Source organism: Cebus imitator, unplaced genomic scaffold (genome assembly GCF_001604975.1).
Source record: "Cebus imitator isolate Cc_AM_T3 unplaced genomic scaffold, Cebus_imitator-1.0 Scaffold261, whole genome shotgun sequence".
NCBI classification, from domain to species: Eukaryota; Metazoa; Chordata; class Mammalia; order Primates; family Cebidae; genus Cebus; species Cebus imitator.
Genome location: NW_016107576.1, coordinates 4,305,238 through 4,377,326, shown reverse-complemented (window position 1 = coordinate 4,377,326; position 72,089 = coordinate 4,305,238). Strand labels below are relative to the sequence as shown.

At 44.5% G+C, this 72,089-nt stretch overlaps 1 protein-coding gene and 1 long non-coding RNA gene across 2 annotated transcripts; both read left to right on the top strand.

Moving 5' to 3' along the window:
- Positions 1-51,842: 51,842 nt before the first annotated feature.
- On the top strand, positions 51,843-58,989 carry LOC119467138. The gene is made up of 4 exons (XR_005195670.1): positions 51,843-51,904; positions 52,470-52,599; positions 57,068-57,158; positions 58,203-58,989. It is a non-coding gene; the product is annotated as an uncharacterized LOC119467138 (long non-coding RNA).
- LOC108283542 lies at positions 58,411-58,767 on the top strand. Its single transcript, XM_017499908.2, has one exon. It carries the CDS (start codon positions 58,411-58,413, stop codon positions 58,765-58,767), a length of 357 nt encoding a protein of 118 aa, XP_017355397.2.
- Positions 58,990-72,089: the final 13,100 nt, after the last annotated feature.

Sequence of the window (72,089 nt, the reverse complement as noted above, 5' to 3'; positions counted from 1 at the left end):
TATCTTTAAATCTAAACAAACCCACTGACGCCTCGAGATAAGTGGTCAGAATACCCACTGGGAAGAAAGGAGCCTCTCTTTTCCCTTCTTGCCCAATGCAAACAGCGATTTTAAAATTATGCACACTCATACAATTTTAGAACCTAAAACTCATCCTGCCATTTTCGACCCTACCTTCCCCGTGTCTCCTTTCACGTGTGCACAGAATTCTGAAGTTTGTAGAGCTTTTTCAACCTGTCTCAGCTTACATGATGAGCACAGCCGTCTGTGAGCAGAGCAGGGTGGTCTCAATACCCACTATACAGCCTGAGACACAAAACACAAGGCTCAGGGAAGACAAGGACTTTGCCCACCCTTGTGTCTTTTCTAAGAGAGGAGCTGGGGTTAAACCCAGCTCATCTGGAAAAACCCAGACCTCTCCTCCCAGACAGCTCTCCTTAAAGAGGATCCTCATTACCCTTCACAGAAAACATCTGTTTAGACAGATGTTCCAGGAGGTCCTTGGCCCAAGTCCACTTTCTTGTCCCAAGGCTTCCCTAACACCCGTCATCCGTGTTTAAAAGTTATTTCTATTGAAGTATAATTTACATGCAATATAGGGAATCTGTTTTAAGTGCACCAATTATTTGTTAAGTTTTGGAAAATGTGTACCATTGTGGAAATGATGCAGGGCAGGAGACCCCCAAAACTAGGGCTTAGCCTGGGAAGTTTCTTGGTTTTTGCCCAGGAAAGAATTCCAGGGGGAGCCAGCGGTGTTACACAACAGCTTCTATTGAAGTGGCCGTACACAGCAGCAGCAGAGGGACTGCTCCTTGCAGAGCAGGGCCGTCCACGGGCTATGTTCCTGGAGGAGCAGCTCAGAGGCACCTCTGCAGACACATTTATACCCACTTCTAATGATATGCAAACTGAGAGGCAGATTATGCAGAAACTTCTAGGACCAGGGCGGTAACTTCCAGGTCACTGGATCATTGCCAAGGAAAGGGGCAGGGTGTTGCCATGGAGTGTTGCCATGGCACATTGGCAGGCATGTCTCAAGGAAATCTACTTTCCATCCCACCTCTGTTTTAGCTAGTCCTCAATTTGGTCAGGTATTCAAGCCCCACCTCTGGAATCGAGTCCCACCTCCTATCTCGGAACTACGACCATAATCAGGATTTAGAATGCGTCACTCCAGAAAGTGTCTTCATGCCCCGGCCCCTTGCTTTCCATCTCCTACAGCTCCTAGTGAGTTTTTCTTTCTTTTTTTTTTTTTTTTTTTTTTGAGACGGAGTTTCGCTCTTGTTACCCAGGCTGGAGTGCAATGGCGCGATCTCGGCTCACCGCAACCTCCGCCTCCTGGGTTCAGGCAATTCTCCTGCCTCAGCCTCCTGAGTAGCTGGGATTACAGGCACGCACCACCATGCCCAGCTAATTTTTTGTAGTTTTAGTAGAGACGGGGTTTCACCATGTTGACCAGGATGGTCTCGATCTCTTGACCTCGGGATCCACCCGCCTCGGCCTCCCAAAGTGCTGGGATCACAGGCTTGAGCCACGGCGCCCGGCCCTAGTGAGTATTGATCTTTCAGCCACTGTAGTTTTTCTTTTTTTAGAATTTCGTCTAAGTGGAATTATATAATATGTACTGGCTTCTTTCCTAGGTTTGGCTTCCTTTACTTGGCATGATGCTTTGAGAGTTAGACATTTTGTTGTGTGTTTGATTAGTTTGATTTTGATTAGTTTGATTTTGTAGTGTGTTTGATTTGCTGTGTGTTTTTCTTTATATTGCAGAGTAGTATTCCACCGTAAGGATATACCACACAGTGCTTTATCAATGCTCCAGTTTTTTCCATTCTTAGGGGAAGCATTTAATCTTTTATCATTAAATATGAACTTAGCTGTAGGTTTTTCCATAGATGCCCTTAATCTAGTTGAAGAAGTTCCCTATATTCTTAGTTTGCTAATAGTTTTTAATTCATGAATTGCTGCTCAATTTTGTCCAGTGCCTTTTTAGTCTATATGATTGCAATTAGTTTCTGCTGTGCTATTTAAAATCTCGCAAGAAAAACCTCAATGCTTATGGAAAAATTGGGGTGACAGACACCGCGCCGAAAAGCTTTATCAGTGACATGCAAGAAAATATGAGAACCTAATAAAAATGGTACTACTGTTTCCTGCAAATTATTACATAGCTGATTTCAGCTGGGTGCAGTTTTTTGCATTCATCCAGTTTTTCTTGCTGGCAAAATTGTACATAAGCAAACAGAACACTCAGATTTTTCTTAACATGTCAATTGCATTGAAACAAATTCACATTTCAAAACAAGTCTTACAGAAGAACTGATTGTAAATGTGTTTTTTAGTTTACTAATAAGGGGACTTTCGAATGTTAAACTAGTCCGCCGTTCCTTGGGTAAGCCCATTTAATCATAATATATTATTATATTATGATACAAATAAATAATTTGTATTTTTCTCTACTTTATTTGTTAAAATTTGTTAAGCGTTTTTGGATGAATATTCATAAGGCATGTTAATGTGTGGTTCTGTTTTATAGTAATGTATTTGTGTTATTTTAATATCAGGTTAATACTGGCTATATAAAATGATTGAGGATATATTTATTCTGTGTAATTTCTGGAATGTTTGTGTAGAAATGACATTGTTTATTCTGTAAATGGATAGTAGAATTCATCATTCAAGTAAACTAGGCCTGAGTTTTTCTTTTTCAAATGTTTTCAAATGATTAATTTAATTTCTTCAGTAGATAAAAGGCTATTCAGGTTATTTACTCCTTAAGTGTTCTTTGATCATTTGTCTCTCTCAAGAAATTTGACAATTTTCTACAAGTTATTGAATTTGCTAACACAAAGTTATTTCTCATGTCTCCTTATTATCCTTTAAATATCTGTGGGATATGTAGTGATGTCTCTTCTTTAACTCCTAATATTGGTAATTGCTGTGGTCCTTTCTCCCCTTCTTTTTTATTGAATAGTCTTTCTAAAAATGTCTTAATTTATTAATACTTTGAAGAATCAAATTCTGTTTTCATAAATTTACTCCATTCTCTGTTTTCTATTTCACTGATGTCCAATCTTTATTACGTTCTTTCTTTCTGCTCACTTTGGGTTTCAGTTGCTCTTCTTTTTCCAATTTCTTCAAGTGAAATTCAATTGAGTTTTTTCTTTTCTAATAATAACTATAAATATAACAAATTAGCTTAATTATCACTTTAGCTGTAATCCACTCATTTTGATTTTTAAAAATTCAGTTCATATTATTTCCAGGCCATAATGCTGTTTTATTTTTCCTGTTATTTCTTTTTTTACTCATGGAATTTTAGAAGTATGTTATTAATTTTCAAATGTTCGTGGATTTTCCAGATACCTCTCTGTTACTGATTTCTAGGTTATTTCCACTATGGTCAGAGAATATAATTCTCATTTTTTTAAATGTTATAAAGTTTATTTAAACTTGTTTTGTGATCTAGAATATGAGCTACCTTAGTGAATTAGCCATACAGACTTGAAAGCATTTGCTTTCTACTGTTTTAGGATTTTCTCTAAATGTCTATAAATGTCACTGCAGTTTTGGTAACTGAATATCTGGAGAGAAAAAGTCCTGATATGTAGTATTTGATACCTTCTGTGGTATATGCACTCTTATCATGGCTGATTTTAAGCTGCCAATGTGCTGTCTCCAAACGTGGAGCTGAGAAGAGAAGCATACAAATTGCTTTCACTAACCAGTGCAAAGTGGTTCTAGCACACCACTGTGATTGTGGTATTCAAATCTTCTGCCTCTTTGTTGCTTTTTGTCTGTATATTCTCTCAGTTACTGAGAGATGAATGTTGTGATCTCAAACAATGATTGCTGATTTTTCCATTTCTCTTTTCAGTTCTTTCAGTATTTGTTTTAACATAATTTAAAACTTTATTAAGTGTATATGCGTCTAGCATTTAGGTGTGTTATAACTTCTTGATAAATTGATCCATTTGTCATTATGAAAGGTACTTCTTTATCACTGGTAAATTTCCTAAATTTCCTTTTTAAAAGATATATATCTCTGGTACTAATATAGTTACCCCCAGCTTACTTTTGATTAGTGTTTATATGGTATAGATTTTTTCATCTTTTTATTTAAATTTTTTTTGAATAATTTTGAATTTATAATTTACAGAAGACCACAAAAATAGTACTGAGATTTCCTGCATAACTGCCATCCATCTCTCCCTAATGTCAACATTCTAAACAATTATGGCACATTTGTAAGCATTAAGAAATTAACACTGATGCATTATTGTGAATTAAAGCATATTCTTTATTTGGATTTTCCCATTTGTATTTAGTTATCGTGTCTCCTTAGTCTCCTCTGATCCATGATTACAAGCTGGCATTCTTGTTTTTTATCAAAATATTTAGAACATTTACATTTAGTGTAATGTTTAATATGATTAAATTTGTCACCTTGCTGTTTGTTTTCTAATTTTTCCATTTGTTCTTTTTTTCTATCTTCTTTTACATTAGTTTTGTTTTTAAAACTACATTTTATTTCTACCATTTTGTTTTTTAGTTTTCAAAGTTTACAACACACATTTTTTAACTTACCAATTTACTTTCAAATAATATCATGCCACTTAACATACTTTTAAAAATCTTAGAGCAGTATACTAGCATTTCTTCCTTACTTCTTTCTATTGTTCTTATATGTTTAATTACTTACATAATTAACTTTTAATGTGAAGTTCCCAACTAAGAAAATGGCCTGTAATCATAGATAACAGGATCAAATCCTGGCTTTCTTACTTACTCACTATGTAATCTTAGGCAAATCACTTTACATATCTATTCCTAAGTGTCATGGTAAAGTTGTCTGTAAAATGATGTGAGAAATAAGTAAAATAAGGTGTGATATGCATGCCACACCATAGCTGGTACACATGAAGCAAGGGGATACGGTCTTCCTTGTAGGCTAAACACCAGAAAAAGGTTGTCAGGAGTGGAAGGCTAGAAGTGAACAGTTTCCCAGCTCTGAGCACACTCATTGCTTGCTACTCATAGTCTGGCCCTCTGTGACACCAGGAAACAATAGCAGATGCCAAAATGAACCACAACAGCAAACCAAGGATGCCCATCTGTGTCAACACCAACAGACATAACCGATCCTTTTCCAAGAAGGAAATTAAAATAAAAATCAGTCGTACTTTGTGAGCGATCCCAAAATCACAAAGACTAGGTTACTAAGAAAAGTTGCTTCTGCACACTTCAAGTGTTGAGCTTAAGTAGGGAGTGGTTTTGTCTGCAGACACCAGCTAGGATGTCTGCTGGAGAGTAGGGGCTCCAGGGCTACCTTATTTTCCTACTTCCTGTTCCAGCTGGCTGCCTGGTCTCCTGAGCTGCTAGCTTTCTTCTGGAAGGATGGATAGGCTAATGCACTTGTGAGGTAAGTTCTGGGTTTAGACACACCTGGGTGTAAATCATGGCCCCTAATTCACTAATCATAACCCTGTGGAAGCCACCTGGCACCCCCAACCCTCAGTTTCCTAATCTATAAAATGAGAGCAAAAATGAAACTTAGTGAGATAATACATTTTAGCTTAGAAGAGGACTGGGACAATATTCTAACATATTAACTAATCTTCCTTTCTCTTTCTCTCTTTCATTTATGCCTCAGTTCATTTTGTTTCTATCTCTTAGGTACTGGGCAGAATATAGCAGAGAAAGCTGGCAGAGAAAGGAGTCATTTCTGACTGTAGATTCCCAGAAGCCTAGGCCATAAGGCTGGGACGAGTCTCAGAGGACAGATTCGGGAGAGAGAGAGATCACAAAGGGTCAGGAGTGTGCTCTGCCAGCTTGGAAACAAGCCTGAGTTAAAGCCAGAAAAAGTGAAGGAAGGGAAACCAGAAGTGTGAGAGGTCTGTTTCCAGGCCAAGTGCAAAGAGGCAGCACAGCCCCAACTGGTTTTGTGGGATCCACCAATGGCTGCAGAAGGAAAGTGAGAGGAGACAGGGTCCCACTGCCTGGGCCAGACTCTGAGTTACACTGGCTGGGTGATGTGTCCATGCACACAGGCTGCAGGTCAGAGGGAAGCCCAGGATGAGGCAGGGCCCACAGATTGGCCCCTCCACATCCACGAGTTCAGAATGCCAAGGTTGATGGAGCTTGGGGGCAGGACTGAAACCTCCTTGCCGGTCACCTGCATGGACAAACCTCCAAGGACCAGATGAAGGGCGCACAGTTTAGCAAAGAGATGCCATCAGAGAAGGGAGGGTGGGATGAGAAAATTTCTCTCTGCCCTTCCCCCTCTACAACTGCATTTTGCTGAATTTGTGCAGATTCAATGAGCTCATCATTTCACAATGTGACTTGACAGTGATCATAACACAATCAGGACACACAACCAAGGTCTCAATTTTTTGCAGTGATTTAAGCTGTCCAGAGCTTTGCTATGAACATGGAGGCATTTCACATGCCCAGCCATCTGCCAGGCACCAGGGCCTGGCCATCAGGGCAGGAGGTCCTACAAATCAGAGTCCACATAAGACATAGCAGAAAGAAGAAATCCTCTTTAAAAGCAGTGGTATTCATGCTTCAGCATTTACTGAGCCTCTGCTGTATACTGGGACCGGGAAGAGACCCTGCCCTCATGAGGCTGTCAGTCCAGAGCGGTGGATGTACATTAATCAGTTAAAGGCAAAAGTACCCTCACAGTCACTAGCTTCTAATGAGCAAACAGAACGTGTAGAAGGCTGGCTTCCACCCATGGCCTCTTATGACGGTTTACAATGAATCAATCAATGAGTCAATTCATAGCTGTTCACTGAGCGCACCTGGGTGTCCAGGGCTTCCCTAGCCCTCTGTGGGAGGTGCAGACAATATTGTTGACCATAGGCACTATGGTGTATAGCAAATATGGTGAATAGACAACTATTTTCTCCTTACTCCAACCCAGAGCTTCTAAGTTAGGGTTCTCAACCTTGGAATTGAACCTGACCTCTAATCTATGCTGGGATCCCAAAAATGCTCTTTTTTGTTTGTTTGTTTGATTGTTTTTGTTTTTTTGTTTTTGCTTTGAGACAGAGTCTCAGTCTATAACCCAGGCTGGAGTGCAAGTGTCATGATCTAGACTCACTGCAACCTCTGCCTCTTGGGTTCAAGTCATTCTCCTGCCTCAGCCTCCAGAATAGCTGGGATTACATGCACACATCACCACTCCAGGCTAATTTTTGTATTTTTAGTAAAGATGGGGTTTCATCATGTTGGCTAGGCTGGTCTTGAACTCCTGACCTCAAGTGATCTTCCCGCCTCGGCCTCTGAAAGTGCTGGGATTACAAGTGTAAGCCACTACGCCCTGCTCCAAAAATGCTCTTTCTATTGCTGCTGGAGGTAATAATACTGCTTTCCAAAGAGCTCTGCAGTTTGCAAGAAGCCCCCTCCTGGCTGTGGTATGAGAGGTACTTCCTGAGGGAAAGGATGGGTCTTGGCGGACCATGCATTCACATGCGTGTGATAAGCAAAGCACACTACAGCATGTGACTGGCTCACTGGTCCCAGCATTCGGTTTGGGCTAAACTGTGTTCTTTCCATATTCTGGTTTAAAAATACAGTTTTTTTCCCCCATGTTTTAAAAAATCAGGATTTTATACATACCTTGAAAAATTAGGAAGTGGGGCCACACTGGGCCTATAGTTCTCCGATCAGAGCTGAGCCATACTCTCCCCAGCAGATGGGCTTCTAGTCCTGCCTGCTCCAGTCCCCACCTGGCCTGCTTTGCTCTTTAGGGCTCTTTGTCTGTGGCCACGGTTTACAGGAACCACGCTTTCCAACTTTCCCCTCGGAATATCCTAGTGCACAAATCACCCCTCCACGGTCAAGCAGCGCTGGGAATAGACAAGGCTCCTGCACAAGCGCATTCTTTTGAAGGCTTATGTTTCATCTTGAAAAGAAAGTGTCTTCCATTTTATTATGCAACAGGACCATGTATATTTTAAACAAAATTGATATATTTTTCTTCCAATGTATGGACTAAGAGTGTCCCTCCAGAAAGGTGCGCCAGGCTGTTCTGAGGCTTTGAGTGTTCCAAAGGTGTTAGCTCAGGGTGTCTTCTCTCCAGTTTGGAAAATACAGGCTCTCCCAGTATTGTTGTTCATCATATCTTTAGCTCCTTTTTGAAATCTTCCAAGTTCTTAACTTTTGGTCACTTTTTATAATCAGGAATCAAATGCCCTTAATTTGGAGGAGCTGACCTGGGTCTCAGAGCTACAAGACCCCTTAGGCTGGCCCCAGTGCTTCTGTGGGGAAGGGGCCAAGCCCCACGTCCACACGGGGCCTGGCTGGCTCATGTCTGGAGCTCCTGGGTCTCACACGCTCAGCTTGCAGAGTGCTGCCCTCGGAAACTTTTGCGGGTTATGGCTTATGAAGGGTTCTGGAGAGTTCAGACGCAAATCGATAGCATGCATTACAAGAGAGCGTGAGCTAACAAAGGTGCTGGTGGGCCATGCATCTTAAAACAGCTTCTTGGGGACTTTAATTGTCAGGATGTTCAGGAGAAGAGTATGACCTTACGGGGCATTTTCCAGAATAGAATAGTCTATATATTAAAAGGCAGCAAATGATTCATAACTGGTTAGCGGCGGGGCCTATGGGTCCATGTTTCCCATGTGAATTTTTTTTCTGCATTGCAAACTCTTACATTAAATTGTGATAAATGAAGAGTGGGGGCTACTCATACAAATCAATGACTCCAGTGTGTGTGTCATTAGCCTGAGAGATGCAGGCAGCGGTCAGTCCCATAAATCATGTGATGATCTGCTGTCTGCAACACGATGCAAGCAAGCAGGCACATTAGGGAGGTTAAGGAATGAAATTAATCTGTGCATTTTCCTCTCCCCCTACCTCCTTCCCCATCACCTGGTCATACGGAAAGAATTAAAATCACATGATCCGAACTAAACCAGCTCCAGAACAGTAAATTGGTTAGGTTTGACTTCACCTTTCAACTCTGAGTTAATTATGTATTAGGGGATTAATTTATTCACAGGCACTGGGAAGCGAAATGGAGAATGGGAGAAACCTGCCAGGGCCCCTCATCCAGGTGCCAAAGTTATTAATTGCTCTGGCTGTGCCACAGGCTACCTGGGCAGACCCTGGGGTGGGGGGCTATGGGATCATCCATGGATATGGCTGGGGCTGTCCTGTTCTGAGGATCAGCCACCTTGGGTTGCAGAAGAGGCCCTAGCCTGTGCTCCACAGGGATGCTTGTGACGCTTGGTTGCTAGAGTGTCTTGGAAGCCTAGACTAGAAGGAGCCTTTCCCCAGGGTGTGTAGTCAGATCACGCTTCAGATGATAGCTGATACCTCTTCCAGGGCCACTAGCCTTGTCTGGAGCTCCTCCAATGAGAGGCCGCTCTCCATTTGCAAAACTACCCATTTTACACATGCAACTCTGATTTGCACAACTCAAGGGTCCTACTTCACCGCCTCAGGATCATACGGAAAACAAAGACTATGTCTCCTCCACACGCATGATGCCCTCTGTTCACCTGAGAACAGGAAGCATGTTCTCCTCAAACATCCTCCAGAGTGCCTCTCCAGTGGCAGCCTTTGCAGGCCTCCTGTCATTGTGATCTTCTTGGGAGATCAGTCTTGATCTGTCTTCTGTGGTGCTGTCCCAGCCAGGTCAGAACAGCTGCAGGTGCAGCAGTACCCAGTGGGATGCCTGGGGATGAGACCTGGGGCAGAGGGGAACGCCACTCTCAGTGTCACTACCTGGTGGTGATTGGGTGCCAGATCTGGCAGGAAACACAAGGAAACTCTCACCTATTTGAGGGTCTTGTCTGACCACACCCAGAAACAACCTCTCAAAAGAGTCTAAATGCTATCACTGTCTGCATTGAGTCATGCAAGAGAAATTCTTAGGCACATTTGTTCATTTGTCATTAAAACACAAGAATGCTGAATGGATTTGACATAGGCCCTTTGCTTATACAAGCTCACAAAACCTGACATGAATGGTAGCATTAATGCTCTGTGTGTGTACAGCACTTCACAATGTTCTGAATGCATTCCCATGTGTATGAGCTACTGTTTAATCTTTCAGCAGTCCATGAGTTGGGTCCAGTGATTCCCATTTGACTCCCTGAGGAAATGGAGGCTCTGAGAGTTTAAAAGACTTGGCTGAGTTCATGTGCCCGGGAAGTGGCTCAATTACCATAATATTCAGTTGCAGGAAGGATTGGGACTGTCTAGAGGCTTTCTTCCTATCAAACCTACAGATGGAAAGTTCTCCGAGACCAAGCACCCATGCCCATCTCTAGAGGTCCTATGTAGCTCCCGGACCTGTGTGCTGTGCTCCAATAGAGTTACAAAAACAAGTGGAGCCAACATCTAAAAATTAAAAGATTTCATAGAAAGAAAGGATTTCGACTTCTTTTGAAAACTTGGAATCTGGCCATTGGACCGACATTTCACTGTAGTGGTACCGGGTGCATTATGAGTTATGGTGCCACTCAGAGGGGTCTGAGCTCTCACAGGCTCATGAGACACATTTTGGCCAGTACGCACATTGAGACACTGAGTACCCAAATCCTCACTCTCTGCTCAATGACTCAATGCACTGGTTCACCTCTAATCCTCCCATAACCCAGTCTTACTGCTGCCCCATCTGACTGAGGCACCCATGCATTCCTGTCCTACCCATCAGCTTTCTCCCTCTCTGTCCAAGCCTTTCTTGGCTTTCAAGTCAGCTCTGGTCATTTCACCAGCTCCTCTACCAGTCTTCTCCTTCCTAAGCTACAAAGGGATTTTTCAGCTGGTTGAGACAGATGAGCATGCCAGAGCCAGAAGCAGCCTGGAGACATCTGAATCCAACCTTCTTGTCTATAGTAATGAAATTAAGGTGAGACAGGGTGCCTGACCTTCTATGTCACCAAACCTATTCCCAGACCTTCTCCTGGCCCCAAGAAGTCACCCTGATCATGTCACTATCTGAATGTTCACCTTGCTTGCTCTTTTGGGGGAAAAATACCAAAAACACAAAGAACAGGCAAATAACAAAATCCCCAACATTCGGAATTAACCAAAAATCAAAATTTGCCATATTTGTTGCAGATGTTTTAAAAAAAATCATGGAATTCTGAGTCTCATCCAGGAAGCTGGCTTCATTATACTCTTAAAGTCTCTACACGCCTCTTCCTGATCCCTTTCCATTCTCTTCTTCCAGAAGGAAGCATTATTGTGACTTTTCCTCCAAATCCTTCTAATCTGTGTTTACACACACACACACACACACACACGCACACACACACACGCACGCATGTGTTTGTAAATTACATATGTTGTTTGATTACATGCATGTATTTAAATCTATATAAATCACTTCTGCTTTTTTCCATCACTATTGCATTTTTTAGGTTGATATAGTTTGGCTGTGTCCCCACCCAAATCTCATCTTGAATTGTAGTTCCCATAATCCCTACATGTCATGGGAGAGACCCAGTGGGAGGTAATTGAGTCATGGGAGTGTGTTTTTTCCCATGCTATTCTCGTGATAGTGAATAAATCTCATGAGATCTGATGTCTTTATAAAGGGGAGTTCACCTGCCCCCAATCTCTTGTCTGCCACCATGTAAGATGTACCTTTGCTCCTCCTTTGCCTTCTGAGGCCTCCCCAGCCATGTGGAACTGCAAATCCATTAAACCTCTTTCCTTTATAAATTACCCAGTCTTGGGCATGTCTTTATTAGCACCATGAAAACGAACTAATACAGAGGTTGACTCCCACCCCCTCCTGTAAATCCAGCTTGGCCGAATTGCATCCTCTGAGGGATGTGCCATTTTGTTTCCCTGATCCCCTTTTGATGGGTATGTGCATTGTTGTGGATTTTTTACTATCACCAATGAAGCTGCAACAACTCTCTGCATCTTCTCTGGGGTTTGCTAATGAGGTTTGCCTAGAGGTTTGTTGTTTTTTTCTGTCTCTTTCCTCTTCTTTTTTTTTCAGAGATGGAGTCTCACTCTGTTGCCCAGGCTAGAGTGCAGTGGTGTGACCTCTGCTCACTGCAACCTCTGCCTCCCAGATTCTAGCAATTCTCCTCCCTCAGTCTCCTGAGACATTGAGATTACAGACATGCACCACCACGCCCAGCTAATTTTATGTATTTTAGTAAAGATGGGGTTTCACTATGTTGACCAGGCTGGTCTCCAACCCCTGAACTCAGGCAATCCACACGCCTCAGCCTCCGAAAGTGCTAGGATTACAGGCATGAGCCACCATGCCCGGCCTTGCCTAGAGCTTTATTTACTCCCTAAATGTGTCATAGGTCTCTCTCCCCAGTGGGACTGAGACCTTCTGTGGGCCCCTTAGGGACCACATGTGAGGATGCCCAGCACAGCCCCCAGTTGGTCCCTCAGTATTTTCCCTGGCATATGCGTTCCCATCTCTCCCTTAGCTCTCCATTGAGGCTGCACGCGCTGGTCACACGGCCCTCCTCCAGCTGACTATGTCCCCACATGCAAGCCCCAGGGAGCCCCAGCCCACAGCCTGTGCATCTCAGGCCCATTAAACCTCTCACTCTGTATTTCCTAATTCCTTTAAGAAATCCCAAACCTGTCTCCTTGGATAGAAATAAAATAAATGTAATATCTATTGCTATCGCTTAAACACAAATTATGGTATTTTTTATTAAATACTCTGTTGTCAAATGGTTGACATTCCTCATAATAGATAAAAAAGCAACTAAAACTAGTTATTTTCTGTTACCTTAGAGGCTTGCAACGTAGTTTGTATTGTATTTACTTGTTATGTTCTGCTTGTCGCATTTCATTATAAGCACGTGAATTATTTTCCCTATTAAATTAAAAGGCAATCTCCCCACCCCCAGCTACCCCTGAGCTTGTATAAAAGGTGAAGATCTGGAGCTGGGGCTCTGGGAAGCCACCTGGCGATCAGGGTTACAGACCCTCTGCCAGTTCACCAGTCCCCCTCTGGCATAGGCCGGCCCAGCCCCCATGCTTGGTAGTGGAGTCAGGGAAACCACCCCCAATAAACTGTGGGGTGGGGAAAGGCTGCATGTATCATTGCTTTGGTCTTACACTCTTTTCTACCCACTGTTTCTGATCATGATAGCAGCCCTGGAAGGCAGCAGGCTTGGGACTCCTGTACCCATCTTACAGTTGAGGCAATGATCCTGAAAGAAGGGCCTTTTGAGTGTTGGTCTAGCTGTAAGCTAGAGCCCTACAGCCTCCACCACTGCCACCAGCTCTGTTGCCACACACGTGTGCCAACCGGAGGTTACCCTGCACCAGGCGCTTGGGGAATCATTTCATGTGCAATGCCTTCTTTGATCCTAACAGCAGTTCCTTGAGGTAGCAGTACTGTTATCTCTCTTTCATAGTTTTTATGAAACCGCATCTCATGGAGGACAAAGAAGTACCTCTGGTTGTGTACGTTTCCCATGCAAGAGCAGAGGTTGGAGCCAGGTCTCCCTGACTTTAGAGCCCACTCCAGAAGCAGTGAGAAGAAACATCTTCAGCTCTTCGGGGTCACCACCTCTTTTGAGAATTGGATGAAATCTATGTCCCCAACCCTTTCCCTTAGGGAGTGTCTAGTTCCCATATCACTAGCAAATTTGCCTATCATTTTATGAACTGCTGGGACTAGCTGGGGCTCATGTCTGAACCCACACAAGTCTCTGTGGTCCAGGTCAGAAACTCCCAAATGACTGCTTGGAATCAGATGCTTTTGCTGTGTACGCAGCCTGAATCAACTGAAACCTCACCAAATGCTCTGTCTCCTGCCCTGCATTTCCTTCAGAAACTCTTTCTGGCAGCTGAGATTAGCCAGACTCAGAATTTGAAATGGGTTCCAGTGGAGCCGGGGGGGGCAGAGTTTCTTTTAGTGCTGGGATTTGACCTGTTTTTCTCCAAGCCCATGGGGACTTAGAGAGTAATGAGCTTGTGAGCCCCCGTCAGGCCCTCCGGCTCTCTCAGTGCTAGCCTCCCTCCCACCACGGCAGTTCTTTGGAAGAGGAGTTGATACCTGAGTATATTCCATGGTGCAGATACACCACGTTTTCCTTAGCCATTCATCCATTGCGGAGCACTTAGGTTCGGTCCATATCTTTGCCATCGTGAATTGTGCTGCAATCAACATACACTTGGAGGTGTCTTATTTAACTAATGATTGCTTTTCCTTTCGGTAGATGCCCGGTATGGGATGGCTGGATCAAATCTTAACTCTACTTTTAGTTCTTTGAGAAATCTCCATACTACTTTTCCATAGAAGCTGTGAAATTTACATTCCCACCAGCAGTGTCTGAGTGGTTCCTTTTCACCACATCCACCCCGACTTTTTTTTTTTTTACTTTTTAAAACGTGGCCATTCTGACTGGGATAAAGCAGTATTTCATTGTGGTTCTAACTTGCATTTCCCTGATGACTAGCAATGCTGAGTACGTTTTCTTCTTTGCTGCCATTTATATGTCATCCCATTATGCAGCGGGCAAACGATATGAGTAGACATTGTCTTTTGAGCAATGTCTACTCATGTCGTTTGCCCGCTGCATAATGGGATTATTTGTGTTTCTCTTGCGGATTTGTTTGAGCTCCTTGTAGATTCTAGATATTAATCCTTTGTTGGTTTTCAGTTCCTTCAAGTCACCTGTAAGCCTGGCAGTTCCTCCAACCAAGAGGCCAGCCAGGCTTGGTACCTGGCAGAAAGTCACGAAACCTCAGTTTGCTCCTCTGTAAAATGTAGAATCCTTTCCGGGCACTTCCATGTCAATGAGAGGACTCCGACTCCTTTATTTCTAAGGACTGCATATGTTACTATTTCTCCTCTCCCTACGCATTTAGACAGTGGGCCCCTGCTTTGACCTTTTATTGCTGGTTAATCTTACAGAGAACATTCTCAGGATTCCCGCTATCTCGATGTGTCTCTCTGCACCAGCCACTCCATCACCTGAAAGCTTTGTAGTAACACAGCACCTCTCAGCTGCGGCCCGCTTCCCTAACACAAGTGCTTCCCAGCATGCACTGATAACACTCAGCCGTGCAGGGAGAAAGGAGCTGATAAGGCCACATGCGCATCAGAAAATGATGCCTTTTAAATGCAACAGCACCTTACTATGGAGCTAAACCAAAGCACCAGAAAATATCTACAGGTACCTATGGAGGAGGAAGATGTGAGAAAAAATACCTTTTTGGGATGGAAAAAAGAGGAAGCCAAGGAGAATGGGGTTTTCAGGCATGGACTATGTCAAAGTCCCATGATTGTCACAAAGGCCACCATGATGAAAGCTTCTTCTTCTTTGGCCAGTGGACATCAGTGCAAGGACAACTGCGCATGGAAAAGTGGGGGAAGAGGGTAGGAGGGACCTTGTCAGCCTTTGGAGTGAGCACACTCTAAACTTGACTTCTGCCTGGCTCATCCGATCATACTGCTCATGTAGTCTGTTTGGGTTTTGTTTGTTCCCTTTGGGGTCCTCTCTCACTCCCACAAATGTCCTACAACACTTGAGTAGTAATTAAAAGCCATCAGAGATTAAAACAGTCAGAATTGGTTTCGGTAAAAGGGAGCTGAAACAGCGAGAAAGGGAGGAGGAGGGAAGGAAGATGAAGGCAGACAGGGAAACCTGTGGAGAGAGTGAGAGCTGGAGACAGAAGGAGAGAAGAGGCAGGGCCGTGGAAACAGAGGCACCATCTCTCCAAGTCCTCGAAGACACTGGAAGAGTTCTGGAAGTCGAACAGGTGTGAAACACGACAAGCAGTGGAACGGAGGGCTCAACCCATTTTCCGGATTTTTAGAGCCCCAGATCACTAATGCTGGAATTTCTCATGTTGTCCTCTTCATCTTTATTACCTAGGCCAGGCCTAGATTTTCAGCCTGCAAAAGCTTTGCTTTCATCAAAGCCACAATTCCCACTGAGTTTTTGTCAAGCATCTTTGCCTTCCTCCTCTGAGTCTCACCTGCTTTTTCTGTTTCAATTCCATATCTGTCTACCCTGTCTTTTTCTTCTTTTTATTTATTAATTTACTTATTTATTTTTTGAGTCTCACCCTATCACATAGGCTAGGGTGCAGAGGCATGATCTTGGGTTCACTGCAACCTCCACCTCCTGGGTTCAAACAATCCTCATGCCTCAGCCTCCCAAGTAGTTGGGATTACAGGCATGTGCCACCATGCCCAGCTAATTTTATATTTTTAGTAGAGACAGGGTTTCATCATGTTTGTCAGGCTGGTCTCCAACTCCTGGCCTCAAGTGATCCACCTGCTTTGGCCTCCCAAAGTGCTGGGATTACAGGTGTGAGCCACTGCCCTCGGCCAACCTTGTCTTCTTCTTTAGGTCAGAATTACCTTCATGGCTTCCCAGACCACAGCTGGCTGGCTGCTTCTTCTGCCACTCTGACAGAACTCAGCTCAGTCCAAGGTCTCCACCCCACACAAGGAACCCCAGTTGGCCAGCAAGTTCTCCCCGACAGGGGGAGGATTTCTCTGAGCCCAGAGGGGTTGACAAAGTGGAAACTGCCCACCCTAAAGGTGGCCTCTTCTCCCCAAGGCCAGCACAGAATTCTCCTGGGCCATGGCACTCTCTTGGAGAGCGTTCTGATGCAAATGAAGGGTGCTATATAAATCCATGAATCATAAGTCTGTTGGACAGCACTTAGATAGGTAAATGCATGTATGTTATTCACTCAGCGTACCTTCCTAAAAAAGATAATACACTCAATATCTCACCGTGCTGACATATTTCAACTCAATTGATAATGGGTCAGGACTGAGCAAAGCTTACCGAGTGAATTACCTTTTAGCCATCCCTTCCAGTTTAGAGTTGCAGTCACCAACAAAATCAATGCCGAAGGATTCTTGTTGTCTCAGGCAATACCAACAGTGACTCCTAATGAAATAAACCATTGAAGCCTTTTAATCAGACCACCTGCCTAAAAGGGGGAAGCCATCCAGAGGAGGCTGGGGCTCTAGGGACCGATTTTCCCCTTACCGGTCAACGCATGAGTGATTCTTTAATTGTAGTAATGATGTGCTTATCCTGGACCCAGACTCTCAGGCAGCAAGAGGCAGCAATTCTCTGGGGCAGAGAGTTGGCGTGACCTCAGCTGGGGCTGCACAGGTCCCCGAGCAGGGCTGCATCACCAGGGGCCGTGCAAGTGCCTCCAGGTTAGGGACCTGTGTGACTCCCAGACATGTGATAAATCTCTATTGAAAGAAAGCCCTGCAATAAATGAGCCCTGCTCTATATCTAAATTCTAGGGTCACTTACAAAAATAGGAGCTGGCTGCAAAGACCATCGATGAGCTTCTGCCCTTACCCCTTGCTCTTCCCTCCTCCCCGGCAAATTTTTGAAAAATTAGCTAACATCACCTTAAATATATTTAAATATTAAGAAGCTGAAGGGAGCCCAGAAACACCAGAACTGACCAGAAGCTTTCTGCAACACTCTTTTGCGTCCACTGATTCACTCCGAGGCACATTTATGGTTTCCTTCTTAGTGGATCATCCCTGGATTTTCTTTGGAAATTCATCTTTCCTTCCTGCTCCTGTCTGCGTGCCCTGTTCTCTCAGCTTTGTGGTTGGCCTAGGATTCAGGTCTGTTATTAGTCTGTTTTGCATTGCTACAAAGAAATATCTGAGGCTGGGTAGTTTACAGAGAAAAGAGGTTTATTTGGCTCATACCTCTGCAGGCTGTACAAGCATAGCACCACGATTTGCTTCTGGAGAGGCCTCTGGAAGCTTTTACACATGGCAGAAGGTGGAGCGGGAGCAGGGTGTCACAGGGCAAGAGGGAGAAAGAGACATGCTAGGCTCTTTTAAACAACCAGCTCCCACATGAACTAACAGAGCGAGGACTCACTCAGTACCATGGGAAGGTCACCAAGCCATTTATGGGGGATCCACGACCATGTCCCAAACACCTCCCACCAGGTCCCATGTCCAACACATTTCAGCATGAGATGTGGAGGGGACAAAACATCCCAGTGATATCAAGGTTTACGTTAGTCAGTCGTTGATTCTCTAATGAATCTCATCCTGTCAACCAGAGTGTCAGCTCAGGACTTCTAATGGGTGACTCACAGAGAAAGCCCTGGTTCTCTCTTTCCGATCAGACATGGACCTGCAGAGTATGTTTCTGGTTGGCCATTAGCTGGTGAAAAGCCCATCTGAAAATGTGGCCCACATCAAGGAAGGTGAGATAAGGGGCTAAGGCAGTAATTCCAAGCCTCATGGTTCCTACCTGAAGTTCTCACCCCCAAGCAAGATCTTGGATTCTTTAGTTTGTGAGCCAAGAAGTTTCCTCTTCACTCCGGCCACTCAGACTTGGTTTTGTCTCCATCTTTGTCCTCCTCTCTCCTCCATCCTCCTCCTCCCTCTTCTCCTTCTCTTTTTTCCTCTTCTTCTTCTTCCTCTCTTCTTCCTCCTTCTCCTTCTTCTCCTCCTCCTCCTCCTTCTTCCCCACCCCCTCTGTCTGTCGTCACAGGCAATCAAAGAATCCTAATGAATTTCCCCCACCTATAAGGAAAAAACAATGAGTATTGGGAAATAAGCTTCTTTCCATCTAGAGAAGAAGCCCTTCCCGGGAATCCATGGACGAAGGGCCCCTGTGACCACAGCACCAATCCATGAGGCTACTGGCTTCTGAGTACTAACAAATAAATTTACAAAGAGCCTTTAAACAAGCCCTAGGAGAGAATGAAGAGCACAGATGGGAAGGGAACTGCCTTTTTTGGAAAACAAATTAAAACAAGAGCCACCACCTGCGTAGCTGGTCATACTCAGAGGCACATAATCTCTTGAAGCCCCATTTTTCTGATTGATGATGATGGCTACAGAAAGGAGCTCCTGCTATGGATAACTTTGTGGAATCCCCAGTGTGTCTAGAATGGCCAAGAGTAAATCTCTCAGCAGCCAGCACTCCTTAACTCTCCCCACAAAAGATCTTCCACCTCCCTAGAAAGCATCCGTTCATACTCTGGATAGCTGGATCAGTGGAGACAACAAATAAAGTAACCGGGATCAGGCATGACAGTATGTTGGAAGAAACCAAAGTCAAGCCAACAGCATATGAATTCTCCTTTCCCTTGGGTCTACATGGAGGCTACGTTCCTCTCACCCCAGCCCTCTCTTGAGGCCAGTGCCACGGGACGAGTTAGTGCATGGTGGGCCAGCATTCGGCAGGATCCCTGAATAGGAAACTGGTGGAGCGCCCACCACACTTTGTCTACCACGGTGATGAATGGTTGTTGACACGGCTAAACAAAGGTATTATTAGTAGATTACATCTGAGAGGCTGGACTCGTGCAGAAAGAGGGCATCAAGAGCCCTGGGTCTTGCTCAGCTCCCAATTAGTCCACAAAAGCCTAAACCACCAGGTCAGGGATAAAAGTGAATAAATGTTTCTAAATTCTTATCTTAAACACACTTAAGCTTAAAGCTATTTAACTGGGGCTTTAAAAGCATGTGAGCTTCCTGGAGCCCAGCTACCTGCCTCATTCTCTTGCTCTTATTTTTGCTTTTATCCTTTTAGTCTTGAAGAAGCCTAATTAGAAGCTTGAACAGGGCTCTCTCTCCCTGCCCTTAAATCAGTAATTGGCTTCAGTGCAGAGACTGTCAGGAAATTAACACATCACAACATGACAGCTGTTAATTTTTTCTCCTTATTTGTCATATGAATCACCGCTGATTTGCCGGAGTGCATAACAAATTAGTGGGCTGTAATCAGCGGCCTCTCTTCTGTGAGCTGCACCTTCCCCTTTTTTTCCCCTTTTTTCCCCCCTCTCTCTCTTTTTCTCTCTCCCCCTACAGTCCATTACTTCACTGCCTCAGCAGAGACGACTGTTCCTAGGTGTGTCATTGTCAATAAATCAGAATAAGCAAATGCTAAAAGCGCAAGAAGCTCTTTAAACTTTGATGAAGGCTTTTAGTTACATTTTTAAACTTACACTCATAACTTGAATCTTTTTTTTTTTTAAATTGTCACTCCTTGGTAGTGATAGACTGTCAGGTTTCCAGTCATTTCCTCATCCGACATGCCAGGGAAGGTGGAACTCCAAGTGTCATTTGCACAAGTTCTGGCTGACGGAGGAGGTGGAGGAGGTGTTAAGTAAGGCAGGGGAAGGGAGAGGTATCAGAGATTCCAACAGGGTCAGACCAAAGCACTTTCCTTTTTGGGTGAGAGGTTTAGGGGAGGCCAGGTATGGTGGCTTACGCCTGTAATCACAGCAATTTGGAGGCCAAGGTGGGTGGATCCCTTGAGGTCAGGAGTTCGAGACCAGTCTGGACAACATGGTGAAACCCCATCTCTATGAAAAAAAATACAAAAATTAGCCAGGCATGCTGGCATGCACCTGTTGTAGTCCCAGATACCCGGGGAGGCTGAGGTGGGAGAATCACCTGAAGCTGGGGGTGAAGGTTGCAGAGTCAAGATCATGCCACAGCATTTCAGTCTGGGCAACAGAGTGAGACTCTGTCTCAAAAAATGAGATTTAGGGGAGAGAGAAAAATGGGAGGAACAATGGGAGGTAAACACATGAGATGGGGGGAAGAAACATGGGTTCTGGAATCCTATCCTCCCAACCCTTCCAACTTGACTTATTGTCCACTGTGGGCCATCTGAGGAGTGTGAGCCTTTGTCTGAATGCCTTTGTAGGGGCAGCCAGGACTACCAAGCAGAGTCATGGGCTCTGGAACTTTGTACCTCACTCAGCCTGGCAGAGGCACCATTGGTGGGTCTTAAACTCAATAGTTATAGCCTCTGGGAAGGAGGGAGCATAGGAAGGTTGGTAGCACTGGGGTGGCTTCACCATGCGGGTCTGAGTTCTAGACTCTAAGATGTGGTAAATAAATCTGTGTTCTGTGCATCCATGTTATCTTCTTCCTTCCAGCCTGGACCTATTGTACTAACAAGCCCTTGTCTTTCCAACCTGGGGCCAGTAGGGAGTTGGTAGTGGCTTCACATTGGGACACAGTCCCTCAGGGACCTATCAGCATTTTCTCTTGGATATTACAGACTAATGTTGAACCTAGTGGTGAGAGTATTTTGGGGGTGAATTTCTTCTTTCATTTAATACCTATCCATCCATCCATCCATGCACCCATCCACCAATTCATCCATTCATCCATCCACCAATTTATCCATCCACCCACCCACCCATCTATCCATTCATTCACTCATCCATCCATCCATCCACCCATCATCTACCCATTCATCTATCCCTCCATTTACCCATTCACCCATCTATCCATTTATTTAACCATCCATCTACTCATCCATTCATCCATTCATCCACCCATTCATCAATCCCCCATCCCCCATCTATACATGCATCCATCCATACATCTATCCATCCACCCATCTATCCACCCAATCATCCATACACCCATCCATCCAACCAACCATTCATCCATCCATCCATTGTCAGTGTACTTTGCATGCAGCAGCTTGACATGAGCCCAACGCATGAATAAGAGGGTCAAGGGGAGAGAGCAAAGGGAGAGTGTAAGAAATGTTGTCTATCCCAAGATAAGACGAAAATAGCACATCCGTGAGCTCCTCTGCCTTCTAAATTGCTGTATGGAAGCCGTGTAAGAAATGCTATCTATCCCAAGATAGGGCACATGGAAAAAATCACAGCCTTAGAGAAACAGAATCATCAGACCCAGGCCCTCTGTAGGTACTGCAGGATGCCCCCTTGGTGGATATGGAGGAAGAGTGGAAAAGCCTTGCATTCTTAACCATAGCCATCAGTAGATGGGTTATTCTATGTATCCATATTGGTCTTAAGTCACCCTTTTCCCAAGAGTTACTCTAATGACTTTCTTGCTCTGAATTTGAATTTGGCTACTTGAGAATTGAGTTTAGTTCAGTTTATCAAGTACATTGGCAGGACTATTATGCACTGGATACCTGTTTAGGAGCCAAAAATTCAATAAATTAGGGTCTATGTGCTTAAAAATTATACACTTTTTAGAAAAGCTGTCATAACTTTAAAGCTCTGTTTTATTTGTTTGTTTGTTTGTTTTTCAATTCTCAACACTCAGGACGTGGAATGTACGCCCTGCCGGCTGGTGTCTCTTTCCCGAGAGCTGAGATGCCCCATCCTAAGGTACACAAAAAAGTCTTCTAAACATTAGCCATTTGAGTAAATAGGGCCATGAAGTCTTGTTCTTTTGGAAATACAATAATTGTCTTTTTTTTGCGTTTGATAATTTACGTATGTTCAATATATTTAAATACAGTTCAATATGCTACATCTTATAAAAATCACCGCTGAGAAAGTTTCTAATATCCTTTTTGTAAGCTCCAGGAAAGGGTTTCTGAGCCATTTTACAATTAATCCACTGAAGCCGAATTTAAGAAAAAAAATCATTTATTCATATGTGAGATGGAATGAGTTTTCCAGGAGAGACTGAGATTCACAGTAATGAAGTGGGAGCTTCACAGAAGAAGCAGGGGTGGGAATATTGAAATTCTGGGACCAGGTAGGCCCACCATAGGTATGGATACCTGCTTGTCTTGCGGGGGGGGGGGGGCACAGGAGTGAGGCACATCATGTTGGATGCCTCTGAAGACAATAGGGGCAGATTCAATAAGGGTTTCCCACTCTTGGTAGAATCCAATGGACCAATGAAGCCTGCCTCCTGCTGGCTGGCCCTGAAGGGCAAGTGCGCTCTTTCTCCATTCACTGGTGTCTTTCCAGCACAGGCTGACTTCACTGTCGTCCCATCCCTGCTGTCTTTGGCCTCTAGTCATCTTCTGTTCCTATGTTGTGCAGGGTCTGCTTTTCCCTGACCACATCCCTGAGCTCCTCTCCCTTCTAAATTGCTGTATGAAAGCCATGTTCCTTGATAAACAAATCTCCTTTAATCCACCTTATACCTTCAGTGTCCCCGTTGTGCTATAACGGATGCTGTGGTTTTGTTGATACACTTTAGGAAGAAACTTTCCCTGCAGCCCTCGAGAGTGGTATATCAGGACAGACTCCCCCATCTGTCCATTCTTGCTCCACCATCACCGCTTTCTCTCATTTGATTAATACAATAGCTTCCATCTTGTCAGCCTTCACTATACCCAGCATATTCCACACTGCAGCCAGAATCCTTTTGCTCAGTGCAATTTTGTTTATTTATTTATTTTGAAACAGGATATTGCTCTCTTGTCCAGGCTGGAGTGCAGTAGTGCAATCATGGCTCACTGCAGGCTTGACCTCCTAGGCTCAAGCAATTCTCCCACCTCTGCCTTCTGAGTAGCCAAGACTACAGGTATGCCTCACTATGCCTGGATCATTTTTTCAATTTTTTGTAAAGACAGGGTCTCGCTGTGTTGCCCAGGCTGGTCTTGAACCCCTGGGCTCAAGCAAAATCTGACCTTGTCTCTTGCAGGCTGAGACACTGCTGCAGACTGCTTTCATCCTTGACACGGTTTACAAGGGTCTTTATGATGAGACCTCTGCCTAGGGTATGTCCTCATTTGCCATCCACTTCACAGGTTTTGATCCAGAAACACTGAATGCATTCAGTTCCCTGAAGTTCTGATTTTTCTCTTATCCTTAGGCCTTTGTCCATGGTATTTCTCTACCTAGAACACCACTGTCTACCCATTTACTACTCAGGTTTAAGCTTCACAGCTGCTTCCTCTGTGTAGCCCTCCCTAATGTCTGTGCCCACCTCCCAACCTCCCAACCCAGAGTTGGGGCCTGGGTTTCCGTTACGAGCATGACAGTCGGACGTGATAGCTCATATCACGTGGCTTTGATTACATGTCTGTGCCACATCAGGCCCCACTCCGAAGAGACCGTACTCTGTCGGGGTAGAAACTGCGTTGTGTTCGTGGCTGAAGTCCTGCCAAGCACCTTGCCTTGCCCAAACAGTTTCTCTGGAGGTGTCGCTCAAGTTGGTTGGATGCCTTAGTCATCAGTATCCCCAGTGACAGATCTGGAGGTGCCTTTTCATTTTCTTGCCAGAAAGTCAGTCTACATCTTAGGCTCTAAAGTTTGAGATTAAATTTATGATCTACACATCTTTCGGTATTTTTCTGATTTTCTAAGACAGCTGGGTCAATGAAAGTATCTCTATACCCCCAAATAAAAACTTACAAGCACCTAGGGTTATTTCTTCCATGTGAATCTAAGTAGCTGGTGATTTCAACCTTCTAGCAGATGCTTGGCCCTGCAGTAGGCCTAGCTGGGCTGTGCCACAGGGCTACAGTCCCTCACACATGTCGGAACCCACCCCCAGTATTCTGGAGACACCCTCTCAGCTAGAATTATGCTCAGTCCAGCAGTTCCCGAAACCCTAGAGCCTACAGAGGGAAAAACAGAAATGATTTCCCGTCCAGGGGAAAGTGAGGCTGGATGGAAAAAGAGAGAAAGTCAGTTGTTGGACAGCATCAAAAGTCAGCCTGTTCTATTAGGCAAAAATAAACAGAGGCACACAGAAACCAAACAAGACAAAAATGTTCATCAGCTGGGCCAACCCAGACCACCCACTTTGTTGAAGTGACCACAGCACTTCAAGATTCCCTACGCATGGCCCTACCCGTCCCTGCTCTCCCCACGGGTAGACAAGGCATCGTGTTGGAAGGGAGGAGATCAGCCCGAACCAGCATAACCCCCTACCCCCCACTTCCAATAAGACGTCAGTCGTGGGGAAATTCCCTGCCTGGCTGCCTCAGTTTCCCCTTGATAGCTCAGACTCCTTTTTGTCCATTTACCAAAATGAATCTAAAACAGGGGTCAGAACAGATCAATATCTGTGGGGATGGGCAGCATTCTTTGAAGAGGCGTATTCAGGATTCATTATCTCTTTATAATTAAAAACAAACTATTTTTTCCTATTAAACTTTAGAGAAAGTTAAGTCCAATTAAAGCATCTGGCCCCTTTAGGGAGTGCAGAGATAGCATCCTCATTAACTCCCGCAGCGACTCTTGGGGTTGGGGGAGGAAGGACACGGGGATTTCACTTTATTTATTTGTTCACTGACTTTTCTGCCTCACCCCACCAGCATGTGAAGGTGGGGAGCTGCACATTTTGCTCACCACTGTACCCTTGACTCCTAGAGCAGAGCCTGACATGTGTCATACAACCGTGGAGGGAATTGATGAGTGAACGAGAGAATGGAGAAATGAATAAATCAGCAAAAGCCCCGCAGGGACGAAGACTGTGACTGGAACCCCCGTTCATCCCCAGTGCTGGACACAGGGTGAGGAACACTCAATGTGTGCTGTGCATTGTTTATTGAAACAGACTCTACATCAATTAAAAAAAAAAAAAAAAAAACCAGGAAGCTTTTTGAGATCAAGACTTATGTTTTACAGCTGAGACAGGGAGGCCCAGGGAAGAGGGGAGATTTGAGGTTTGCTTGTACCCTCTGAGCTGGTCAGCTGGAAGCTCTGGCCAAGGCGGGTTTACTGAGCCCCAGGTAAAAGCCCCACCCAGCCCCTCTTCTTGCTGTCTGCAACAGAATAGCCACACTCTGTGCTCACTAGGGAATCTTATCTGGAGTTCGAGTCCCAAGATCAGACCTTTGGGGCCTTCCAATAGAAGGGCAGAGAGATCTTTCCTTGTGAATATGTTGGGCCCTTGTGGCTCCCTCGACTCTCAGCAGCCGCCACAGATCTCTCTTTCTTCCCTGGCCCCAAGAGCTCACCTGCTTGCATGTTCCTGGTTAGGGCTAAAATGAGAGAGAGGTTGTGGATGAGGCTTGGGAATGACTTTCCATCCTGGCAGTAACGTAAGGGTATCAAGAAAGAGGTGCACCAGGACTAATGCATTGCCTTGGCAGGGTGGTCCAGGCAGGGCACCCCTGCACCTCTTAGCAAAACTTGAGGTGAGCCGGGAAGTCACATTGGAGAAGGACAGAATTGTGTCTGATGGTCACTGTGGAGGGCCCCTGTCCTGCCTGGGAAAAGGCCACTCTTTTTGGAGTTCAGTCAATGAATGGTCACACTGGAGGACAGGGATTCCTTGGTGCCCTGGTAGCACCCAGAGCTCTGCAGAGGACCTATCGAGGTCAGGGGGTTGTGATTCATAAGGAGGCCACTCGCTACAGGTAGCCAAGGCTGCAGAAGGAGACATCAGGGAAACAGAGGCAAGGCCCAGCAAGGGGGACGTCCACACAGTAAAGATCACAGAGGCTACAGCTCTGCGGGAATCAGAGCCACCAGAGATTAGAGTCAGTGACAGCAAAGGAGAATTTTAGGGGACTCGCTGGGACATTGGGCCATCCCAGGCTGTTCTGTGAAGGTGGGAACATCTGGTGCTTTTATGGTGAGGGCCGCCCAGCTTAGGCAATTGTCTTTCCCAGGTTGCTGCATAGGTGGGCAGCATTGGGTGGGCAGGCATGAGTTTGGCCAGCAAGAGCCCAGGGGTCATTGTACTTTGCAACATTGCCCTTGCACTACCAAAAAGCTGCATTGCTGGAGCTCCTTCCCAATTATTTTGGAAAAGGTCAGAGCTACAACTGCAGTTTCTACTACCACATCAGCAATCAAACTCCATGGCTGGACTGGCCTTGTTGGGGCAATGATGTTGAATGGTGGGACATGGGCCCATGAATGCTGGGTCCCTGGGCTCTCCTTCTACCAACATGTGCCCTATGCAATAGTCATTAGTGCCAGCAACAAATATCTCTGAAGAAAGGCAAGCATGAATAGCTAGCTCTGTCAATAACACGGGACAGACGCTACCTGTGTTGCTCCCAGGGTGGACACTTTTGGAAGAGTACCTGATTTGCCACCTGCCCTTCTTCATGTTATGGGACATTCCAGGAGGCAGATTATCTTTCAATCTGAGATTTCTGATGAAACCATGAGGATCAGATTTCCAGCCCCATCCAACCCTGCCCTGCCAAGAGGGAGAAATTGTTCTAAGTTATGAATTTGTGAAGTCTGTTACTGCAGCACGACTTCCCCTATCCTGACCAATACAGCCCGTCTCCGCTTAAACCCTTTAATGGTTTCCCTGGCAACTAGAGTACAATCCCAAATCCCCATCACAACCTACAAGGCTCTACTTTTCTGCCTCTCTTCCAGCTTCATCTTCCTCTAGTCCTGCCTTGCTTACTTGGTCTCAGCCACAGTAAACTTTGTTTCCCAGATATGCCATGCTCATTCCTGTCCCAGAGTCCTAGCACTTACTGTTATCTCTGCCTGGAATAATCTCCCTGACCCTCGGTTCCAACTGGATTCAGATCCACTTAGATACCACTGCCTCCAGCAGGCCCTTCCCTACCCACTCGTCTATACTAGCCCAGTCACTCTCTATCATAGTAACCTCTTTTAAGTTTTCTTTTGAGCACTCATTACTTTCTGAAGTTACCTAGGCTTGTGTTTATGCCTCTCTCCTCCCCTGGAATATGAGACAGGAACCTCATCTCATGACAGCACCTAGAATAAGGCCTGGTACGCAGTGAGAGTTCAGTGAACATTTCATGAGTGAGGGGGTGGCTGTGCCATCGTGGAATTTGATTGCACAACCAGACGAGACACAAAGGAGAGACTAGATGAATGGTACCATTTTTGCAAATAGACAACTCAACGCATCCCAGAAATCCAGCACTGCTGGCCCTAGCTAGTTCCTGGCAGGGGGACTCAGCTCCAATTTGGAGCACTAACCATTTCCTCCCAGATTTGGGCAGCAGATTCACTGTGATAAATGGCCTGAGCTCCTCATTGCATTTAATGGCAAACCCTGATCCAAGTGGAACCGCAGCCAGGTGGCTCATGGGAGCCCTGGAATATGACTTCCAGGGAGACCATAAAACCTGGACAGGCGGACGCCGTTCCAGATACATTAACTCATAATCCCCAGGAAGCACGCACTTCTGATGAAGGAAGACGAGGCTTCCCCTCTCACAAACACTAATAGCTGTGGTTAATCCTCATCCCAGGAAAAGGTTCTTACCCAGGCGTCTGGAGAAGCTTCATCAATGTCAACATAAGGGCCCGGTGCAGGGACAGACAATGGCCCCGGAAGGCGTCTGCTCGACGGCCTTCTTGGATTATGGATTGTACGGGGCCATCACTGGGGTGGTGCCTGGGCCGCAGGGAGGCTGATACATCCCCAAACAGCTGCCCAGCTGAGCTCACCTGCCTGTTCTTGGTGTCCAGAGGTGGCTGTGGCCGCTCCTGGAATTTCGGATATGTGCTTTTATGCTCAGTAGGGATGCAGGAGCCCGTGTCTGAGCTCCTAAAATGAAAAAGGGAGGGCTCCAGTGATTTTGAATCAAGCTGGCAGTCTGAGTTGCCCGTAGAGCCAACCAGGCCATCTCCAAATGCATTTGTCTTGAACTCCATTTGCTGCCCTGCGACCCCGACACTCACCCCTTTCCCTTGGTCCCCTGCTCTCTTTCTTCTTCTAGCCTTGGCTGAGAACATCCTCCACGTCTTGGAACCCAGCCTCCTGATTTTTGTTTCTCTTCCCAGGCTACATGGTGCTGGGGGGCTCCTGTGTCCTCCCAAATTTCCCACCTTTCCTCTCGTGACTACTGCCAGACTCCACCCTGGGTCTTTTTCCCCCAGTTCCTTCTCGGGGGCCAGAGCAGAGGCTCTCAAACAGCAATTCACACACCTGTGTCGTTTGTGTTAAAATAGAAAGAAAGGCCAAGGAATACGTTTTTTAAAAAAATATTATCTTAACCTTTTTTTTCTATTCTGGGACGGAATCTTGCTCTGTCATCCAGCCTGGAGTAAAGAGGTACAATCCTAGCCCACTGAAGCCTCGACTTCCTGGGCTCAAGGGACCCTCCCACCTCAGCCTCCCAAGTAGCTGGGACTATAGGTGCATGCCACCACACCCAGATAATTTTTTATTTTTATTTTTGTAGAGATAGGGTTTTGCCATGTTGCCCAGGCTGGTCTTGAATGTCTGTCCTGAAGCCATCTGCCCACCTCAGTCTCCCAAAGTGCTGGGATTACAGGCATGAGCCACCATGCCTGGCCTTCCAAGGGGTAAGTTTTTCATAAAAAGCTAAATGTGTATACCTATGTAACAATCCTGCACTATCTGCAATGTACCCCAGAACTTACATTACAATAATTTTTTAAAAAGCTAAATATATTTTCTTTAAAGGATTGTCTGTTATTTGGGGAGCATTTTCATTCTGAGGCAGCATAAAGATGGTAGCTAGTTATTTATTTTCATGGACTCCCTTGGCCAAATAAAAAGTTGGTAACCCCAAAATCAGAAACCATATATTTTTTTTGAGACCAAGTTTCTCTCTTGTTGTCCAGGCTGGAGTGCAATGGTGTGATTTCAGCTCACCGCAAACTCTGCTTCCCTTGTTCAAGCCATTCTCCTGCCTCATCCTCCTAAGTAGGTAGAATTACAGCCATGTGCCACCACACTCGGTTAATTTTGTATTTTTAATAGAGATGGGGTTTCCCCATGTTGGTCAGGCTGGCCTCAAACTCCTGACCTCAGGTGATCTGCCCGCCTCGGCCTCCCAAACTGCTGGGATTACAGGTGTGAGCCACTGCCTCTGGCCTACAGTCACATTTTAACATGTGGACTGTGCCTGGAACCCTGAAGCCTGAACACATCCAGGACATGGGACATTTCTACCCGCCGGTCCTGTTGCTACCTGGAGTGTGTTAGGCTGAGACTTTATCATTCACCTTTCTGGGTCCTGTATCCCACAAGCAGCTCTCTGGGCTTATCTGTCCTCTAACCTCTTGACCCAGGGATCTCCAGCAAGAACCATCATGAGCTAATCCCTCCTTCAGTGGGTCATATTCATTATTTCTTTTTCCTCCACTTCTTTGGGCTCCTCCTCCTTCCCTCCACACCACCGCCAGTCCTGCAATTCAGGGACCTGTCCCCTGCCGCTCACATTGCAGCATTGCCTCCAACTATTCCCATGCCAGTGCGTCTTCAGCCCACCCTCACCTGCAAAGCAAGGGCCAGTGTGCCCATCTAGTTTAAACCCGGCTTCAGTCTAGAAGTCACACACTGGAGGCCTTGGGGCTGTGCCCAATAAGTAAACATTGGGCTACCCAGGGGTGGTTTCTTCTCCTTCTTCTTCTTTTCTTTCTGGTCAACATGTACATATCTAAATATTGGAAGGCCTGGTAAGGCTGGGTTTGCATTCTTGCACGTTAGTAATTACCCAGAGCTAGGTTTCCCTTTTAGGCGGCTGGCCCTCTCCAGTTTGCCCAGATCCTGCCACTCCGTGTCATCTGACACACTCCATTCACGAAGGCCACCTCCCCATCATCTGAAGGCCTTGGCAGCTGCAACCCCTGTGAGGGTCCCAGCACCCTTCTTTCCAAGAAATATAAGCCCATAGATTCTGCACAGAACTGAAAGAAAACCATTAAGTGAGGAGGCTGCTGTTAAGTTCCTTCCATGGTTTAGTGAGCCACCAATAGCTCTCTGCCTTGACTTCCCTTTCTGTGAAATGGGGACGCAATCCATCTTCGTGTCTGGAGGGCAAAGAGATGCCATGAAAATGCACATTTATTTTGAATGCTTTGAGCTTGTTGGAGAGCAGGTAACATAAAAATCCAAGGTGTTATTATTAGATAGTAAGAAATTTTGTTCCATGCTAATTAAACTCACACCTTACCACTTCCACACAGGGAAGAGGCAGCCTGACAGCCTGACATGTTAGGAGCGGGAAGAGTTCTGCATGCAAGCACAAGACAGGCTGCCTCCTCCTCGCCGTGCCCGGCCGTGATGTGTGTGTAAATCTGCCTTCCCGCTCCTTCCTCTCATCCAACCGGGACTCCGACATTTGCCGAGAGGCTGATGGAGCTCTCAGGCTCTGCACAGAGCATTGACTGCTCTGTGCGTGTGTTAGGAAGCTGTCAGGCTGGGGTCAGGCAGGTGAAGATTTAGTGAGCCAGCCAACAAAGTTTCCCCGCCACTGGGTTGCCACCACTTATGGAAACGCCTGCAGATTGCACGCAAGAAAACAGATATTTCTCCCACGATGGCTTTAGCACTCCTTTGGGGATGGGGACATTAAGTCTTCCTCCACCACCAGGAGGCTGCTGACAGGGCTGCCTCCCAAAGACGTGGTAGGGGACCCCATGAAGGAGAGTGGGCGCCAGCTCTATCGATCTGATTGCCCTATTGCAAGGGACAATTGCAGGAAAAAACAGCAGGGTTTTTTTTTTTTTTTTTTTTTTTCTCTCCTCCTTATTCTAGGGCCACAGAAAAGACTATCCATGGAAGGTAATGTAGCTGTCACTAAGGAGAGAGAAGTGGAAATTCACGGTTCTCTTGTGAGGCAAAGACATCTGTGTTATTGCACCCTAAGCCAATAGTTTTTAAAACAAAGTCATAAAACAAGCTACTGTATATAAAAGAGGTGGAAGCTATGCAGGGCTCCCCCCTACTCCGTGCAGGGATTTGAAAAGAAGCAAACCTTAAAAGAAAGCAGAACGAGCATGACTGACTACAGGAAGTCTTCAGGATGCGGGTGGAGCTGAGAGGTGGTGGGTCGGGTTCCCTCCATCAGGAAGGACGCCTGCTTGCCCTCAGGAGAGAGGGTTTGGGGGGACATGAAGAGTGGGGAACCAGATAGAGGTGACATCAGGGCCTCCTTCAGCTCCAGCCCAGGAGAGGGTCAGGGCAGGTACAAGCCCAGAGTTGTCAATGTCAGGCACACGCTCACCTATGCGGAGTGCCCATGGGCATACTCAGCTTCCACAAACATCTACCCATCTGATTTCTAAAACCACCTGGGAGGCAGGCCAGATAGAGTCACCATCCACCTCCCCCCACCTCCACTGTTTTTTTCCGAGACGGAATCTTGCTCTGTCACCCAGGCTGGAGTACAGTGGCGCAGTCTCGGCTCACTGCAACCTCCACCTCGCAGGTTTAAAGCAATTCTCCTGCCTCAGTCTCCTGAGTAGCTAGGCTTACAGGCGCCCACCATCACACCTGGTTAATTTTTGTATTTTTAGTAGAGACGGAGTTTCACCATGTTGGCCAGGCTGGTCTTGAACTCCTGACCTTGTGATCTGCCTACCTCAGCCTCCCAAAGTGCTGGGATTACAGATGTGAGCCACTGTGCCCAGCCATCCTCATTTTTTTTCAGATGAAAGAACAGCAGCTCGGAGAGACCCCCCTAATTGGTCAATGCCACAGTGCAAGTCTTCTGACTTCAAGTCCAGTGCCCTATTTTTTTTTTAATGAAATCTTTCTTCTCTGTCAAGGTAGGTCAATCACCCTGAGACTGAAGCCTACTTCACTCCAGGGGCTGGATGGTGACACATACCAGACTGTTTATGCCAATCCTATAGAAAACCGTGTGTGTGTCACTTACGGCATTGTAGATCACTGGGACCTGCGAAGATCCTAGCTACAGCCTGTTGGCAGACTATTTCTTGGAAGGCTGGACTGGAAAAACTTCACCAAATGGGACAATTATCTAGATGGTGAGTTGTTGTTCTGTTTATTTCTAAAGGGTTACAATTTGGACCCTAGAATCACAGAATTGAGAATGGGGGCAGCCTTTATTCAATCACTCATCAGTGTGAGACTCTTCTCCCAAACTTCTTGAGAGGTGATGCTCTGGTCTCTCTGCACTGCAGGGAGCACGGAGCCTGTCCTGTGCACAGACCTCGTGAAGGGCACCAGCTGCTCTTTTGTCCCAGGCACACCCACCTGTGTCCTGGCCATGCCCTTCATTGCATTGGGATGATGCCCATCTGCTACAATCCCTACACTGGCCACTGACCTCTGACCCAGCAGCAAAAGATGAGTTGAACCACTGTCCTTCCAGGAATGGGATCTAAGAACAGTGTCAGAGGGCAGGGTCACCACGGGGGTCTGACCGCAGCTCAAGTCAGTATGAACAGGGGCAGGGCTGCAGTAGACGGCTACGCAGGCTGTACACTGCACAAATAATGACATGGGCAGCTCTCCTGGCGACAGCATTATGGGAGCCTCTGCCTGCCTTCCAGAACCCAGGCTAGAGGTCACACACTGGAGAGCTGGATTTGAGCTCAGCTCGGCCTCTCACTGGGTGGCTTCAGGTGAAACCCTGCCTCTCTTAGGGCTCAGTGCTGGCTGGCTGTGAAACGGAATAGCAATGCCAGTCCCACGTACTTCAGTGTGCTCAGGAAACAAGAAGGTTGTGATGAGAAGGGGCTTTTAACCCATGCAGATATCAGTTATCTTTCTTTAAAAGCTGATCCGTGATGGGAAGCGTGGGCGTGGATTCTGTGGTGGAAACAGGAAACGGGAGGATGAGTCAGCTGGGCCCGGGCGGACACGGTTCATAGGGGACACACTGGCTCTCTGGCATTGGGACAGTGTGGTCCCCTCCAGATGGCTCTTGGCAGTCAGTGGCCTCCTCCTCCAAGTGCAGCAAGTGTGGCCACGGTTCATAGGTGCCCCTACTCTGGGGAACTGCCACTTGCATGGGGGCTGCCATGCCTGGGAAGCTATGTCCCTGTCACCCCCTCCCAGGGTAGCCACAGCCAGTGCCCGGCTGAGATGAAGGGCCAGGCCATTGCTGCCAGTTGCAGGCTGTGTTCCAGAATCCTCTCTCCACGCAGCCAAGGTCAGGCTTTTTCTGAGACCATGTCCTGCTGGGCTCTTTCTCAGGCCCTATCCTGTACCCTCTATCTCTTTTTTTTATTTGTATTTTCTTTTAGAGACAATGTCTCATTCTGTTGCCCAGGCTGGAGCTCAGTGGCAGGATCACAGCTCACTGCAGCCTCGAACTCCTGAGCTCAAGTGATTCTCCCGCTTCAGCTTCCCAAAGTGCTGGGACTACAGGTGCATACCACTTGTAGCGCCTGACTCTCTCTCGCCACCTCTTGATAGGCCTTGCCCAAGGACAGCCCTTCAGAGGTCATCTCATAAATATCCCTGGGGCAGGCCCTGCTTCGCCAGAGCCCAGTGTACAGTGGCAGGGGGCAGGTAGGTGAGTACGGGAGTACTCTGTTGAATTGTCATGCAGCCAGGGAGTGGTATGATCTTGGGGAGCCAGCCTTCTCTAGCAGAGGTCAACTCTTAGAGAGGAATTCAGCTGAAAGCTGTCAAGGACCAGCCTTCTCAGAAGTCAGGGAATGCATCTCTTGTTCCTAAAGGGGTCCACTGCATGGTGTAGCTGCTACGTCCTTCCATCCTGGAGCAAGCAGAGCTCTGCCTCAGAGTCAGCCCATCTCAAGCATAAAGGCTTTGTTTATTCCAACAGGATTTCTAATGCATTGCTGAGTACCTAGTGCTGCACGTGAATCCATCAGGTATGTGGCATCTGCCAGCGAAGAGACTGTTATGTGGGAGGAGAGGTGGGCAAGGCACGGCTTATACCTTGGCCACACTGACCGCAAATCCTCAGGGACATCCAGGCCATTCCTCCCCATTCCCTCCCCAAGCTCCGTGGACCTACCTGCCTTTATAGGCTGTGAACCCAGAAAAGCTGAGCCAAGTCTCACTTAATTTAGAAAGTTTATTTTGCCAAGGTTGAGGGCACGCTCACGACACAGCCTCAGGAAGTCCTGATGACATGTGCCCAAGGTGGTCAGGGCACAGCCTGGCTTTACACATTTTAGGGAGACATGTGGCTCAGTCTGGAAAGGCAGGACAACTTGAAGCAAAGACAGGAAGACTGAAAGTAGGGAGGGCGCTTCCAGGTCACAGATAGGTGAGACACAAAGGGCTACATTCTTGTGAGTTTCTGATTAGCCCTTCCAAAGGAGGTAAATTGGTTATGCATCCATCTCACAGAGCAGAGGGGTGACTTTGAATAGAATGGAAGGCAGGTTTACCCCAAGCAGTTTCCAGCTTGAGTTTTCCTTAGTGATTTTGGGGGCCCAGGATAGTTTTCTTTCACAAGGTGCTGAAGGGATCCCAAGAAGTGAGTGAGTGGCTTTTCTCAGCCCCATTGCAATGGAATTTTTCATTGTTTTCCTAATTTTCTACCTGCAGGAGTGTCCCCTGCACCCTTTCAAGCAGGACATCCTGAAGAGTATGAGAAGAAAGAAAAAAATCTTTGCAATGTATATTAGTAATATTTAATTAGCCTTGGATTACTTATTAAGTGACAATTATCCCTATTATGTCTGTCATAGATGAGTGACTACATACTGCCTATGGTTTATGGGCCCAAGTTCTCCACCGAGTGTCACAAATTCCCATTATGTCCCCAGCACTGGGCTTTGCATTTGGAATGTGAGCAGAGGTGAATCGTTCCCTCCTCACGGCCAGGTGTTTCTCCATTGACTTGGCAATGAGATGAGATGGGGTTGGGCCAGCCTCTCTTCTGGTAAATGCAGAAAACTCATTAGCAGACACAATGTTGATGGGGTGCCCTGGCTGGCGGAAGGGAATTGAGCCACTGAAGCTGGACAGGTCCCCTTCCCCAGGCATCATCCTCTTATAAGTAAAATTTCAATGCCAAAAAGGAAATAGCACTCGAAGATACATGATGTAAAAAGTTGCTCACAGTGTATGAGTGGCAATCACGCCCACCCAGTGTGCTGTGTCCTCTTTGGCCAGCCCGCCTTGGCATGGGCTATGGGCTGATCCCCTCACCTGGCACGTTGAACCCTCACACATCCAGCCGCTGTGTGCCAGGCAGCCTATCCTTGGAGAGAGCACATCCCCTACTCATAGCAAGTCTCTCTCAGCAATTCTCATTAGTCTGCAACAACTGAGAGTGCACTTACTTTGCCAAACTGATCAAACCATAAAATCAAACACCAGCTCTGACATCACACGGTGGTGTTCAGGCTGGGCTTCCATAATTCATGCAAACATAACATGATACAGTTCACAAATAATAAGAGCTGACGATCTTAGCTGAAAGCTGAAACACAGAGCTCAGGCTGAAACTCCCTTTTATCACTGCTGTGAACTTGATCCCAGCTAAGTACAACCTTGTCTGAAGCAGAGGCACATGTTGCAGGATTCTTGGCATGGATTCTAGAGCCCAGAGGGCTGGGGTTGAATGCTCATTCTGCTGCTTTGTGCTGTGTGATCTTGGACAAGTGACTTCACCTCTCTGTGCTTTAACTCCCCATTCTGTAAAATGAAACTCAGAAGGTACCTGCCCCATAGGATTGCTGTGAGCATCACATGCATGTTAATGTATGTGAAATATTTAGAACAGTGCCTGGCACTAGGTCAGCACTGTGTAATATAAACAAGCATTACTCTCAGGTTGATGTGGCTCTTTCTAGATTATTCATACACGTTTACTAATGTGCAAATATATTCAGTAAGTTTTGATGTTTTAAAAAATATTTAAAGATGCAACCATACTCCTTGAATCATTCTGCAACTAGCCTTTGCTCTAAATAATCGATGTGCTTCAATATTTCTTCCCCAACGCATCACTACACATGTGCCAAGCAGTTCTGAAGCAGCATTTGAATGGGTGCAGCACCCTACACCTGTAATCTCAGCACTTCAGGAGGCTAGGATGGGAGAATTGCTTAAGCCCAGCAGTTTGAGTCTAGCCTGGCCAACATAGTGAGACTCTGTTTCTACCAAAAAATACAAAAATTAGCTGGGTGTCGTGGCACGTGCCTGCAATCCCAGCACTTTGGGAAGCTGAGGCAGGGGATCACTTGAGACCAGGAGTTCAAAACTAGTGTGGCAACATAGCAAGAGCCTGTCTCTATAAAAAATAAAAATAAAAATTACCCAGGCATAACGGTGTGCCCCTGTGGTCCTATCTACTAAGGAGTCTGAGGCAGGAGGATTGCGTGAGCCCAGGAATTCAAGGCTGCAGTCAGCCATGATTACACCACTGCACTCCAGCCTGGGTGACAGAATGAGATCTTGTTTATCATCTGACCAACCAACCAAACCAACAAACAAAAGCAGACACACAGAGCCGGGGCTAAGGGTGGTATGGGTCATCCCCCGCGTGCTCCACTGGTCCTCTCTCGCCCAGCCTGTCAGAGCACAGCAGAAGCCCTCTCTGCTAATTCTACCTTGCTGGGGCCTGGGCGTACTTCTGACATCACAGTAGGAATCGGGGACCACAAGCGCTAAACTTTCCTAAATTCAAATTCATTTTAACTGCGCTAAGGCACAGAACAATTCAGAGGAAACTTAGCTCATCTGTGTGTGTGTGTGTGTGTGTGTGTGTGTGTGTGTGTGCACGTGCGCACGGATGCATGCATGTAAGTGTGCAAAGAGTCCCCTGGGAATTGCTCTGGCTCATGCAGAGCACTAAGGCACAGAACGATTCGGAGGAAACAGCCCATCTGTGTGTGTGTGTGTGTGTGTGTGTGTGTGTGCGCGCACGTGCACACGTGCATGTGTACATGCATGCAAGTGTGCAAAGAGTCCCCTGGAAGTTGCTTTAGCTCATGCATTTGGACACATGCGGACTGTGTGTGGATTGTGAGAGCAGAGCTACCTACAGTGGCGACCACTGTCGCTTTCAATATTAAAAAAACACTCATGGTTGTTGGCAAACAGCCACCTTCTCTGCCGTGGAAAGCCTCGTGCCCTGGGCTCCTCACCTAACCTGATGACAAGCTATGCCCATAGGCAACATGTTTCGAGGATGGCAGGGGCTGAAGACATTATGGTTGGAGCACCCGGCCCGCAGCCCAGCCCTCCGCCACGGAAGACGGAGCAGAAAGCATGGCGGCAGGCGTTTAACTCTGCACTTAGCCGCTGCTCATTAACGGGCTCTCCGGTGGAAGTCTTTGCGGCAACTCTCTGGCACTGGAGGCTTTGTCATCCCACCCACGACAACCTCTGTTAGTCAATAATAACAGCTTATTTAAAAATAGCAGCATCAACTGTTTGCACTGTTATTATCTGTGCCTGGCTTATAGCCCCCGAAGACTTGGGAAAGGTGTGCCACCTGCTTTTCCGGAGCTTCTCTCGCTGAACCTGTTTCCAGATCTGGGGAAAAGACAGGCACGTCCTTAGCAAACACTCACAATGTAATTGCCAGGCGGTTATGGGCTGAGACAGTAAAATACAGCAGTTGGCGGCACGGTAGGTTCATTAGTCAATAAAGCATTGCCGCGCGTTTTATTGAATTGTAGCCCTATTTTGCCCTGATGCGGACCTTGTGGAGCCTCTACCTCCATATAAATCTGAGTGATTCATTTAGCATTCAAAGTCGAGTAAAAGGAGGATTTGGTCCAATTCCAATGCAACCCTGCTCCATTAGCTATCTCTATTATTATCTGCCTTTGCCTCCTCCGTCAGTGGGGACATTTTGATAAAAGCTCACATCGGAAATAAATCGGGAAGCGAATGGCAGGATGTGCACAAAATAGCTTTCCTGTAGGCCACTCTGTCCCTGGCATGCCCAGGAGTGGCTCAGGCCAGGTAAGGAGACCGAGTGGGTGATTCCCCCCGGCTTCCCTACATCCAGCCATCCAGCCCACTCAAGATGCCGCTGGTAAATGTATACAACACTCCCATTTTTCTAGCATCTGACTTGAAATACATTTGACATGGTCTACTTAATGTTAGATGGCTGAAAAATGTTTTATTATTTACATGGTTTATTTCGGGACAGAGATTTAGCTCTGTCACTAAAATGTCCACCCCCAAGTCAGCAGGATTCTAAAACTAGAAAAATAATAATCGAGTATCAATGTTACTCGTTCCATATCTGTGAGAAATATCCCAAATAATTTACCAACTTTAAAATATCGTGTCTGTTTGCAGTTGATTGGAGGGGGCCTGGGATCATCAGAGCAAGAAGGTGGACTTACAAATTGTAGAAAATGGGAAATAGAAAAAAGATTTATAAAATAATATGAAATTATGGGTGCTGATGAAAAACATCATTTTTTACTTTTAGGAAATGGTATTTTTAAAGTGTAAGAAATGCAAAATTGATTAATGGGATCTAGGGCACAACCAGCCATTTTTTTTTAACTGACAAAAAATAGGAGGAAAATACTAAAAAATTAAGGCAAATTCAAAATAGAATAAGATAGGAAGACAGGAATTTCAATGACCCGACATCAAGTTTGTACTCTGACCTGCCTGGCCCACTAGAAGGAAAATGAGCATATCTTTTTACCCATTCCTTGTCTGAGAACCACAAAGTGCCCAGTTATTTCTGGGAGTTAGACCCAGTGCCCCATAATCCCATGGTGGGGTGATGTTTGGCTTTTTAATCACGTTAATTACATGTTTGCCTCCCTGGAATTCGAGGCCAGTGGTCTCGTTCAGCATTGCACCTTGTGCAGAACCAGTAACAGCAGCATCGGGGGAGGCAGCATCAGTTATGGGCCCCACAGGTGCACTGTTTGTTTCCGATGGCCCTCCTCTTCTCCTGACAGCTGACAGCGCAGCAAAGGGAATTAGTAGCACACATGGGCAAAGAACCAAGGGACTCTTTTTCCCTATTCCGTGAGCACCAAAGGCTGTTTCTGTAGCAGCTCAGAGCCCTCCTTGCTTTCTCCTAGAGAGAAGCCTGCCCAAGCTGGGGCTGTGGGTTTTAAGAGGTACAAACAAAGCTGGCATGGTAGGGGAAACTAGAGTTGTGGGGACTCAATGCAGACTTCCCAATGGTTTCAGGGTGTCAATTTCTAAAACGTGGTCCCTGCTGCCCCACCCGCCAGACTCTGAGAAGCAAACCTTGCTGGCAGGAAATCTAGGCAGGAGTGGCTCCCTTCCCTGGCCTCTTCTTTTTCTTTTTCTGCCATCTGCAGCCCTGATGCCCATAACTAAAAATCAAGTTCATAATTTAATTTGGGGGATCGGTTGGTAAATTCTCATTAAACAATTGGGTCTTTGAAAATGCTATCTTTAGATTTTTTTTTAATTGACCTATTATTTTCTGGCTCTAGCTGCCAGATCCCCCACCGCAAACAAGGAGAAGCTTGCTACCTGGACTTCCTTTGATGAATAGTTTTAATTAAAAAATTCTGTACTAGAAGTATTTTAATGTTACAAACATACCAAAGGTATGCAGTCATAAATTTAAAAACACATTTAAATTAATCTATAAATATGCTGCAAAATTGACAGGGCATATTTAAGCCAGGGGATGCGCCATAGATGTGCTAATAATGACAATTAAGAATCGTGTAAAATAAACGAAAATCAATACTCAGAACAGGTTGACAAAAAGGAAAAAAGAGAGGAACTAAAACAACATGTAGTTTGTCTATTAGGGGAAAAAATTAGTAGCTGCTTGTAGTTTTGAAATGTCTACTATCGTGACGGAAGTATGATTTGCAAGGATCCTAAAAACGCTCCTGCTGGGGTGACAAGACAAACCTACTCGGGCTGGGTGGTCTGGAAGGAGGAGGGCTGTGCTTCAGTTCTCTAAACAAAATATCCACCTTGCCAGTTACAGATCCAAAAGGAAAGCATCCAAGGTAAGCTGCATGCCTCGATGCTGACACATGGACACATATATTTTTTTGCACATGATGATCTGTTTCCTGCTTTCTAAGCACCGAGACAAGTTGTGGGGGTGTTCGTGCTCCAGGAGGCGGGAGTATTTGGGGGCCAAGACAGGAAACTACATGTGCTGTATGCACCACGGGTCATCCACTCACAGGAGCAAGAGGTGCCCAGGAGCTCCTTTGTGTCTCCCTGCAGAGAGCACCAACTGCAAAGAGATGTGAGTGCACTGCGCCCGATGATTCACAGAGTGCCTTGCTACGCGGAACCAGGAAACACACGCTAACCTTCATGGCTGCATTCATATTAAAAGACAACTTTGCGTCTTTCAATCATGTATTTCCCTCTAATTAAGGCATATTCACTTTTTTCCCCTAATTAGGTATTCTTTGTTGCATAATGTTTGCTCTAATCTTTCGGAATCTTTCTCAATATCCAGTCATTACAGGCTCCCCTCGAATTCAACCAAAGCATGTTATTTTTTCTGCTAATTACATCCTCATTTACAGATTGGCGCCTCCTCTGATTGGCTCTGCGCACCAGTTGCTATGACTTCATTAGTCGTGTCTCCTGACCCTGTTATTTCTTGTGACAGGACTTGCTCCTCGTGTCCTGTGGCTCCAGATCCCTGGGTCACTTCTCGCCAGGGTTGAAATAGTGTCAAACACACGAGGGTTTAGGGTGTGGGAATCACTGCTTCAGTCGCTAATTACTACACACAGCAATGGTACAAATTACTGCTACTGGCTGGGCCTTTATTTCCTCCTTTTTTTTTTTTTTAAATTAATGTTTTAAAGGTGTCATTAACGGGTTAGTTTCATTTTTAAAATGTGCCTGATTAAAAAAAAAATGCTAAACGTGTCTCCCTGCTAGGAGTCCCAAAGAAGCTATCTTTCATGTACAAAACCTCAAAACCTTTAGTTTTGTAGGGGCTGCCGCCCTGTGAGCAGAGAACTTCAGCTTTGACTCAGTTATTGTCAATCTCAAAAAAATTGAATTTTAAAATCTCACGGTGGTGCTAATAGAATTTTCTAACCCAAGATATTCATACATTTTTTAAAAAAGCAACATTTTTAAACGATAAAAAATTTTGACACACTAACACAAGTTGTATTTATTAAATAACAAGATGAAGCTCTCTAGGTAACCGTATTTAAAAAAAGAAAGAATGTAACTGATTAGATGAGTTATGTATATTAAGGGATAATGGGATAATTAAAATGAATGAATTACATTTGGGTATTAATGCTATCTTTTTAACAAGCAGAACAGGGTAACAGGACTTTAACATTTCAGGGGTACCCAGGGCAGAGTGTGTGTGATCCTCACTTTCAGATTCTAGGCCATGGGAATATCCTAGTTTCCTGGAATCAAAGATCCAGGAAGAATCAAGCCTGCAGAATTTAAATGCAAGTTAGTTAATATGAAAAATGCTGTATCTAGTTGTTTGCAAAATTACTTTTGTTGATTAAAAGGCTCTTCAGAACTTCCGGCTGGTGAAAGGGTTTTAAATTGTCTAATGCTGATTGTGATTGCTATGCAGAAAAAAGGCAGCGCAAAGCAAACCATTATATCACTGAATCTTTGTTAAGCAGGCCTTGAAAGTGTCTGACAGCATAATTAATCTTGTGATATTAACAAAGAAACCAACTCAATAGTATTGAAGATGCTTATTAAAAATACTAAATACCTTTTCCACTTAAAAAACCTTTTGAAACAGTGTGGGACATGGCATTACCTTTTTGTTTTTGCAGCATTTTCAACTAAAATTGATACTAGGGCCTACAGCACAGCAGCAAAATTGCCAAGTGGACAACAATAAGAATGAGTTTAAAAAATCATAATTTCCAGCTAAGAACACCGGCTGGGCTCATCAACCTGGCAGCCGCAGGCTCCGACAACATCCCTTGCAGCAAACCCACTTGCCAAAGTTTAGGTAGAATAAATGGTCGGTACCAAAAATCTGAGAATATGGGCCTTCCTATACGTTGTTCTTTTCACTTGGGGACCTCAAGTGAAAAGAACAATGTGTATACAACCATTTCCAAGCAGTTTGAGAGGCATGGGACATGTGTGGATTATTCAGGGTTCTTTTTTGTGAAGGCAGCATTTGAGGGCCAAGCTATTCAGGGCTTCCTGGGTCCTCTGGGGAACTGAAATATGTCCACATCTTGGGAAAATAACTGGGACCCCATTGAGCCTCAGGACTGTATCTCACTTGTGCTGGCAGGGTGTAAGTATGACAATAATGTCCTGAAGAATGGGTGGGACACTGGGGGTATGGGCAGGGGCCTTGGTGAACAGGAGTAGAGGATACGATTTGGCTCATGTCCCTTTGATATGGTTTGGCTCTGTGTCCCCACCAAAATCTCATTTGAATTGTTCTCCCATATTTCCCACATGTTGTGGGAGGGACCCAGTGGAAGACAGTTTGAATCATGGGGACGGGTTCCCCCATACTCTTCCCCTGATGGTGAGTGAGTCTCACGAGATCCGATGATTTTGTCAGGGGTTTCGCTTTTGCATCTTCCTCATTTTCTCTTGCTGCCACCATGTAAGAAGTGCTTTCACTTCCTGCCATGATTCTGGGGCCTCCTCAGCCATGTGGAACTGTGGGTCTGGTTGAACCTCTTTTTCTTGGAGTCTCGGGTATTCTTTATCAGCATTGTGGAAACAAACTAATACCTAGTGGCAAGACTTTTACCTTGGAGGGTGGCTAAAGAGAGCATTAATATGTGACATATTTGCAACTGGCAATTGCTGTGTAACTAAACTAGTCACCACACAATGCAGTCACCTGAATACCTAGAGCAATAGCATTTATCCAGATCAGGTGTCAGTGGGACGACCTGGAGACTGGTGGATCTTGGCTGGGCACTTCCACTGATTTTGGCTGGGTTGGTTTGTTCCTGCATCTGAAAGTCAGCTAGACTGGCCTGGTGGACCAGGCTGGGGCAGTTCAGCTCCATGAGTCTCTTAAGATCACTGTTCCCAGCATGGCCTTCTCATAGCCATGGCAGAAGCACAGGAAAGCAAGTGGAAACCCGGGAGACTGCCTAAGGCTGAGTATCCTAACTGGGAGCAAACGTCACATTGAGTGGCCAGGACAGAGTTAATGGAACAGAAACACTTTGGGAGAAAGTCACAAATAAGACTGAAAAGCATATATTAATACGTTCGGATTTATCCTGCTTCCATCCTGCACTTTTCTTAAAGAAAGTTTTGACACCTAATTACAATTCAACTCTTCTGCAAAGTATAAATAAGAGGTAATTTATTTACTTTGCTATTGAGGAAAAAAGTATTAGAATGCAGTATGAGTTTTCCACGATGTCAGTAGTTAAAAGAGAGCCAAGTTAGAAGAGAATGGGTTGGACCATGTTTTAAGTCATCATCATTTTCGGATGACATGATCACTAACCAAGCAAATGCACGTTGCTGCCACCATGTAAGAAGTGCCTTTTGCTTCCTGCCATGTTTCTGGGGCCTCCCCAGACGTGTGGAACTGTGGGTCCGGTTGAACCTCTTTTTCTTCCCGGTCTCGCGTATGTCTTTAAAAATCCAAAATCAACAGAAAAACTGCTGTAATGAATGATCAAGTTATTTCCTCAGAATTTAAGAGAAAAAGAAAAATCCGATATTCTGTTTTCTTTAAACAGAAAAATCCAAAATTAACAGAAAAACTGTTATAATTAATGAAAAAGTTATTTTATTTGTCAATTGTATCTCAGTAAATGTGGAAAAATTAAATTCAGCAGAAATGTTGGATAGAACATCAAACTACGAAATATAGTGGTATTTCTTTTTATCAACTATAACCGATTAGGAAATATAATTTTAAAGTACGATACCACTTACAATAGCAACAACACATAAAGGATACAGAAATAATAATTCGATAACCCTGGTAGATAATCATATAAGCAGGTCAGCCCTTATATACTTAATCTATATATTTAATCCAATCGAAATGAATATTCCTGTTGGGATTTGAAAAAAATAGATGTTTACTCTAAAACTTATATTGACTTTAAAATTTCTCTAAAATTTGGTAAATACACAAAATAGCTAATTCCACAATAAAAAAGAAAATTGAAGAGGCAAAAATTACTGTACCAAATATAAAGTCATATTACAACGTCAACATAATATAAACAGTGTGGTATTGGTAAAGAAAAAATAGACCAATAAACAAATAATGGCACTGATCTAGGCAAGCTAGATCACTCAAGAGAAATATAAAACAAGATCTCTTCTTAATATCAAGGTCAAGTGGGCTCTAAATGGATTAAAATGTGAAAATGTGAAGTGTAAATGTGAAAGGTAAAAAATATCATTAGAAAAGAATATAGTATTTCTATGACATTTTAAACAGAACTTCAAAAATACAAACAATAGACCAAAAAAACTTTTAAAAATTTGATCACCTGAAAATTAAGGATTTTGGGTCAATGAAGGACATCTTGGATGAAGTTAATAAACGAATGACAGTTAATGGGAGATGATTTTGCAGTATTTTCACCTGAAAAGGGATTCGTACCCAGACAACAACCCCAAAAGGAAAGCAGCCAAATTAGATGTTCAGACTATTTATTTATTAATTATTTATTTATTTATATTTTTTGAGATGGAGTCTCACTCTGCCATTCAGGCTGGAGTGCAGTGGTGCAATCTCAGCTCACTGCAATCTCCACCTCCCGGGTTCAAGCAATTCTCCTTTCTCAGCCTCAAAAATAGCTGGCACTACAGGCGTGCACCACCACCCTCAGCAAATGTTTGTATTTTTAGCAGAGATGGGATTTACGCATATTGGTCAGGCTGGTCTAGAGTTCCCGACCACAGGTGATCCACCTGCCTCATCCTCCCAAAGTGCTGGGATTACAGGCATGAGCCACTGTGCCCGGTCTGTTCAGACAATTTATAAAATTACACTTAACTATAAAAGTTAACACATATAAAAAGAGAGACTGGAAATCATTAGTAATCAGAGAAATGCAAGTTGAAACAAAATGATACCACTTTATGCCTAAAACATTTGTTAAAAAAATAATAACCTATACTACTAGAAAATCCCAGGTGTTCACAGGGATGCGGGAAGGTAGGACGTTTCTGCAGGGCTGGTGGAGTGCTGGCTGTATCCCATATCCACCCTGGAGGGCAGCCATGACTGGTTTCAGTGCACATACTGTCTGTAACTCAGGTTGGTTGCAGAGTATGCGGTGCATGCAGGAAGTTTCCCAGGGAGCAGGTTCAGAATTAACATTCGAGGGAGTGAAATTGGTAGAAGTTGAACTGAAATACACTCACCACAGAGGCCTCAGCTATTCCATGATCTTACAGTAAGGGAGCTCTGGAGCTGGGATGGACTTTCAGAGCTGTCTACGTTGCCCCATCAGATACAAAGGGGCAAGTCCCAGGACCTAGGGCCAGGACATCTCTTAGTCCCCTGGGGCAGGATTCAGTTGAGAGCCATTGGCAGCTGCTGAGGCTCCCTTGGTCCTGAACAGGATACCTGGGTGGCCCACAATTGTAACCACCATACTCTATGATCCAGAAATTCTACCACTTGAAACGTCTCTCCCTGAAGCTCTCACAGGGGACCCCAGCAGGCACAGTATGGATGTTGGTCACAATATTAATTGTTAGGGGCAGGAATTGGAAGCCAGTTTGAGGAAGGTAAGTAAAATATGAAAATGTGTAGTGATTCAAAGAAATGGATTCACACAGCAATAGGGAACTTACCATTTATAACAATTAATATACATTCACAATAGCAATATACACTGGTCGGGAACCTATACAAGGCTGGATGTGGTGGCTCATTCCCGTAGTCCCAACACTTTGGGAGGCTGAGCTGGGAGGATCACTTGAGCCCAGGAGTAGGTGACCAGCCTGGGCAATAGAGTAAGAACCTATCTCTACAAATAATTATAATAACAGTAAATATCCAGGTGTGGTGGTGTGTGCCTGTAGTCCCAGCTACTCAGGTGGCAGAGGCAGGAGGATTACTTGAGCCTGGGTGGTTGAGCCTGGCTGACAAAACAAGACCCTATCTCAAAGAAAAGAACACATACTAAAGAACAAATAAGCATTAAACACACTGCAATGATTGTCTATAAAAGGAAGGGAATTGGGTTAAAAGAGAATAAATAAATAGACAAATCAATACCAAGGAATCTGGCTGGGCATGGTGACTCACGCCAATAATCCCAGAACTTTGGGAGGCTGAGGCAAGTGGATCATCTGAAGTCAGCAGTTCAAGATCAGCCTTGCCAACATGGTGAAACCCTGTCCCTACTTAAAAAAAAAAAAAGAAGAAGAAAGAAAGAAAAATTAGTTGTATGTGGTGGTTCACGCCTGTAATCCCAGGACTTAGTGAGGCTGAGGCTGGTAGATCACCTGATGTCAGGAGTTTGAGACCAGCGTGGTCAACACGGTGAAAAACAGTCACTACCAAAAATTACAAAAAATTGGCCGGGTGTGGTGGCACATGCCTGGAGTCCCAGCTACTTGGGAGGCTGAGGTGGGAGGATTATTTGAGTCTGGAAAGTGGAGGTTGCAGAGAGCCAAGATCATGTCACTGTACTCCAGCCTGGGTGACAGAGTGAGACTCTGTCTCAAATAAATAAATACATAAATAAATAAGCAAAACCATGGCATCTTGCATAGGTCAATGATGACAATGTGCCATAAATTGAAGATTTCTATGAATTCAATTACAATGAATTCAATTCTGCACCTGAGTCCCAGGGGGAAAAATCATAGTAGTGTCAGAAATTCCTAACCATTATTTAGATTACCCTCAGATTATTTCACATGGCTTTTTTTTTTCCACATCTAACCTGCAGTAGCTCTCCTTGAGCTGTGGTCCAGCTGATGTATCTATTTTTTAGGGAATCAGGGATGATTTCCCAGATGCTTTGGATAGATGTTTTCATATTTGAATCTAATTAGGGGCTTGCAAAAAAGCACGTAGACAAAGGTTTACATTCTGTCTTCACACTTTGGATTCGATTTGAAGAGAATGAATCCAAGCATGGGGTTTGAAAAGATGTTGCCAAGGGAAGTGGATCGTGGAGGAAATCAGGAGCTACGAGAAAGGGGAAGAGAGCGTTGTGTTGCTCCAGCCGGGTGGAGGGTGTTCCCGGAGGAAACACAAGTGAAAAGTGAAGTTTTACAATGAGGAGGAGAAACGAAGTTAAAGAGATCCTCAAGTATTTTTAAACTGTGAAACTGCCAAAGAGAATTTGAGGCAGAATGTACACAGTCCACATGGGGAAATGTTTTTTATAGAAAAAATCCAGTTTCTAGGATATTCTTATCACAGGGCTGGGAGGCAGAGAACAGATTCAGAACAATGGCTTTGTCGAACTCTTAATGCCAAGAGAGTCCAGCTTCTTGTCTGAAAGTCTGGACTCCTGAAAGCAAGAAAATGTAGACAGGAAGATACATTAAGAGGCAGCCTGGGTTCCAGTATTGACAGCCACAGCCCTGCGCTGTTCTTTCTGCAAGGTTCACTTTTCTTTGGGCCTCAGCTTGACCATCTATAAAAGGAAAAGGTCAACTTTTTTTTTTCTGAACTTTTAGGAACTGTTGCAAAAGAGTGATGTAAGGAAGTGTTGATAAAATCTCTGCCCCAGCTGTCAGGAAGCTACAGAGAAACAGCTGAGTCCCATCATATAAGCAACAAACTGATGCTATTTCTTTGGGAGGAGGAGAGAGAGCAGGAGGGGGGTCTGGGTAGTGGTGGGAGAGGAGAAAGAAGAGGAAAAATAAAAATAATATTTTAAGTGGAGTGACTGGTACTATTTGTCATTCTCTCAGTCGATGGTGGTGTGAGCATCTTACCACCCTTGTGAGAGCGTAGGGCTTTAAAATAAACAAACATACACACATAGATTTCCTATTATATGACCTCAGTGCAAGTCAGCTAAATCATCTGCGGCTCAATGGAAGTAGCAACAATTTATTCCCTCTGTAGAAAAAGTGGACCTGTTGGATTTATTGAAAACTGACATACCTGTATATGGACAGAAAACTGGATGATTTAATAATTTTTAGGGCAATTTTTGATCAGATGCGATTTCATTTTTAACTTACACGCATTATTAGGCATGTGCTATTATAATTGTCCCAGCATCAGATCACACTTCTTTATGAGGCAAAGTCTGCCTGCCTTTATAGAGATCAACAAATATTTTTTCTATCTTTTCTTGCAAAGAGGGAATAGGGACATGAGTCTTTGAATTGAACCGTAAGGAACCAATAAAGTGGAGACTTCAAGAAATTCATTCTGCAGAGTGTGGTGGTAGCAAAACAGTCCACACTTTACTTCCTGAGGCACCAATAGCATAATGACAACACCAGTGACAGGAGTATGGTGTCTGTGGTGTTGGCAGCATAGGCTGTGGCGTCTGGACTCAGTCGTGTGACTGTGGCACCTCTCTTGAGGTAAGTGGAGCGTCCTTCTCAGTCCGCAGTTACCAAACCTGGCTCTACAATCCTTCTGGATAGAAAGGTTACTCAAAACCTTTTTAGTCCTTTTTTTTTTTTTTTAAATCCTAAATTAGTCTGACTTTATTTCTGATGCTTGGAGCTAAGAATCTATGCAGACTTTGGAATTCAACTCTCATGAAAGATGCAAAAATACTTATTTAAATGTTTGGTTTATTCACCAAGGAATCCATCTGGATTTGTAGTTTTCATTGCGATAACTTGTTTAATTACTTTGTTGTTGATGATAATATATAGGGCTATTTAAATTTTGTATCTATTCTTGTGTTTTTGGCAATGTATGCCTTTTGATGTCTTTTATTATTTCTAACTTGTTGAAATTATTTATACTAACTTGCTCACACCGTTCCTTTATTATCTTTTAAATGTTGATAGGAGATCAACATTAAAGAGAGGCTATACCCTCTTTTATCACTGTTAATCTCCATCTGAGTCTTCTCTTTTATTTTGATCAGTCTATCTAGAAGTTTGTTGATTTTTCTAATCTAGTCAAACAACTTTAGTTTCATTAACTTTTTCCATAGTTTGTATATTGATATTTTATTAATTCTGCTTATTATTATTTTTTCTACTTATTTGGATTTAATTTTCCTGAATTTTCTAGTTTCTTAAGGTATAAGCTTATATCTTTTATTTTAGACCTTTTTTTCCTAATGTAATCATTTAAAGCTATACATTTTCCTCTAAAGAATTGCTTTAGCTGCATCTGATGAATATGTATGTTGTGTTTCATATTCATTTAGTTAAAACTGTTTTGGATTTTCTCTTGTGGCTTCTTTTATGATCCGTGAGATTCCCAGAAATAATTTCTCCAAATATTTGGAGATTGTTAAATCTCTTTATTTATTACTGATTCTTATTATACTGGAACTATATCCTGTGTGATTTCAACCTTTTTAAATGTATGCAAACTTTTTTTAAATGGATTAGAATGTTGTTTATCTTGGCAAATGTTCCATGTGCCATTGAAAAGAGAAGCATTTTGCTGCTGTTGGGTGAAGTGGTGAAGTGTTCAAACAATGTCAAGTCAATTAAGTCCCACTGGATTGATATTTTTATCCAGGATTTCTGAATCCTTATAGATTTTACCTTTCTTCCATTAATTACTAACAGAAGTATTGAAATTTTCAACTATAGTTTGTATTTGTCTCTTTTCCCTTTTAATCCTACCATGTTTGCTTTATGTATTTTGAGGAATTTTTTGGTGCATGCATCTTTAAGTGTGTTATATGCACATATATACATTATATAACATATTGATATTGATATTTGAGCATTGTGTCCTTATAAAATGTCTTTTTTATCTCTGATAATAGTTATTGTACTGAAGTCTGCTTTGTCTGGTATTAATATAGTAATGCTAGTCTCATAATTAGTTTCTGCATGGCATACTTCCTCCTATCATTTTCTTTTAAACCATTTGTGTGTTTATTTTTAAAGTAAGTTTTCTGTAGATATCTATTAATCTTTGATATTCAGAAACAAAAAATAGAATTCTAAAGAAATCTGGGGAATTCCTTAAATTATATGAGTCTGTATTTTTCATAACACTTTTTTGCTAAAGTCCACATTTGTAAATAGATTTTTTTCAGTAACATAAAAGTAATCTCTACCTGACATAGACATTAGAAAATAAAAAATATTTCAAAGGAGAATATTAGCACAAAATAAATGCCACGCAAAAATCACTTAAAATTTTGAAAAATAATACCATGAAATATAATACCCTAAAAGGTAGCATTAAAACATTGAAACACATAAAGCTTTAATTGTCCTATACACTAGTCCCTTCTCTTTTTTCCTGGCAAACCTTACACATGTGGAAAGTTTTCATTTATTTTTGCATTGATGTTGATTGAATGACCAAGGGTGTATTCGAAAGCATTTGCAAATTGGGCTTTAGGGCACATGTTTCTTCATATCAGATTATATCCTTTTTTAACAATAAAAATATTTTGCTTGCTTGCCTCGATTTTGATTTTTGCCAATGAGATTGATATTCTTTTTGCAATGCAAGTTTTATATCCGTTTCTAATCTTATTGGAGAGTATTCCACAAACGTGTTTACAGCCTGGCAACAGCTACGACTGAGACTAACTGAGGAGTTATGGCTACTCTTCTCCGGCCTGCCTTCCCTGGTTTCTGTAAATGTTTATTTTAACCTTAGACTCTGCACATCAGTAGTTCCTGTTCATACTTTTGAGTTGACATCAGTGAATTCCTTAAAACTATTAGGTTGGTGCAAAAGTAATTGCGGTTTTTGCCATTAAAAGTAATGAAAAGGAATATCTTTATCTTTATTGTTAAGCTTGAATTTGCACCCAAGATTTATACTTTTCTTGTTTTCCCAATTTCTTAACTGCAATATAAAAATTTCCCAAAATGGAGAAGGAATTTCCACATGGAAACATGAAGCATGTATTTGGTCTTGTTTCTTCATCAAGTCTGATCATCTGTAGCTCTTAACGGGTATGTTAGGCTATTATATTTAATATAATTATTAATATGGTAGGATTTAAGTCTACCATTTCACTATTTGTTTTCTATTTCTCTCATCTGTTGTTGGCTTCTTTTGAAACAACCGAGTACTTTTTAGTATTCCATTTGATTTTTACCTTACGCTTATGAGGTATACATTTTTGTTCCGTTTTTCAGCAATTGCTTATGGCTTGCCATGTGTATCTTTACTTCTTTAAAGGCTACTTTGAAATACTATTATGTTACTTCAAATTTAACATAAGCACCTTTCCAACCTCCCATCCTTTGTGCTATTGTGCTCAGACATTTTAATTCTGCAGATACTTTGAACTGCACTACCATCTATATCTCTACCTTTTTAAAGTTACCCTATCTAAAAAATTGAAAACCTATTTCATGATTGCTCACTTATTAGCCATTTCTGGCAGTGTGTTTACTGGAGTTGTTGATGCACAGCATGTTTACTGGAGATGTATGTATGCTCACGTGAGGCATTCTTCCTTTACCAGTCCAAATGTTATACCAGTTACACTCTGCCATTTTGCCTCTTTGTGGCCATGCTTGAGCCTGCTTACCCAACTCCTGTGATCTCACTGGGAAGCTGCTGATCAGCAATTATAGGTGTTTCATTGGCTGTGACACATTATTATTTTAGAGAGATAGTTTAATTATTATTTTAGAGAGATAGTTATTTTAGAGAAATATTATTTTAGAGAGAGAGTTTTATATTATTATTTTAGAGAGATAGTTTAATAATTACCTCACCATCACTTGATGGTTGCCTGACATTCCTGATTGGTAAGGGAGACAGTAAGGGGGCAGGGGGGGCCTTCTGCCCTGTCCCTGTCTGACTAGCTACCTACCATAACAGTTATACTAGTACTAGTGATAAACCTATCACTGGTGCCTATGACAGGGACTTGCACATGGTAGAGGACCAACGATTACCTGTTGAATTAATAAACAAGACCCCTCTTATGTCCCTACAAATAGCAGAGATGCTTCTCTCACCCCTTATTTGGAATCTACTCTCAATCATACATAAGACTGTAAGATTAGTCAACTCACTCTCATCAGATGGTTAACGTGTTTGTGGTTAATCCAATCCAATTACTTGTTCCAATAATTAGACCCATGCTGGATGTGTTCTTTCACATCAACCCCACCTTCTCTGAAACTGTCTCAGAACCAGTGGCTTTGTTGGGCACTGGAGGTACATAAAGAAGAAGACATATATGCTGTCTTAGGGTCTTCATGGGTCTCCAGCCAGGAGTCAGATGACATCACTACAATCGTAAGCTGGTGATGCCAGAGAGGTATGAATGGAGAATAGAGTTGAAATTCATGTGGAAGTGACCACTGCAGTGGTCAGGGAAGCTTTAAAAAGAAAGTGACAAGTAAACTGGGTTTTGATTTTAAAAAAATATATAGGAATTTCTTTTCTGCATGTGAGTACATATCTAAAGTAGAATAGCCAGTGATGATGAGTGTTTTTTCAGATGTTTGGCCTCATATATGTCTTCTTTTGAAAAGTGTCTATTCATGTCCTTTGCCCACTTTTGAATGGATTTGTTTTTTTCTTGTAAATCTGTTTTAGTTATTTGTAGATTTTGGATATAAGTCCTTTGTCAGATGAGTAAAGTGCAAAATTTTTTCTCATTCTGTTGGTTGCTGGTTCACTGTAATGATTGTCTCATTTGCTGTACAGGAGCTCTGGCGTTTAATTAGGTCCCATTTGTCTATTTTGGCTTTTGTTGCAAATGCTTTTGGTGTTTTAGTCATGAAGTCCTTGCCTACGCCTATGTCCTGAATGGTTTTGTCTAGATTTTCTTCTAGGGTTTTTATGGTGTTAGGTCTTATGTTTAAGTCTTTAATCCATCTCGAGTTAATTTTAGTGTAAGGTGTCAGGAAGGGGTCCAGTTTCTGCTTTCTGCACATGGCTAGCCAGTCTCCAAAACACCATTTATTAAACAGGGAATCCTTTCCCCATTGCTTGTTTTTGTCAAGTTTGTCAAAGATCAGATGGTTGTAGATGTGTGGTGTTGCCTCTGAGGCCTCTGTTCTGTTCCATTGGTCTATATCTCTGTTTTGGTATCAGTACCATGCAGTTTTGATTACTGTAGCCTTGTAATATAGTTTGAAGTCTTGTAGTGTGATGCCTCTGGCTTTATTCTTTTTGCTTAGGAAAGTCTTGGCTATGTGGGCTCTCTTTTGGTTCCATATGAAGTTTAAGGGTTTTTTTTCCAGTTCTGTGAAGAAGCTGATTGGTAGCTCGATGAGGATAGCATTGAATCTATAAATTACTTTGGGCAGTATGGCCATTTTTACAATATTGATTCTTCTTAACCCTGAGCATGGACTGTTTTTCCACCTGTTTGTGTCCTCTCTTATTTCATTGAGCAGTGGTTTGTAGTTCTTGAAGAGGTCCTTTACATCCTTTGTTAGTTGTATTCTTAGGTATTCTGTTCTCTTTGTAGCAATTGTGAATGGGAATTCGCTCATGATTTGGCTCTCTGTTAGTCTGTTATTGGTGCATAGGAATGCTTGTGATTTCCACACATTGATTTTGTATCCTGAGACTTTGCTGAAGTTGCTTATCAGTTTCAGGAGATTTTGGGCTGAGATGATAGGTCTTCTAAATACACAATCATGTCATCTGCAAATAGAGACAATTTGACTTCCTCCCTTCCTAATTGAATACCCTTTATTTTTTTTTTCTTGCCTAATTGCTCTGGCTAGAACTTCCAGTACTATATCGAATAGGAGTGGTGAGAGAGGGCATCCTTGTCTAGTGCCAGGTTTCAAAGGGAATGCTTCCAGTTTTTGCCCATTCAGGATGATATTGGCTGTAGGTTTGTCGTAAATAGCTTTTATTATTTTGAGATACGTTCCTTCAATATCTAGTTTATTTACCATCTCACGCCAGTTAGAATGGCAGTCATTAAAAAATCTGGAGACAACAGATGCTGGAGAGGATGTGGAGAAATAGGAACACTTTCACACTGTTGGTGGGAGTGTAAATCAGTTCAACCATTGTGGAAGACAGAGTGGCACCTCCTCAAGGACCTAGGAATAGAAATCCCATTTGACCCAGCAATCCCATTACTGGGTATATACCTAAAGGATTATAAATTGTTCTATTATAAAGACACGTGCACACGTATGTTCACTGTGGCACTGTTTACAATAGCAGAGACCTGGAATCAACCCAAATGCCATGGATGATAGAATGGACAAGGAAAATGTGGCACATTTACACCATGGAATACTATGCAGCCATAAAAAACAATGAGTCTGTGTCCTTTGTAGGGACCTGGATGAATCTGGAAACCATCATTCTCAGCAAACTGACACAAGAACAGAAAATCAAACACTGCATGTTCTTACTCATAGGTGGGTGTTGAACAATGAGAACACATGGACACAGGGAGAGGAGCATCACACACTGGGGTCTGTTGTCAGGAGGGCCAGGGGAGGGTCAGCAGGGGATGGGGAAGCTGGGGAGGAATAACACGGGGAGAAATGCCAGATACAGGCAATGGGGGATGGAGGCAGCAAACCACATTGCCATGTAGGTACGTATGCAACAATCCTGCATGATCTGCACATGTACCCCAGAACCTAAAGTACAAAAATAAATAAATAAATAAATAAAGCAGAATAGTATAACCATTCCAAAACATATATATACATTTCTGTGGTTCAGTTTAATGCCCACAGGCCAGAAGAAGGCTCAGAGCTTTCTCTGTGACTGTAAAGTTTATCCAAGCCACCTTGGACACCTTCACATGCTTTGCTTAAGCAAAGCTGCTTGTGCTTGTCAGAGGAGTTTCTGCATATTCTGAATATCCAGGGAATCTCTTGGCCCTACAGGTGGCACAGGAAACCCTGGAGAGGAAATGCGTCCCTGTTGGTGAAAGGATCTCTCCTAGCTTTTGGCGAGGGTGAGCAGTGTAGAGGAAGCATAATAAACTCTTAGGCAACATCTGATTTCCAACAGCTGTCCCACTTCTGAGGCTTCATGCTTTCAGCGCTGCCACTGCCAATGCAACATCCTCTGGTTTAAGGTTAGGTACCAGAAATATTTCTGCCAGAAGTCCATGATGTAATCAAAAAGGGATTCTCATAGACTTGCACAATTTTAGGATCTGGGAGAAGAAGCCTTACCCAGCTCCACTTTGAGACTGTCCCTCAGTCTGTCCAACAATGAAATCGCCCGACATCTAACTTTGAGGCCAGATTCTTGGGTCAGTTCCTACCTTTATGTGTGTAGCAAAGAACTCCTCCAAACGCTTCCCTCCTCCACCCGTCCATCCCCACAGACATGTACCTCAGTGCCCTTAGCTTGCTCCTAAATGAGTAAACAAAGCTTCAGTAACATATAAACATGATTTATGAAAACAAATCTCTCCCTAAATCTGCTTAGAGAAGCCGTGTCACATAACTGTAAGCAAAGATGAAAGACCACGATTAACAGGGTCCACATCTGTTTGGGGGAGGATGCAACTTGAGTCTCTGCCAGCCTCTACCTCAGAGAGTGTGTGCACTAGGTCAGTGATGAAACTCGTGGCCCATCTGTACTTCCTGTGTACCCTGCACTGTGCCGAGAGCTTCCCATGCGCTGGATCTCATGGAGGTTCAGTCATCTGAAGAGGTGGTCCTGTATTCACCATGTTGCAAGTGAGTGGACAGAGGAGTGGAAAGGATGAGAGCTGGTGCAGAGAAGAGCTGGGGCACCAGCAGTAGGACTGGAGGCACGGCAATGTCTTGGGTTACCACCTGGTGGACAAACTACATAGGTGAAGATTGATAACACAACAAAACTGGGCCTGATTTATCAAATTAGGATGTCTCCATTGATCCAGTTGCTTGGATCATGTGTTAATTCTCTGCTGTTCCCTTTCTCATGTAAGCACCACCTGTCTTCCACAGTATATTGTGAAGCTGAAGATTCACTCCACTAGATCAATGGGGACATTAATTGGGGCATGTTTGAGGTGGGGAGAGGAGGGAGAGTCTATGTCTAGTTAACCTCAGCAAAGGGGATGCCTCCGTGTGTAGGGATGTCAAGGCCCTGGCCCCGTATCATCCCCAGACAGGCCCTGTATCACCCTGGGATCTCTGCAAGGACAGAATCCGTGTGTCATTTTGGGAACTTCTAAGATGCTAATCAGAGGACTTCCCCTCTGAGTCCTCAAACAAATAAGAAGTAGATCCAAGGGTCAAGGATGAATTAAAATATCAGCATGGTTGTTTGCAGAGCTGGAATGGATCTGCAGAGTGTCCAAGGCCCCCTGTCTTCCTCTGTCTAGTCTCAGGCCATGGACAGAGTCCAGGGGACTGTGTGCCCACTGTTTTCTGAAAGCAGAGACAAAACTAGGCCCTGGACTTGCCATGAGGAGGGATATCTGCCACACAGAAGCAGAAGCCAAGAGCATCTTTCCCCTGTGGTCCCTAAAGGAAAAATTGAGGAAGACCACAGGGAATAGCAAATCTTTCACAGCTTAAGCCACCCATAAACATCAGATTCTTCTCACCCTCTCCAGCAGCTGTCCTTTCGGAATGAGGGAATGGAGTGGGAATTTTTTCCTCAATACTTTCAGGGCAGAAGTCACCATTGGCTATTCTCTGGATGTCTGTGTTTTTCCCAAATTCCTATACTGAAATTCACCCGAAGGTGATGGCCTTAAGTCATGGAGGTGGAGCCCTTATGCATGGGATTAGTGGTCTTATTAAAGAGGCCCAAGAGAGATCTCTTGCCTCTTCCACCATGTGAGAACACAGCGAGAAGTCATCATCTAGGAACCAGAAAGCTGATTTACCAGACGTGGAATCCGCCAGCATCTTGGCCTTGGACTTCCCAGCCTCCAGAACTGTGAGAAATAAATACCAGTCATGTATGCACCACCCAGTCTATAGTATTTGGTTATAGCGGCCTTAATGTACCAAAACATCATTCCTATGCCCACCAGCAGAATGAAGAATAGGAATCATCGTTGACCTCCATCACACCTTCCTGCATCCACACCCTTGTCATGGCCTCATTGCAGGTGGCATATGCTTCCCTGACTCTGGGCTCTGAGGTTGGCTGTATGTTTTACGTTTAGCCAGTGGAGTGTAGATGAACACAGCAGGGTGCCAATTTTGAGATGAGGCCTTTAGAAGCCCTTGGGTTTCAGTAGACCCTCTTGTGCCTCCGGTATCACCACGGGGAGAACAAGCCCCAGTTAGCTCTCTGGTCCAAAAAGAGCGAGGGAGAGGTGGAAAGAGACATGGTAGACACCCTAGCAATCCCAGATGCAGAGCAGCTTAGTCAAGCCCATTCTAGATCATCCAAACCCCAGCCAACTCATAGACACACAGGTGGTAATGCAGGATTGCATTCATGAGTTTTGGAGCTGTCTGTTATGCAGCAAGAGCTAACTCAAACACTTACCTTTTATATTTATTTTGGAATCCCCCAGGCTTAGCAAAACTCCCAGAATAGTGTAGGTGCTCATAAAAAAACGAATGAATGAAATCCCATTTTTGTAAACAAACTCGTCATCATGTCTCACTAATGGCTGGCATACACTGCAATGTTTATCTATGTCATTTTGGATGAAAAAAAAAAAAAAAGCAAGAAGTAACTTCTCTTGATATGAGTTGCTAAGCATTTAAAGTCCTAGGAGTCAGAGATCATCTGGCTATCTTTAATGTCACCTGTAGGCAGCTGGTGCATCACATGCCAGGGTTCGATGAAACCAGCCTCCTTCACCCCCCACTAAACTCTGATGGGATGAAATGAGCCAATATGGCCACACGTTTATCTGGAGTCAATCCTGATTCTGACTGTGCGGCCACCTTTTCCCTCAGGCATGTGAGTCCCATCAGAGGTTGCCAGTATGACATCAGATCCACTTTTTCTCCTATTTTTCAGAGGAAACGTTCCAATACATCCGAGGAAACACATGCCTTCCCAGACTGGCCTGATGCTGTTTCCCAGGAGCTGCATTCTGGAAGGTGGACCATCAGGTGGAAGAAGTATTCTTCAGAGAGCTGCCTTCCCAAGGGAATGGTGACAGCTGGCGCTTGCCGGGGAGTCCTGCTGCCTTCCGAGGTGTGAAGGGAAGGCATGCACTGTGCATATGCTGTACCATACAGTTTTGCCTACAACTGCTTGTAGCTTCATTGTAGCTGTGAATGCTCTGTTCCTCTCCTTTTCACCCCTGAAGATTCGCGAACATGCAGGATTGAGCTGTGCGAGGCATAGCACTCCCCACATGGTAGGCGAAGGAGGATGTGGGTCTGATGGTTCTACCCACCCAGGCGGATGGACATGTGTTCCGGGATATCAGAGCTTGTGGCTGACCAACCCACAAGTCCACAGGCAGCCCCCCAACATGGCTGTGTCGACATTTTGGGTTTCATTGAAGGTTTTAACTGGTACAGACTTTACAAAGGCAAAAATATTTCTCGAGGAAGTGGACATGAAAGGTCTGTAATCAGAGGCTGTGTAAAATGAGAAGCCATCAGTTGCAGAAAAGCAAGCACTGATTAATGACCTATCTACATCGTACATGGTTTCAGGACTGCATGGAGATAAGCTTAAAGACGCTGGCCTAAAAACTATGAATGTGCTTCCGTCTTTGCCAGGTAGGATAAGAGAGCCTTGCAGACTTGCTTCTAACTAGAGAGGAGGAGAGGCTGAGAAGGGAGAGGGAGAAGAGGAGGAGAGGGTCTTGTCAAAATCTTTTTAGCGCACAAAACTAATTTTGTTCATCTTGGATTTGGTGAGCTGGATAATATTCTGTGCACGGCTCCTAAATGAATTATTAAATGTCAACTCAAGATGGCTTAACTAAAATACTCAATTTAATAACCAAAAGTATCTAAGGTAACAACAACAATTTTGCAGGTGAATGTAGAGTTGTCAAATCAAACTGTTATAGACAAGCATTTGGGGTTTTCACATAATCTCCTTCCACATCTCATCTCCTGTCACTAAATACCCACTCTAGTGAGCACGTTCCATCTAAATAAAGATCATCCCTTCGGTGCCAGCTTCTTTTTACTCAGATTGAACCAGAAAACCTTTTTTTTTTCCTAAAATATAAAGCTAAACAAGATCTCAGTCACAACCACCAAATCTTTATTAATGCATTCCTTGTGCTACTTCTGAATATTAATAAAAATTAATAATTAATTTTGCCTTTGGCATTGCAAGATATACTAGTTTTAATTAGTGTACTGTACTCCTATACAATTAAAAAATAATTGATGTCCACGCTTATTGGCGGCGTCTGTGATCTTCTTTTCTGTTGTTGTCAACAAATCCCTTAAAAAACAAGTTCAAGAATGTTGTGCTGTCCACTTGATTTACACACCCAAAGTAACAGGCAAATCTTTTATGATGAAACAGAACAGTTTTCTGTTTAAATTATACACAAGTATATTAACTAGAAAGAGAAAATTAAAAGCTGATGGCTACAAGGAATAATGGAAAGTCTATAAAAATGTTTTATCTATCAACAAATTTGCCTGGAAAATATCAATGGTTGCCACCATCTCTCTGCTGAAACATGGAGAGGCCATCTTGGATCTGTTATGTCAATTCCACCAAGCATTTAATTCTGACGTCCTCCTTAATCAGCTTCAGTTATTTAAATTCGGCATATCATGTTACTGTTCTAGTACATCATTTTAATTGTGCCATGAACTACTTTATTATAGAATGCTTAAGTATTTCCCTGTGCCTCCTTCCTCTGTCTGAACAATGCCAGCTACAGAGAGAAAGCCCATGGTGAAGGGAGAGAATAGCTTCCTTTGAAAATATTTGTGTTAAGAATCTTGCATAGAGAGAGGGTGGTTGTTGTTTTAGCAAGAAATAATTCAAATCCCACAGCATATGATTCTTAGTTTTCTTTCTTAGAACCAGGATTTTTATTTTTTTTTAACAAAATCTCCATTGAACAATTACAGATATGTCTGTAATACCGAGAAGTAATAGGCTAAGAGGAAAGAGACCTAGGAACACATACGGCAAGGAAGAAAGAGTCAATGTGAGATGAGGATTTCACACTTTACCCCAGACTCACTGGTTAATAAGGATGTTTAAGGCAGAAGATCACAGATTGATGCAAATTTTTATTTTATCATAGTCACGATCTTAATAGCAATTTTAATTTTTTTAAAAAACTGCTATACCACAGTATCTGTCCAAAAATGTAATCTTTGGTTTATTTTCCATAAGAGAATTGCCTTCAGAGAACTTACCACAATCTAAAGTCATCTTAGCCATGTATCTGTTTACTTGTTCACAATCTGCGACTCCTACTAGGTCCAAGAGCATGAGCCCCAGTGCCTGGCTGCTCCCTTCACAGCTACACTCACAGTGCCAAGCATGGGCACTGTGTCTAGCAGAGCACTGACATTTCACAAACATCCGTGGAATGAATGTATTAATTCTGACTATAAATATGGGTTTTTTTCTCCCCCTTTCTATAGTCTTTCAAATTTTCTTTTTCCATGCCCATCAAAATATGAATAGGTTAACAAACTGGTCTAACTGTAGAATGTTCATTACCCAGTGATAAAAAAAAGGAGCCACGAATACACACAATACCACGCATGAGTCTCAAAACAATGGTGTGAGCCGTGTAAGCCAGCTTCCAAAGAGTCTATGCCGTAGGATCTAATGCATATGGAGCTGCAGAGCAGGGAAGGCTAAGTGACGGTGAGAGCAGTCAGAACAGAGCACTCTCACTTCTGGAGAGAATCTCGCCAAAAAGAGGCATGAGGGAACATTCCAGGGTCATGGAAAAGTCGTAGCGCTTGATCAGGCTGGTGCTTGCATGGATTTTATACGTTCATCAAAACCCATGGAACTATACACCTAAGAACTGTGTGTGCATCCTATGTTAATTACACTTTAAATTTTAAAATTTTAGTAACACACTTTTTTTGTTTGTTTGTTTTCTAGTTCATTAGCAACGGAAGGAGGAAATCCAGAGGATGAATACAGTTGAGAGGCCCTGGAATTTCTGTTTCCATGTCGCTACCTCCCTCCACAGAGCTACTAAGCAATCGGAGTTGACAGATGTTCTCGCTCCCGCTCCGCCCTGGTTCATTCCCCTACCTGGCTTCACCCCGACCCCAGGGGCTATGACAGGTCTCTCTCATGCACAGGTGATGAAGGCAGGGGTTCCTTCATTGCAAGCATGCTGTCTTGGATGCAGGAAAGCACCCAGCTCCTCTGCCAGAAGCTGTGAATAACACTCTTAACAGTCCATGCAAATGCTGTGGTCTATGTCTGAATGCCCAGCTGGTCTGCTGATCAATTTTTACTTCTCAAATTGGGTCAGTGAAAAAGGACAGCGCTTTCTGTTCCTGCGATCTAAATTCTCAATGTGATCTAAATTCTATTAACACTGGGGAACCTGAAAATTCCAAAGCAAGCCTTTAGCCTCACGGGGACCACCTTTTGGAAAGGCCCATTGACCTATTTTCTTTTTAGACTTTCCCTTTCTTTTAATTAAAAGGCCCAAATTTCCTGGATGTTAATCAAAGATTAGCTTGGGAATTAACATGCTGTGCATCACTCAGAAAAAAACCAAGTCGGATGGTGAAGCACACTCCTCTCCTAATCAGTCCCGAACCGCCTCGAAGGGCCTTCTATGCAACTTCCTCGTGTCTGTGAGAGGAAGCAAGACAAGTGGGAAGCATTCCTGATATTGTGCTCTGGTGGGGAGGTGAGCTGCGGATCTGGGGCAGCCTTTGGGGATTCTCTGTTGGCTCGCTGTAAGAACTGGATCTTCTCCTCTGACTGCACCTCAGAAGTCCTGATTTTCTCATCCTGACTTTGCTTCTCTTTTCCTTTACTCATGGGTGATGGGTCTATATTTGACCAAAGGGCCTAGGCGTCACAGCTGGCCTCGAGCTTCCCAGTCCTAATCACTGTTTTTGATTGGCTCCTGGGGTGCATTGGAGACTTGTGGGTGTCGGAACTGCATCCAGTGGTCTCAGTTTCCCAAAGTGAGTTCTACACCTGGCACCAATGCTCTTGGTCTGTCCAGAGCTGTCCCTTCCACAAATCTCTATCTCTTGTTGCCCCTCAGGTTCACCTAGGGCAGCCTAGGTCATGCCTCAAGGACGTTGAAAGGCAAAAACACAGCCCCCCTACGCAGTGCAGGCCTCTGAGAATGACTTACATTGCATGCAATGTGGGACATGATCAGGGAGGAGACTAGTTGCTTCCTCCAGCCAGAGGCAGAGGGCATCAGGGAGAGCATGGCCCCCAGGAGTGACACTCAGGCTACATCCTCAAGAAAGGGACAGTTTCAAGTGGAGGAGGATGTTCTGGGCTCCACAGGCAAAGGAATATTGCCTGATGAAAGAATAAGAGCTATTTTTCGAAAAGCGGTTTTCCCCTGAAATTCCGACATTCTCATGCTGGCTTCACGTGTGTTGCCATCTCACATACCCCCTGAGCACATATGGCCTCCCCAAAGCTTGCTGCAGTCAGGGTGGTTGGGAAGGACGTGGGGAGAGCTGTGGGCGGCACCAGCCACCGCACAGATCGGGAAGAGCGTCAGGAGTTTGATTCCTCTGTGCTGGTCACTGCTGCCTGTCTCTGTGCCCCATCTGTAAATGGGGCCTGTGGGGTCAGACTCAGGGAGTTGCTGTGAAGGCTAATGAGGCCCATTGCACCCTGCCCCTGACATGTAGTAAGGGCTGAATGCATGATAGACATTATGAAGAGTTTTCTAGGTTGAAATCAAAAGATAAGAATATTTGCCTTAAGTAGCCACAAAAGGGTACTTTTAAAGAACAAGAAACAAGCACTTTGGGATGCTGAGGCAGGTGAATCATTTGAGGTCAGGAGTTCGACCAACAATGACTGACTTTGCTTCTGACCAACAATGGTGAAACCCTGTCTCTACCAAACACACACACACACACACACACACACACACACACACACACAAATTAGCTGGGCGTGGTGGTGCACACCTGTGATCCCAGCTACTTGGGAGGCTGAGGCAGGAGAATCGCTTGAACCTGGGAGGTGGAGGTTGCAGTGAGCCAAGATCATGCCATTGTACTCCAGCCTGGGCAATGACAGTGAAACTACATCTCAAAAATAAATCAATAATAAAGAACAAGAAACAACAAAAAAATCACAGAATCATATAACCAGGCCACTTTAGTCCCTGTTTTCTTTTCCCATCTCCCAGCCCTGTCCTCAGCCAGCTCTGCCTTATCCTGACTGCTGAGTCTCACCTGCCCTCTCAGAATCTGGTGGCCTCTGCTCAGCCAAAGTCACCATTAAAAAGTTTGTATTTTAAAATGGTCACGGAACCAATGACCCAACCACAATAGTGTTCCCACCACAGTGTCGTTTAGGGTATGCACTTCGGAGACCTCAGCTTTCACTGCTCCCCACACTCCCACGTCACCGGGGCGAGGCTGGCCTTCTGGAGTCTGCAGCTCTGTGTGTCTCAGACAGGAGGGGGCTTATTTTGAAGAAGGCATCAGGCTGTAATGTAGGCGGAAACGCACCTACCACACACTGTGTGCGCAAAATGCTTTCACACACATTAGCATTTGAGCTCTCCTCTGCCCGTGAGATAAAGGTTTTTGTTTTCTGTTTTTTAATGTATCTTATTTTACTTTATTAGATAATACATTCTTTAAGATCGGAGACTCGGTCTTATGATCCCAAGTGTGACCATACTCAAGTGTGCCTTGGGCATTTTAGATAGTCAATCTGTCAATACATATTTTATTTTATTTATTTTAGTTTTCCGTAAGTTACTGGGGTATGGGTGGTGTTTGGTTACATAAGTTCTTTAGTGGTGATTTGTGAGAACCGGGTGCACCCCTCACCTGAGCAGTATACACTGCACCATATTTGTTGTCTTTTATCTTTCCCCTCCTTCCCACTCTTCCCCCCAAGTTCGCAATGTCCACTGTGTCATTCTTATGCCCTTACAGCCTCATGGCTTAGCTTCCACTAATCAGTGAGAACATACCGTGTTTGATTATCCATTCCTGAGTTACCTCACTTAGCATAATCGTGGAGATGAAGTTATTTGTTTCACTAAACTAAGACATTTTGTTTCACTGCACAACCTCCTTCTCTCATTTAGACTGTAGGCTCTGGGAGGTCAGAGGTTCTATGGGCCTCAGTTCTTACCACATCTCTAGCCCTGGCACAATGCCTGGCATACAGCTAGTGATCAATAAGTAGTAAATGGAAAAATAAATAGTCACATTGAATAGATATAAATGTCCAGTCTTCTCTCGAGTCCAAACACCAAGTGGAGCTTTCATGCACCAAGGTGTTCACACCTTGCTGATTCCTGCCCTTGCAAGTCTCCCAGCAAAGCTAAGGTTCTTGCTGCCAGGTGTCCATAAGTTGTCGTGTGCCTGCCTCTGCTGTCACACTGGATACTGAAACTGTCTCCCACACTTGACCTGGGGCTGCTGGGGGACAGGGGCTTTGCTTGTGTGTCTCCTGAGCCATACAGTGGGTGGCACTAGCAATTATAATAAACACTTGCTTCAAAAGTACATCTGGATATGGCGGCTCATGCCTGTAATCCCAGCACTTTGGAAGGTAGAGGCAGGTGGATCATTTGAGGTCAGGAGTTCGAGACCAGCCTGGCCAATACGGCAAAACCCCATCTTTACTAAAAATGCAAAAAGTGGCCAGGCTCGGTGACTCATGCCTGTAATCTCAGCACTTTGGGAGGCCAAAGCAGACAGATCACCAGGTCAAAAGATTGAGACCATCCTGGCCAACATGGTGAAACTCCATCTATACTAAAAATACAAAACTTAGCTGGGCATGGTGGCCCGTGCCTATAGTCCCAGGTACTTGGGAGGCTGAGACAGGAGAATCACTTGAACCTGGGAGGCGGAAGTCACAGTGAGCCAAGATGGTGCCACTGCACTCCAGCCTGGACAACAGAGGGAAACTCCATCTCAAAAAAAAAAAAAAATTAGTCTTATCCTGGTCACAGTGGCTCATGTCTATAATCCCATTACTTTAGGAGGCGGAGTCAGGAGGATATCTTGAAGCCAGGAGTTTGAGACCAGCCTGGGCAACATAGTGAGACCCTGTTTCTACAAAAAATAATAAATTAGCCAGGTGTGGTGATGTCAGCCTTTGCAGCTACTCAGGAGGGATGGGAGGATCACTGGAGCCCAGGAGGTCAAGGCTGCAGTGAACCATGATCAGGTCACTGCACTCCAGACTCAGAGGCAGAGCAAGACCCTGCTAACATTGAGGACCTGCAAGCAGGCTTAAATCCTGATCTGCCACCAGGGTCACAAGGGACTTGATTTATGTTTGCCAACCTTCTTCACGGGTGCCCCTAGAGAAGGTACCCAGGCATCCTTCATTCTAGGTGACTTCACGCTTGTCAGCACCGTGAGAGCACCCTCAGTAGAGGGGAGCAGAGGCCTCATGGGGCTTGTTCCGCTCTGTCGTTCCTCTGCTGTTAGATAGAGCTTATTTCTAGCCTAGTCAGCTCTAGACCTCTCCTTGGACTACACAGAGAGACATCAAGATGAGAGCTGCCCCCAGACGGGGTTGAATGTTGTGTGTGCTTGACTTTTTGCGTAACTGGCCAACGTGACATGTCTAACTATACAAATGGAAATTTTATGATGATAAGATCAGTAGTTACTGAGATATTTATGTGACAAGCTGACAGATATAAAACTACAAAGCTTGCTTTTATGCCTCCCATCTTTTCAGAGGAGAAAAATAAATACTGAGATGATGGGTCACTTTGAGGAGAATTTATGATCTAAATTACCTAATACCTGGTGAACTTCTAATATGCATGATGAAGTCTATCTATGCTATTAAAAAGCTAAACTTCATTTCCCAAGGCTGTAGCAAATGGATTCATCCTGAAGAGGGATCCAAGTGTCTCATCTTCTCTACCCCAGATAAATACCCCAAAACCCTGCCCTGGAGGAAGGGAATTTCACCCGTTTACACTGCACAAGCATCTTCCCAACCTGGGTCAGGATGGCCTCACGTGGTCATCAAACATGAGTCCATTCTTTGGAGAGAAATCTAAGTCCTGAAATAATTGTGTGTTGATAAAATACAGCAACGAAACACAATATTCCCTTGCCACTGCAGGCTGCTTGTCAACTGAGAAAAACAGCAGAGGAAGCTGAAGGACACATTGTGGGTGATGGGGCTGTGGCTGCTGCCAGATCTCTCCTTCAGACCAGGGTGACAACAGGTAATGCAACACCTCACCTGCGCACCTGGGATGAGCCTCTCTCCATGCCTGGCTGGTGCCACTTTTCCTGCTCAGACGGCCATGGGAGTTGGTACCAGGCTGACGCTGGTGGTGTCTGGGACCATATCTCGACAGGGGGACAAACTGAGCTTTCTTGTTACCTTGGGTGCCCGTTGTTACCCACTTCTGGGGAACGCAGCCATGACCAGGCACTCTGCAAGCATAACTTCCTTTCACACTCACAGGTGCTCTACACACGGAGGCACAGCTCACCATCCTCATCCCCAGATGATAACGAGAGCCTGAGAGGAAGGCAAGGGAGTCCCACACTCTGCCCCATGGGTGGTTGGAAAGGCTGAATGAAACCCCATGCTTTGAGTCACTAAATGTTACCTTCCCACCCCGCTTACTCAAGGTTGCTCAGTCCCGATGGGCTGGTGTTTAAAACCCAGTCTCCCTGTGTTCAAAACCTCAAACCCTGGCTGTCTGGGGAATGAGAATAGATAAGAGGTGGGAGAGGCAGCAACTTTCTTTCTTCTTTTGTGGTTGCTCCTTTACAATAGCGTCTCTTCCAGGGAACCCAGGAGTGTCGAAGCTGAGTGAGTTCATTTCTAGACAGAGACATGGAATTCCAGAGAAGAGAGGAGCTTCTCCAAGGCCACACAGCAAGCTGGCCTATAAGGGAGGCTGAAAGCCCAGCTTCCTTCAGACCCTAGACCAACTTTCCACTGCGCCTCCTCCTGCCGTCTTTCCATTTTGTATTTCACTTTGCTAAATCCTGCCTCTACCCAGCGCATTGTCATGGTTTGACTATTTTAGGGATGCTTGCAGGGCACTCACCTTTCCCCTCGGTGTCTTTGTGAATTCATGTGCAAGCCTCTGTGTGTGTTGCATATCAAACCCAAATTAAACTCTTTTACTGTATTTTATCCGATCGATCTTCTGTGTACTCCTCAGCACCGTCTCATTTAAATAAAACTTCCATTTGTAACAATCCTATAAATAGAAAGTCGTATTGATCAGGGCCCCACCGGCAGGCTGCACTTTGGTTATCACTGAAGCCTGACCGGTTAATGCGAGGGCTACAATTTATTATGCAGCAAGACACAGGTAAGGCTGTGCCATGTAGATCTCTGAACAGAAGCGTGTTCAGCTCCAGCAAGCAGATCCTAGGGGGCCGTCCTTGAAATCACAAGTCACTCTTCATTCGCCATTTCCCAACCCCAGATGCTCAACATGGCTTGGCCTTATTAGAGACACCCTTGCCCCAGCCTGCATGGGAGAAGTCAGTCATTCATCACAGCAATGAAGATGTTAGTTGAGGAAGATTACAAAAGCTGGATTCTGGACTCCTGTGGTGGTTCACGCTTGTAATCTCAGCACTTTGGGAGGCTAAGGTGGGAGGACAGCTTGAGCTCAAGAGTTCGAGACCAGCATGGGCAATATGGTAAAACCCCATTTCTACAAAACTATACAAAAATTAGCCAGGCATGGTGGGGCACCCCTGTAATTCCAGCTACTCAGAAGGCCGAGGTAGGAGGATCGCTTGAGCCCACGCGGCAGAGGTTGCAGTGAGCCAAGATTGCACCACTGCACTCCAGCCTGGACAACAGGGCAAGATCCTGTCTCAAAAAAATGTGTCTCCTTATGGTATAATTAGCAGGTGAATCCCTTTTGATCAAACCCTATACCCTGTTTGCCTTGCTTCCCAGACTCAACACCAAATCCATCTCAGCACATTTCCCAAAGCCAGTATTATTCTGTTATAACTCACCCAGTGAGCAGGGCCCCAGCAATGCAATGCAGTTGAACCTCATTTATTTCTCTGTTAGAGTAGTTCTTCCAGGCTGAGATGAAATGTGTGTTTGCATGTCTTCCCTACAGGCCTGAATCCTGCAGCTACTAACATGCACAGGCACACACACACACACACACACACACACACACACAGAGTCATAAGCAGGAGTACCTCTTTCTGTGCACACTGCTGCCTAATGCTAGATCAGAAAAAGTAAGCACAAGCACACGTCTCTCCAAAGCATCATCAGGACCTGCGGAAACTAAGCCGTCTCAACACTTCGCCTAAAACATCAATTCCCCGGGTTTCTCCAGAACAAAGGAGAGAACTGGCAAGGGTACTTGTGCTGCATCTAAGTAATTAACATGCTCATTCACAGAGGTATCCTAAGAAAGAGAAACTATGTATCAGTGAAGTAACCGCATCTCCTTTATAACTTGTTACAGGCAGAAATAATGGTTTTTCCAGTTACTAACCGGTCTGCGGAAATTTAAAAAAATCCCTGGGCCCAAGTTCCTCGGGGGACACTTGGCTTCCAAAGTGGTCTCTAAACTCTCATGTGTGGTCCTCTCTTGTTCGGCCAGATGCTGAACTTGCTTATCTGTTACACTGCACTCCAGATCTTCATAAAGTCCCTTTTACTGTTAAATTTTAATAACTTGGATTATGGGTAAGATAGAAACAATATCTAAGTGGCATTTAAAAGCAAATCTATTAAATTTGAGGGTAACGCTGTTACATGGCTGGAAACACTATCATTTCGATCCTGTAAGGAGGGGGGATGGCTACCATACAAGCAAGGGAAAATTGTGTACTTTGGAAAACACAATCCAAGTCTAATATCATCTGTGAGAAGAAAATTCTTTGCTCATTACCAGGGAGATTGGTTTTATCTTACCTAGAACTAAAGTTATTAAAGTTTGAGAACTGCAAAATGCTGAATGAGAAACTGCAGAATGAATTAGAGCAGTTAGGACCTTCGCTGGTATTGGCCAATGACAAACTTCCAATCTCGATTGTGAGATACTGCCCCTGCTTACCCGCAGCCCTCCTTGTGAGTGCAAAATGACGAAATGGTTAACTCAAGCAGTAAAATAGTAAGTGGGCAGCCATGGTAACCATGATGCGGTCCAGTGTGAGGACAGAAGGGAAGCGTTTCTTGTTAGATTCAAGGGAGGCGTTGATACTTGAGCCAAGAGCCAGAGCAGTCTGACCCACCTTCCGGACTTGCCTCAATATCCTGCATCTGTATATAATCTGCCTGTGATGAAGAGAAGAATGTTCTGGCAGGCACAGAAAGAGGCGCAGCAACTTGCACACAAGAGAAGCAAAGGGAGGCACACATGACTAGCTGCAGAATATTGCCACCCGCAAGGAGTGTCCACGAGGGCCCCACAATCACACAGCTGAGGAGCTTCAATTGCAGCTCAGGGAGAACTGAGGCTGAGGCAGGAGAATCGCTTGAATCCAGGAGGCGGGACTACATGTGCGTGCCCCTATGCCCGGATGACTTTTATATTTTTTTAGTAGAGACGAGGTTTCACCGTATTGGCCAGGCTGGTCTCAAACTCCTGACCTTGTGATTTGCCCGCCTCAGCCTCCCAAAGAGCTGGGATTATAGGCGTGAGCCACCATGCCTGGCAAATTTGGTTGTTTAAAAGCGCATAGCAGCCCCTCTCTTCTTCCTCTGGCTCCCACCATGTGAAATGCCCCTCTCCCAAATTAAAGGGGAGAGAGGCATTTCACATGGTGGGAGCCAGAGGAATTGTAAGCTCCTGCCATGATTGTAAGCTCCCTGAGCCCCCCACCACCAGAAGCAGGTGCTGTCATGCTTCCTGCATAGCCTGCAGGACCATGAGCCAATGAAACCTCTTTTCTTATAAATGGCACAGTGTTGGGTATTTCTTCACAGCAATGTGAGGACAGACTAATACAGGAGGTATCTTCCTCCTAGTGTTTGGTGTCCTTCATCTTGTTCTCGCCACATACAGGGTGGTGTGGGGAAAACTTGCCCGTGATTGGCCCCAGTTTCAGAAAATTATTATGCAGAGCTAAGTGCCCGATGAGAGAAGAAAAGGTTCAGTGCTTGGTCTTCAGTCCATGCTGGCATCTGCCAAAAAGTGCATGGCTCTGCTTGATTCTCAGTAATGTGTGGAGGAGAAGGTACCAGGAGAGGCTTCCGATCTCTTGGCCACTCAACCCCCTCTGTGCACTGATGGCTGTGGATGAGCTGGGCTTTAGCAATCTCAGAACCAGCCCAGAGAGACTTCCCTGCACCCCTCCACCGGGCAGAAAGTGCAGGCCCTCATCAACCACCCGACAACACCTCACGTCTCCTTTTTGCTTACAAGCGTGCAATTACCCACAACTTCCAAGCCCAAGAGGGGGTAGGGGAGGGGAACAGCTCCACTTGCAAATTACCAAAATTGGCTTGCATCTCTTTCCTTTAATTATGTAGGAATGTGGTAGAAATTGTTAGGTAAAACTTCCATGTAACTCTTCTTTCAATTAAACACAATGATGGAGCCAAAGTCTGTATTAGTGTGCAAATTCCCTGGGAGAGCATCCTCTCCACACAGCGGAATGCCTATTAGCTTTCCACCAAAATAAAGGTCACCAGACAGGAGACTTCCCCATCACACTCTTACTTCCTTGGACATGCAGTGTAATCAGGCAAGAGGTATCACACTTAGGAAAGCAGTGGTGCAATTATGCTGAATATACCCCGTGCATTGCAGCCTGGTCCCCTGTTCCCCAAAGGTACTGAGAATCTCATAGAGTTTGGAGCCCAGTTTAGGGGAGGAGCGATGTCTGGTTCCAAGGGCTGTTGTTTATCCTTCATATTTCCCTCATTTAAGGAAAAGACAAATAATCCCAGTGCCTCTTGAACGACCCCAAGTATAGGAAGCTCACTGTGGGCGATGCAATCTGCAAAGAACATTTAGAGAGAGAGAAACTCAGTCCACAAATTCAGTGTGCAAGAATGCAACCTTCATTTTTCCACAAAAACAATGCTTACTTTGAGTCTTCATTCTGTCGTTGTGACAAATTAATATCAGATAGTTTGCAGTTCTTGCCCGTTATTGGTCTGAGTTTCAGAAAATTATTATGCAGAGCTAAGTGCCTGACAGGAGAAGGGAGGGTTCAGTTCTTGGTTTTCAGTCCATGCTGGCATCCGCCAAAAAGTGCATGGATCTGCCTGATTCTTAGTTATTCATTTAGGCAGGCCACAGCTCACAGCGTCTAGCTCATCAGAACAGAAAATGAGATCTGAGACATATTTGCAGATGGGTATTTATAAGCAAAAAACAACAACAGCAACATACACACTACACACTGTGGGTCCAAGGCGTCTTTGAACTCAGCTAGCCCAGCATCCATTATGCTTAATTCTAGTAAGATCACATTGATTTCCTTTTGGGAGGCTTCTCAACTCTCAGTCTAGATGTTTGAATGAAGTTAGATACAGAGTTCGACTCTTTATCTGAATCTAGAAGGGAAAACACGCTTGTTTTCACCCTAGAACTTTCAGGATTGTCCACGGAGGTTCTTCCCCTGAAACTTGGCTAAAACAACTTGGAAAGAAGCCCTGTTTCCTGGGAAGATCACTAAATGGGAAGGCTGAAGCTGGGGATGGCTGGTGGCAACCTGCCACAGGCTGGAGAGAGCTCGCCTGAGAAACAAGCAGTGTGGAAGACCGCAGAGCTGAGAGATGGAAGAAGATGGGGTTCTCACGGCATTGTTGAAGCCATCTGTACCC

Excerpts from the sequence above, each read along its gene's own strand:
- LOC108283542 (XM_017499908.2), top strand. The coding sequence starts at position 58,411 with ATGCTGTACCATACAGTTTTGCCTACAACTGCTTGTAGCTTCATTGTA.